The following is a 72,089-nucleotide window of genomic DNA, read 5'->3' as shown; positions in this document are numbered from 1 at the left end:
TGTAACACAAAGCTCTTTTTTCATATTGGATGCAGTCTTTTTAAGGAAATCTGTGGGATTCAGCCAGATGCCTCTTCCAGTCTAACCACACCTACACTGTCAGTAAACAGGTACTTTAAATAAATGTGTTCCCCCTTGGGCTTTATGATAAAACTGAGATGGAAACAACCTAATTCTAATGAGGCACAAAGTAATCAACAATTAGCATGTCACACAAATGCTCTTCCCAGAAATCAGGTGAACCTGGATCCTGCTCGCAACCATGGGGCCATTCAAGTTTGAACTGTCAGTTTTGTAGCTTTTCAGTATTTTTCTTTTTAAATCTAGTCATGATAGCTATCTTCCCTCCACCATGAGAGCCTTTAAGCCTCTTAAAACCAGTTGTTGCAGATCACAGTGGAAGATTTTCTTCTTACAGTTCAAGAGTCCATTCACCTTGGAGGCAGAGTTATTTTAAATCTGATTTGAATGCACATCCCTCAAAAGTCCCAATTTGGCCGGAATGGCCATGGAATTCATTAAGCTGTCATGAGTTATGCCTTGATTTGAAGGTGTCCTGATTTCTCCCTGCCAGCAGAGAAGGGCCACCTAAGCAGCTCCTGGGGACATGAGGGCTCCTTCCCAAAGCCTAGTTACTGCTTACCAGGCTTTGGGAAGAAGGCTGTTGGACTCTAGGATCCTGTCAGAGTCCTCACACCTCCTACCTGAAGCACTTTCTTTTGCTGCTTCTTTCACACCAGAAACAGGGGGCTTTCCCAACCAGTGCACTGCTCCCACACTTCTGTATTGTTTAGCCTGGCCAGAAGCCACCTGTCATGGAATAAGCCATCTGTGCATGGAAGAAGCATATCCTCAGGAAGGCCCTCAGAATGCCAGAGTGACCTAAAGCCAAGGAAGAATGAACCAGCAGGTGACCTTTGGAAGAAGAAGCTGACTTGGAGGGATTTATGGGCCAAGGAAGGGTGCCGAAGGATTCCAGCTGGGAAGGACTGGTCCAGTGAGGAGCAGGAACCTATGGAAATAGGTCATGGGACCGAGACGGCTCTGGTCGCCCTAACAGATGATCTCCGCAGGCAGCTGGATCGAGGCGGGTCGGGGCTGCTGATTCTTTTAGATCTGTCAGCAGCCTTTGACATGGTCGATCACCAACTCCTGCACCACCGCCTTGCCGACGTGGGGATCCACGGCACAGTCCTTCAGTGGCTGCGCTTGTTTCTCTCTGGTCATGGAAAGAGGGTGGCGCTTGGGGGGGAATTGTCATCGCGCCACTCCATGGTGTGTGGAGTGCCTCAGGGTGCGATACTCTCCCCGATGCTTTTTAACATCTTTATGCACCCCCTCGCCCAGCTTGTCCGGAGTTTTGGGCTGGGTTGCCATCAGTATGCCGATGACACCCAACTCTATCTGTTGATGGATGGCCATCCTGACTCGGCCCCAGACACACTGACCAGATGTCTGGAAGCTGTGGCTGGATGGTTACGTGGGAGCTGATTGAAGTTAAATCCTTCGAAGACAGAGGTCCTCTGGCTGGGACGGGACGATATGGGATTGAGGGGGCAACTCCCATCTCTTGCGGGGGTGCAATTAGTGCCAGCACCGTCCGTTAAGAGTTTGGGTGTAATCTTCGATACCTCCCTCTCTATGGAGGCGCAGATTACAGCTATAACAAAGGCGGCATTTTTTCATCTCCGCCAAGCTAAGCAATTGGCCCCTTATCTCTCTCGCCCTGACCTAGCCACTGTGATCCACGCGACGGTCACCTCCAGACTGGATTATTGTAACACACTCTACGTGGGGCTGCCCTTGAGACTGACCCAAAAACTCCAGCGGGTGCAGAATGCTGCGGCGAGACTCCTTATGGGGTCTTCGCTGCGAGATCACATTTATCCAGTATTATACCAGCTGCACTGGCTCCCGGTGGAGTACAGGATCAGGTTTAAGGTGCTGGTTTTAACTTTTAACGCCCTATATGGCCTAGGACCTTCGTACCTATGGGACCACCTCTCCTGGTATGCCCCACAGAGAAACCTACGGTCTGCAAATAAAAACATCCTGAAGGTCCCAGGCCACAGAGAGGTTAGGCTGGCCTCAACTAGAGCCAGGGCCTTCTCGGCTGCGGCTCCAATCTGGTGGAACGCTCTGTCACAAGAGACTAGGGCCCTGCGGGACCTGGCATCTTTCTGCAGGGCCTGCAAGACAGAGTTGTTCCACCAGGCCTTTGGTCAGGGCACAGCCTGACTCCCTCCTCTGGCAACCTGCACAGAATTTTGCTTAACGGTTGCCATCAATTTGATTTTAATTAATTTTTATAATGACATATTTTTAGAATGTTGGATTATTTGATTGTTTGATTGTTGTTAGCTGCCCTGAGCCCGGCTTCAGCTGGGGAGGGCGGGATATAAATAAAATTTATTATTATTATTATTATAGAGAGGGGATGCTTTCCCAGAAATCCTATATTTCTATAATGTAAGAGGAAGCTCTTTTTTCATATTGGATGCAATCTTTTTAAGGAACTCTGTGGGATCCAGCCTCTGTGGTGTTGTAAGTTATGGATACCATCCTCGCAACCTACTCAACCCCAACTGACACTCTGTCTGTTCCAGCAGCAGAAGACTTTGTAGAAAAACTGTCAGCAATACAGAGTTTGCTAAAAGAATGTTTGGTCTGTGCCAGGTTGTCAGATGCATAAAGACAGCCTGGCACCCAATTAATGTGGAAGGTCAGGTTTGGCTGTCAACACATTATTTGCCCCAGAAGGGCAGATGCAGGAAACTGGACCCACAGAGATTGGGCCCATTTTAAGTTGTGGGCCAGATCAACCCTATGACTTTCCAACTCCAATTGCCTGTATCCAGGAAGATTCACCCCATCCTCCACAGATCTTTCTTGTCACTGCTTGTACCTGCACACGCTTACCAAGCACCTAAGTCCCCCCCCCCAAGTGTGCCTTTAAGCTGACACTTCTGGGATGGGAGTTTTGGGGTGGCGTGTCATATGACATCATCAATCAAAGTCAGGAGGAGCAGGACATAAGCAATTGACAGGAAGTAGTATCCTTCTGTATCTGTAGTATCTGTAGTAAACCGCAGAGCCTAGGGCTTGCCGATCAGAAGGTCGGCTGTTCGAATCCCTGCTATGGGGTGAGCTCCCATTGTTCAGTCCCTGCTCCTGCCAACCTAGAAGTTTGAAAGCAAGTCAAAGTGCAAGTAGATAAATAGGTACCACTCTGGCAGGAAGGTAAACGGCGTTCCGCTGTGGTTTGCCAGAAGTGGCTTTGTCATGCTGACCACATGACCAGGAAGCTTTCTGTGGACAAACGTCCCTCAGCCATTAAAGCAAGATGAGCGCCTCGATCCCAGAGTCATCCGTGACTGGACTTAACGGTCAGGGGTCCTTTTATTATCCCTATACTACTGGTGCCTATTGCATCCATGACCAATGTATCCTGCCATACTGCTCAGTCAGTGGAAAGGGGGGGGGGGCTCTGTCTACTTCACCCTGTCTGAAGGCAACTAGGAGAGACTGATAGACCAGTTGCCATGCCCCTGGCCTGCACTTCAATGTCAGGAGAGATGAGCTTGTTATGTCGAGCAATGATACTCCATTGACTGGAAAACTGAACCTGAATCCTGATACTGAAGCTTCACCATGATCACCCCAAGGATCCTGTAACTTTCAGCCATCCTGTCTGCTATATATATTCTTCTGCATTCTGAAGTATTCATCTGAAAAAAAGACTTTATAATACAATAAAACCTAAAAGTTAATGTTTTGATTTCTGCCAAAGCGTGTTCTCCATAACAGAGAGGTAGGGCTTGAAGGCCACCCCACTGTTGTTGGGTTAAATTGGCCATGATCTGTGATTGGGCAAGGAGTGTTGCTGGGGAGATTGTTATGTTGCTAAATGGTGGGAGGGGTCAGAGGTCTTAAATACAGGGCACGCAGCCTGGGGCGTTCTCTTGGGCTTCGTGCACCGGATCAGACTCTGAGTCTGTGTCAGAAGCCTTGGAGACGATTCTATGAACTTTGAGCTTGCGCCAAACCTTTTTATTATCCTATTCGGCTCCCTCCTAAGTCCCCTTCTTAAAGCCTGTCCCTTTTCTCCTTCCCGTCGCTTTCCCGTCCCCTTCCCCTCCGCGTTTAGCGAATTTCTCCTTTTTCTTTTATACCCCCTTTTCTTTTATAATTTGTTGAATCACTAAGAAGTGGACATTTGGGCCTGAGGGTGGGGTGTTCCCCCTGGCCCTGGGGCAGCCAGCACCCCATGGGGCCCTGATCCGCTTTGGGAGAGCCGTTCTGCGCCCTCGGCTGCCTGATCGGAGGCAGGAAGCTTCCGCTGCCGCCTCGCAGCCTTTCTGCAGCTTCACCAACGGCCCGGGGAGCAGAGCAGCGCCTGTTTAGGCTTGTGGGGAGGGGAAGCTTGTGGCGGCCTGTTATGGCCTTGGCAGCGCCCCATGGTTTCTCCCGCCGGTTGGGGAGCGATCCTTGGTGGTGCTGAGTGTCCGGGTGCCATCGGAGGGCTTGCGGGGGCTTTGGCCCGCATCCCCCCCTTCCACCTTGCTCTTGCGGCTTCTGCCGCCCTTCGGGGTGGTTATACTTCTCGGCCCTATAAAAAGCATTTTCGCGCCTCCTGAGGTACGGAGGAGGCGTGAGTGAGGCTGCCTTCCCCCTAGCACACCGCTCTTCGGTTGTGCGGGTGGGGGGGGTTTAGTGCTTCTGCACTTCCCCCGGCATGAGTTTGCCCGCCTTTGCACTAATGGGATCTCCCGGGGGGGCCCTCCCCACAGGGGAGGGCTGTTCGCTCTGCGTGCAGTCAGAAGCGCCCGCCATTTTCTACTGCCGTGACTGGGCAAAATTTTCAGGAGCGCCATTTGGCCTATTGACTTCTGGTGGCCCTCTAGTGGCCAGCTTTAGGTATTGCACCTTTTGGGCTGGTTACTGTGGTGGTGCCCCCTCTAGTGGCTCAGAGTGGTATTGCGGTTTCTTTACAGTTCTGTACTTTCAACTGCTTCGGGCCTGGTGGGGGCCTCTGCTGGCCATTCTGCAGAAGTGTGACTAATAATTTATTAGCCTCAGTAGAGGCCACCCTGTGGCGCTAACTGGTATTACAATGGTTGAGTATTGCTGTTCTATTGTGTTGGCAGTGTTTGCAACAGAATAATATTGTTCTTTTATTACCAATAACGTCAATCCTCATTGAGCGTGAGTAATTCTGTTTTTATTTTGTTTTGTTTACGATTTAGCAGGCATGGCTCCAAAGAAGGCCTCAGCCCGGCCTGCGCCTTCCAGTGGGTCGCATCCAGTCTCTGGAGGCAAGCATGTCCGGTGACCCTTATCTCGCTTTGCGGCTGAAATGGACGGTTTCCTTCAATGTTGCTCCTCTCAGTCTCCCTCTTCAGGAGGGCCCTCTCGTCCGGCTGGCACATCTTCTCCAGTTTCATCATCATCTAGTGGAGAAGGGGGTGAGGCGTTATTGTCCGGGGGGCTATTGGGGGATTCCCAGTTGTCCCAGTTCCCTGACTTACCTGCCTTACGAGCCTGTTCTCGGACAGTGCGTGGTGCTGTTAGGAAAGCAGTGGGGAGGAGAGGCCCCATAGCCTCCTCCACTTGTCGGAATACGTTCACCTGGTCTCAGGTGGAACCGACGTCGGGTTCAGGTTCTTCACATGTTGTGTCTTCTTGTCATTTACAGGGCGGTTGGCCAGGAGGGAAAGTGGATCTCCTCCCTCCACGTCTCAGGTGCTGCGATACTTGGTGCACCTCTTTCAGATGGGCAGGTTGGCTAAAACGCTCAGAATTCAATCAGCGGCTATTGCATTTTTCAGTAAATCCTTTTTTAATAAGGACCCTTGTGCGAAGTTTGTCGTATGCAAGGCTCTTGAAGGGTGGGGTAGACTTTGTCCCTCACGACCAGCAGCTCATCACCCGGTCTTATTCGAGTTGTTGAGCAGGATGCGCACTAAGTTGCAGAGTGTGTGCTGCTCTAAGTATGAGCCCCAGCTGTTTTCAGCTGCTTTTTCTATATCCTTCTTCAGAGCCTTGAGAGTGGGTGAATTGGTTCTGGAGGTTGCTAAGGATAATCATTCAAGGGGCCCGCTTCTGCAGGATGTCTGTTTGTCCTCCTCGGAGTTGAGGCTCACAATTAGGAATTCAAAAACAGACCAGTTAGGCAGGGGTGCAGTCATTCATCTCCCTGCAATTGGGGATGCAGGCCCTTGCCCCACCAAGGATATGAGGAAATGTTTGGCCGTTAGGGCTCCAGGGGATGGTCCATTGTTTAGACATGAGAATGGGTTGCTCTTGGCAAGGCATCAATTTGCTGAAGTGATGCGGAAAGTTATCGCTCATTCGTATCGCAATGGTGCCGCCACAACGGCTTTCCATTGGGGCCTGTCAGTGGCCAGAATCAAGGATTTGCGTCATTGGAAATCTGATGCGTTCAAGGGTTATGTTTGTCATTCTTGTTGAATTCTTATATTTTCGTTGCTTGTTTTACCCTGCAGGTTTAGCAACTGTTCGTGTCTGGATGGTGGGGCACAGCATAGTGCATTGGGCTGGCATCAGAGTCTGGAGTGGGACCGGGACTCGGCCTTCCTCAACATGTGCAGCTGTCCTGGCTGTCCAGTGTAGAAATGAAAAATCACGGGAGACGAGAGAGGCAGGTGTAGTCTTCTAAAGGGAAGTCTTCTTTCTGCACATAACTTAGTCTCTTTCTGCACAAAACTGCTCCATTTTGGGGAAGCCTTGTTCCTCCTTTCTCTTGCTTTCTGAGAAGTTTTGCTTGTAGGTTTTTCCCTGCTTTTGCACACACTGTACGAACCTGCTCTTCACGCCTAGCTGAACCTGATTGTTATATTGTTACATGCTATGATCAATCACTAGTAACAGACATCCTAAGCTCATGGAAAACAAACTGTACCTGTTCTCCATGCCTAGCTGATCGTTATATTGTTTGTGCCAATTAATCCCTAGTTACAATTCAATTAGGAGGCTTCATGCCTGTCTAGTTCTAGCTCCGATTCTCAGCCTTCTCTCCATCAATGATAAATGATCACATGTAATCCCCACCTTTCACATGTAATTCCCGCCTTAGTACTTATGTTAACCAATCACAAGTTTCTGTGTGTATGTATCAACCAATCAGCCACAGGCCCACCTGTGGCAATGCTTGCAATATTCAATAAAATAGGCTCTCAGGGTCCGCCCTGACAGACGCCTAGCTACACCTGCCTCTCTCGTCTCCCGTGATTTTTCATTTCTACATCTGGTGACCCGACGTGCCAGATCCCTTGCGCAGCTGAGCAGTCAGCCAGCCTCATACTTCACTCGACTGGAGAAGTCTTAGCCGGCTACACCGTGAGTATGGGGGGAGAGCTTACAAAGTCCCAGAAAGTGCATGCTATTGAACTGCTTCATTTAGTCAGACAGAGAGGTGCAAGTGCTCATGTTTCTTTAAAGGAAATTGAACGTTTGTTATGTGAGATTGCATTTCAATGCCCCTGGTACCCTGAGGCAGGCTCCTTGGGGGTAGAGGCTTGGCAAAAGATTGGAAAAACTTTTTTTGCAGAACCCAGGGCTCCTATCCACTGTCTGCTAACTTGGCAGAAATGTGCAGATGCCGTGGCAAAATTTGGACCTCAGGCGTCCCAGGCGTCTCCCTCGGCCCCTGCATCTCTGTCTGTTGGAGACAACCCCCCTCCTTATCCTAAGCTTTTGCCTCCTGCACAATCCTGCCAATCCCTCCCTCCTTTGCCTGCTTCCAACCCATCCACACCCCTTCCCCCCCTCCTGCATCTGCTCATACAGGAGCTATGCCTCAGCCCACCCCCATCCCCCCTTCCCTCCCTCCTGTGTTTCCTTTGCCTGCATCCGCTTCTTCAGAAGCTGTGTCTCAGCCAACATCCACTTCCCCCCTCTTTCTTCCCCCCCCCACTTTCTTCCCTCCCTCCTTCCACCCCTCCCTTGCCTGCCTCAGCTCCTGCCTGTTTCACGGGAGCTGTCCGTGTTGCACTTTCCCAGGCAAGGCAGAAAGGGCTCCTATCCTTAGAAGAAGAGTCTGAGTGGGCTGGGGTGTTGCCATCTGCTTTCCCTATTTCTTATGCAAACCCAGGCACAGCACAACAACAGGTGCTATATGAAACCCTTTCTTATTCTGTAATGCGAGAATTAAGAAGGGCCATTGTTGATTCTGGATTAAAATCCATCTATGTAACAGGAATGTGTGCTGATATGATTAAAGCATGTGTGGATGCTGGAAGCCAGAGTCATGCGATGTCCTTGCTTGCCGGTGCCATCCAGGCTGGCAATAAGGCAACTGGTAACTGTTTCAACTGCAAGCGCCCAGGACATTTTGCAAAAGAATGCAGAGCCCCTGACGGGGGGGGGGGGCTAGCAAGGATGGCGCTGCCAACAAGGCTAGACCTTCCAAAAAATGCCCGAAATGTGGAATTGACTAATGATTGTGATGCTTTTGTCTCCTTTTTCAGTAGGTCTGAATATATCTCTTTAGTTGTTTCTCTCCTAGGAGTCCCTGGATTGGCTGTACGGAATCGTATGAACATTAATTGTTTAGCTTATTCTGCAGAAAAAAGCCCTGAATTTTACTTCGGAAGCTCTTCACCTTTTGAATAAAGAACAGAGTGAATTTCACTATGGACTTTTACAAAATCGTTCTGCTATCACTATTTGCTGATGCTTCATCATTATGGATGTGAATCATTATGGATTGCAAAATCTTACACACCACATTACACAAGACGTTGGTTTTTCGGGCCTAATCTCTTTCAATATGCCCTTGTCATTATATGCATCTTAATTTTGTTATGTTGCTTCCTTCAATGCGTTCCTGGCCTCATAAGCCTTTTCTCTCGGCTTCTCTCTCCCCCTCAACCACCTAATAAACTCCTTGCTGCCTACTTTGCGAAATGGCAACACCAACAGTAAACCTAAGGTGAGATGTGGACGGATTTATTTTGGGCATGCGTTGGCAAACCACGTATCCCGAAGTATTCTTGTCCCATCGATCCTGGACGAACTTATTTTGGGCATGCGTTGGCAAACCACGTATCCCGAAATATTTTTGTCCCATCGAGCCTGGCGAACTTATTTTGGGCATTTGTTGGCACACCACTAATCCTGAAATATTTTTGCCTTATTTACCCAGAATGCCTCGCAAACAAGAAAAGAAAGTGGGAGATAAAGGGAAGTCTTCTTTCTGCACATAACTTAGTCTCTTTCTGCACAAAACTGCTCCATTTTGGGGAAGCCTTGTTCCTCCTTTCTCTTGCTTTCTGAGAAGTTTTGCTTGTAGGTTTTTCCCTGCTTTTGCACACACTGTACGAACCTGCTCTTCACGCCTAGCTGAACCTGATTGTTATATTGTTACATGCTATGATCAATCACTAGTAACAGACATCCTAAGCTCATGGAAAACAAACTGTACCTGTTCTCCATGCCTAGCTGATCGTTATATTGTTTGTGCCAATTAATCCCTAGTTACAATTCAATTAGGAGGCTTCATGCCTGTCTAGTTCTAGCTCCGATTCTCAGCCTTCTCTCCATCAATGATAAATGATCACATGTAATCCCCACCTTTCACATGTAATTCCCGCCTTAGTACTTATGTTAACCAATCACAAGTTTCTGTGTGTATGTATCAACCAATCAGCCACAGGCCCACCTGTGGCAATGCTTGCAATATTCAATAAAATAGGCTCTCAGGGTCCGCCCTGACAGACGCCTAGCTACACCTGCCTCTCTCGTCTCCCGTGATTTTTCATTTCTACAGTCCAGACAGGGAATGCAGTGGGCAGAATTTCTGCCATTGATGCAGAGGCTTGTGTGAGTGGAAGGTCCCCCGATGGCAGTTGTGGTGCAGCTGGGTGAAAATGATTTGGTTTCCTCCGCTTGTTTTTCATTACGTGCCACAATACTGAGTGACTTGGGGGGTTGCTGGCCCTTGTGCCCACGGTTAAAATATTCTGGTCAAAATTGTTGCAACGGCGCATATGGTTGGGTAGTTGTTGCCCAGCTGCCACCGAAAGAGCCAGGAAGCGTATTAATTTGGCCGTAACAAAAAAAGGTGTTTGAATGGTGTTGGGATGCGATTTCCCATCCCGATATTACTTTCAGGCTGAGGCACTCTTTAGGGATGACGGGGTACATCTCAGTCCCTGTGGGAATGATGTTTGGTTGTGTGGGGTGGCGGCCAAGTTGAAGGAGTGGTTGGGTTTGTGAGTGGTTTCGCGGTGAGCTAAGGCTCAGTGGCGGTTAGGCATTGGTTAAAATTGGGTGGTGGAGGGGTAAGTGCCTACCCCTCCAATGGTGGTGCTGCCTAGGGAATTCCGTTAAAGGAATCCAGGGGCTTGCCATCCTTTTGTCCTAGTCCCTGGCATTGGACTTGGGCCGTGCAAGCCCCCGGGGTCATTAGGGTGAGAGATGAGGGACTGATGGCCAGCTTCATTTCTCCCCAATATGGTTCTCCCTGACTGGCTTCCGCTGGAATCCAGAAGTCAGTTCTGTCCCTGGGGCAAGGACAGCTAGTTCTAACCAATGCCTAAGCAACCACTCACGTGTGTGTATTTTAATAAAGTTGTGGCCAAATTCATGCCAAAAACCTTAAACAAAAATTGATGGGTTAAGTGTGAGTTATTGGAGTGGCTTGGGGACCTCGATGCGCAATAGGTTTAAAAACACAAGTGGCAACTTGAGGAGCACATCACTGAACAGGTGAAATTCTTTAAATATCTAGGTTTATACTTTTCAGTTGGAATAAATACTTTGTAAATACAATATGTTGGTTATTAATTCAGTCAACTCTCTATCAAGGTTCTGCTGGAATAAAGGGGATACACTGATTCCCCCAGCCTCAAAACCTGTTGTTGTTGTTGATAAATTAAATTTATAGACTGCACTATACCCACACATCTCAGGGCGTTTCACAAGATAAAATTAAAATATAAAAACACTATATATATACAGAAACAGACGAATAACACCCCCCGAAAAAACCCCCACATAAAAACAATTTAAAACATTTTTTAAAAAATAACAAAGGCAATTAAAAGAATGGCAGTTTAAAAGAAACAAAGTCAAAGTCAACCCACAAATCTGTTATGGTACACAAATATGGGGATCTCCTCAAAAGCTGAATCTGTAACAGAATAAATGCATTTGCACTATCTTTGAGCTTCCAAAGCTGCTCCTTTTGGAAGTTGTCAGCACTGGTAACTTGAATAAAATAGAGTGGGGTGGGCAGGAAAGCCTCATTCTGCATAATCAATCACACCGTATTTTGCGATAACTCAGATCCTTTGACTTCCCCCCATTCCCTCCCCTGGTTCTTTTGTATTATCTTATATTGTACATGTCTATAATTTCCATATCCTTAATTATTCCCAATTTTCAACATTTTCCTTAATATTACAAGTGGTGTGGGGTTTTTTTTTGGTAAAACCTGTTATTGTGTTAATTTCCTTACAATGCTTTTGTAAATATGCAATAAACATTTTTCATTCTTTTTAATATATTTGTTGTTTACTTGTTTTCTTAGTTTTCTAATTAATTTAGCCATTTCAGCATATGCCATTAATTTAAGTTGCCAATCTTTTTTGATTGTGACTTGTTCTTCTTTCCAGTGTTGGGCTATCTATGTCCGTGAGGCTGTTGTTGTGTACATAAACAGATTTTTGTATTCTTTCAGTATATCCATTCCTGTTATACCTATTAAGAAAGCTTCTGGTTTTTGGGTCAAATTTCTGTGATAAAGATGAATGTATTGTCTAAGTTGTTATTTTTGTTCCAAGTACTTCTTATCATTTAGAAGTTGAATTGTTTTAAGGAATGGCAAAAGGTATTATCTAAATTTATCTGGCAGGGGAGAAAACCCAGAATTAAGTTTAAATTATTAACAGATGTGAAAGAGAGAGTGGGTTTCTCCCTGCCAGATTTAAGTATCTATTTTGAAGCTGCAGCCTTTTGCTGGTTGAAAGAATGCATTTTATTGGAAGATACAGATGTTCTATATTTGGAAGGCTTCAATAATGTATTTGGTTGGCATGCATATTTATGGTATGACAAGATAAAAGCTCACAAAGGATTTAAAAATCATATAATTAGAAAATCTTTGTACAATGTTTGGATAAGATACAGGGATTTATTAGAAAGCAAAACACCCAGGTGGATATCACCATTGGAAGCTAAGACCCATAAAAGGTTGAATATGAAAGCCACGTAGTTAAAGTATAATAATACTTTGATGGAAGTAGGGGACCAGTTTAGATTAAAACCTTATGATCAGTTGAAAGATAAAGTAGATGATTGGTTCCATGACATCCAGATAAATGAAGTGTTTAAAATGGATAAGAAAATTGGTTTTCAAACAGAGAAATCCAAACTGGAAACGGAATTCCTAGATACAAAAACAAAAAAACCTATCTAAGATGTATCATTTATTGCTGGAATGGCATACGAAAGATGAACAAGTGAAATCTGTAATGATTGAATGGGCCAGGGATGTGGGGCACAATATCATGATGGTGGATTGGGAGAAATTGTGTAAAAAGGGAATCAAATTTACAGCTTGTAATGTATTAAGAGAAAATTTGATGAAAATGATGTACAGATGGTACTTGACACCAGTGAAGTTAGCAAAAATGTATCATACTCATGATAATAAATGCTGGAAATGTAGAGAAAAAGAAGGAACCTTTTACCACATGTGGTGGACATACCCCAAGATAAAAGACTTCTGGGAAAGAATTTATAATGAATTGAAAAAAGTGTTGAAAAACACATTTATTTAAAAACTAGAAGCCTTTTTACTTGGTATAGTGGGGGGTGAAATCCCCAAAAAGGATGTTACTTTTTTCTGTATGCCACAACAGCTGTGAGAATATTGTTAGTGAAGAACTGGCAGAAACAAGGTTTACCAACTATCGAAGAATGGCAGATGAAGATGATGGACTATATGGAACTTGCTGAACTGACTGGGAGACTCCGAGACCAGAGAGAAGAAACGGTGGAAGAAGACTGGAAGAAGTTTAAGAAATATTTGAAAAAATATGTTAATATTTAAACCTTAGAATAGCTTTGGAAGTGGATATAGGCTGTAGGGTTAGAAGTAGAAGATAGGGTATTTTAAAATAGTATTATTTGTAAGTGATAAAATGTGAAGTTATTTTAAGTGTGATTTAAAAAGAAATTATGATATATGTAAACTGCTAAAGATGAGCTAAAATGAAAATCAGATTGGTGGGACTTGGGGAAGCCCACTTAAAAATGTTTAGAAAAATAAGGATATGACAAGAATTTGCTCGTATTGTTTGTTTTCTGTTGTTGTTCATTTGTGAGCATTTGTGAATTATTATTTTTTTGAAAAAACAAAAACGCTGTTTATAGGGAGGTGTGCGTGTAAGGCTGGATCCAGGGACATGAAAACAAGATTCTGTTTGTGTTATTAAAACACAAATATTCTATTTGTGTTATAAAATGAATAACAATTTTTTTGAAAGAAAGTAAGAAAGAAAGCTTCCAGTTATTAAACAAATGTTATTTTAAACTTTTTTTTCAATTCATTATAGATCATTTCCCCAAAACATTTTATAAACTTACATTGCCTCCACATATGGTAAAAAATATTCCCTGCTTTTTTAAACTTCCAACACTTATTTTCTTTTCTTTTGTAAATTTTTGATAGTTTAACCAGAGTTAAATACCATCTGTACATCATTTTCATATAACTCTCCTTAAGTGCCATAAATTTTATATCATTTTCCCATAAACTTTCCCAATCTGTCATCTGTATATTATGTCCCACATCTTTTGCCTCTCAGTGTTTTTTTCTAGAAAAAGAGGGGTTGGAGCTCACCATAAACATCTTCTTGTTCTGTTAGAATGGCAATGGCACCCACATTAGAGGGGCCAGAGCTGAGCTCCAGTGAACTCTGGCTGAAAAAATGCCCTGTTAAATTCTTCAGAGGTGAAACCTCTTATCTAACAAATTGTCTGATTACAATAATGATTTTAGTTGTGCAATGTATATTATTTTCTTTTTATCCAATTTTATGTATTTTATATTTGTATTCCCTTCAGCTAAATCAATAAATAATAATTGCATTTGTATCCAAAAGAAACAGATCCGAGAACCAGCATTTTATTTTTCATAACCATTTATTTTGCATTATAATGATCATAATAAAACTTAACTATTTTTTAATGATACACTACAGAGTTCGTTGTATTTAGAATCCACAATCCCCACATTCTGACCCCCTTTTCTCTGCTCTTGTTTCTCTTTACCTCCACCAAAAGCAAGCAAGCAAGAAACAGAGATCCCGAGTCCTAGATTTCACCACTAGGCCTCCAATTCCCCCTCATTGCCATGGATTTTGGAATACACGAGGAGGTCTACATTGTCCAATTTACCCTTCCTGTTCAGGCTGGTGTGAGATTTGTGAAGCGTTATAACAGCTTTCTTCATAAACTGAAAGAATAAACCTCCTAATTCAAATAAAAACTCTTCCATTTTTCCGGATGGCACAGAAATTTGCTGTTGCACAACCTTGAAAAGTGAAATAGTTGGGGAAAAAGGTATCTGGAAAAAAGGAAAGAAGTGTTGACTTTAGTCCTTTACTAAGGGAACAGGAGATGGTGCCTGAGATGGTGAATGAGAATTTTAACACGTTAGTTATAAAAAGTGTATATTTAAGAAATCTGAAAACTATAATTTCATCAGAACATGAAAATACAAAATTTTCAACATTAGGAATTCAGGTAAAAAAAAATTACTGAGATGTAAACAAAAATGGCATTATACTCAAGGGAGTCACAAGACATGAAGGTTAGTAATAAACAGGTTATCTTTATAAAATATAATGAAATTAGAGGTTCTGAAAACTGCCCTAATTAACTATGTTAACAAAATCAAATTCTTGTGGTCAGGTGATTTGCATTAAAATGCAAGGAATTCTATCCCTGCCATCTCCTGGCCCTGTTAAAAGACACATGCTGTGGCCACACAACAATATTTGAAAACAACACTCCCTTCCTTGTTTGTGAGCCTTGAGTGTATGATCCTGGCATGAGTCAACAGTGTGATGCAGCCACATAAAAAGCTGGAGTTGAACTCCATTGTCTCTCAGGACGGTTGGATGCCAACTGAGGCTCCCTCATTGTCCCAAACTATGACCTAAGCAACCAAAGAAACCTCCTTTTATTTTACCATATCTATTTTCATGTTAAACACATCTAACATGAAGTCGGAGGAAGGGGGGGGGGTCCCAAGAGCAGATCAGGAACTCCTATCAGAATTCTTACTCAGCCCTCAAAAGTGAAACTAGCAAAGCCCAGGCTGCAAAGGGCAGGAGAAGGATGGGGGGGGGGAAATGTAGGGCAGAGGCAGCTCAAATGGCCTGGACTCTGCCTCTTCCTTCCTGGGGCAAATCAGCCCAAATACACCTCCCCTGTTTGTTCATTCCCAATTCCCTCTTCTTTTCAGGAAGGAAGGGTGTAGTAAATTTGGTCCCTCTCCAAAGAGCATTATTCCTCAAAAACGCTGTTGATAGGGAGGTGTGCATGTAAGGCTGGATCCAGGCACATGAATACAGTGATTCAGTTCAATGTGTTATGAAATCCCAAAGCAGAAAGATAGGACTCTAAATCGACATCTGGTGTCACAGTGTAATAATGCATATAAAGCAATTTATCTTTTTTCCGAATGTAGTTAAATTATAACTGCTAAATTTTGAAGCAGCTTTTAGGAGCATACAGAGCACCTACAGGTAGAAGAGAGTGGAAATTCTGTTGCACAACTATAAATCCTTGCACTAATGGTCTGAGTTAGCCAGATACTGCTCATGGTCACAGAATTTAAGGAAATTTAATTACATTTCTTTTACATAATAAATATGCTTTTTGAGAAAGAGGCACACATTTTGTCCTACACTGCATCCCAGTGGTGGAAAGATCCAGATGCAACTGGGGTGGAACAATGAATGCACTTTCCTTTTTTGTTCAGGAGGGTATTTAATATAAACATCAGAATCTGAATCCTGCTTCTAGACAAGCAAGTGGCATTATGAAAGTTAAAGGGCAAAGTCCAGGCAGGCAAACAATAAGGAAGAGTGAAGAGTGGAGCCAGTAAGAGATATGATCCCTTTCACTTTTCCAGCAAAGTCCAATGGAAAAAGAGAGGAAGGAAGGGAGAGAAGGAGATCAGGACAGAGTCTGCGTGACCCAGCCGATGACTAGGCCTTTTCACCTGACTGAATAGCAATGTTACCTTTCTTAAAAGCTCCTCTAAAATCAACATATTGGGTCTCATTCTCAAGGCAGTTTATGGTTGTCTCACTTTTACAGTTTTCCCTTCCTTTGGAGAAGCAGGATGGGCACTGCAGACCATTTTCAGCCAGCATGTTGCGATCAGGAACTTCCAAGATCAAATGTATAGTGAGCATCTTAATTACAATTCATGCCATTGATTATGGTGTAGCCTCTATGAAAATATAGCCTCTCAGTTCCCCATTTTTGTACAGAGATTCTGTCTCTCTTCCGCTCTTCAGCAATGAGCTATTTGAGTGTTTCTGTGAACTGCCCTGAGACACCCAGGTACAGGGTGGTACATAAATTTAATAAATTCAATAAATAAATTTCGGAGAATGCTGTAAGGTAGGATCTTATCTTTGCACCATTTTAACTGCTGGCCAAGGTAGTGCTTGCCAATTAAAAGACAGAGAAGAACTAGCTGAAGGGTGATTCAGGAGGACACTTGGATAAGATAGGTGGGTTGTAAGGTCCATGTTTGAAACAGCCAATGGAAAGTGGACTTGAAGGGACCATAAACTATTCAGGAGCTGTTCAGGAGCTTAGGTATCCAATTATATATATCTGCTCCTTCATGGTGCTGCTTCAAGGGACAGGAAGGAGAGGCCTGGCTGGAAAGGCAACCCATCCCTTCTCAGGCAGAGACAAAGCTGCCTAGTAGGTCCTCTTTTTCACAGTTTTCTCCTCATGCCTGCCTCTCCGTCCTGCCTTATTCTCCATACCTTGAGAGCCCCTAATAGTCCTGAGCTGCTCAACCCAACCTGTAGCCACCTGGGGCTGTCTCACCCCATTTGAACAAGGCACAGGTCCTCTGAGTAATGCTGATTGACTAAGGATCCAAGCCTTGGAGAAACCCAGTGCAGAGCGCTAACATGTTAATGATTCTACAATGATCCAGAAAATTACGGCTGAGTGTAGCATTGTTACACAGGTCAGTGTTGCAGCATTGCATCTTCATCTCAAAGTATTTACTATCCGCTGCAGTGAAGCTGTAATCGCCTGAGAAAAAGTATCTGGATGACAAACAAGTATTCTCAATTTGCACTTCAGGTTTAACTGTGGAAAAGAATTTTAAAGAACTATCAGGATCTGGGGGGAAATGCGGTCCACTGCTCCTAAAGCACATTCATTGTAACTGTTCCAATTTTCTGTGTTGCCTGAATCAGGACCTTTTCAAAGTAACAGTATGGAAAGTATTATTCAATCTAAAATGAGGTGCTGTTTATTTATTTAAATGTGTGTGCACTGCTGTATCGTAAAAGGAAAGAGATATGAAAATGTTTTTCAGTTATAATATATAAAAGATACAATAAGAACCAGTGAATTCTTAATGGAAAAGAAAGGTTTTCTGCAGGCATTTAAGTGTTCAGCTCTCAACCATAAGCAGTAGTCTCTTGCCTCCTTATTCCATAGAAGCAGCTTCTCTTTTAAGGTTCACAATTACCGTATTTTTCGCTCAATAAGACGCACCAGACCATAAGATGCACCTAGTTTTTGGAGGAGGAAAACAAGAAAAAAAATTTCTGAATCCCAGAAGCCAGAACAGCAAGAGGGATCGCTGCACAGCGAAAGCAGTGATCCCACTTGCTGTTCTGGCTTCTGTGATAGCTGTGCAGCCTGCATTTGCTGCATAAGACGCACACACATTTTCCCCTACTTTTTAGGAGGGAAAAAGTGAGTCTTATAGAGCAAAAAATACAGTAATTTGCAAAATGCATTAAATTTGGAATTTATGCAGAACTTCATTTTAGGTCAAATTTATTTCATGGAGAATCATGCCTATTTCTATACATCTGACAATACATCTGCCATACACTACACTCTCTCTTCTAGTCGATCCTAACAGTTTGCAGGTTCGGGGAATGCTTCCCTGAACTCCCATTGTTGAACACTTGGCAAGACACTTGCATTGCACCAACCTTACTACCCCCTTACTGCTCTCCCTCCAAGAATGTAGCAGTGATGTTGGAAGGGATGGTCAAGCAAGCACCATCCCACCCAGGATTGCCCCAAGGCATTTTGGCACTGAGGTGTACCACAAAATGGCACCTCCTCCCTCCTGGGTAGAAGGGATGGGTGAATCAGGAGCAAGCAAAGGGATCAAATCAACACTCAAGTGTGAAGCATGTTCATCTCTCTCCTGGTTCCTCAGCTTTATGCAGTTTTTATACATCTGTAAAAGGACTCTCAATTTTAATGTCATTTACGGCAAAGGGGATATTCAGCTTATATTCCAGGCTTCTTGTCCTAGTTTGATAACCAAAACTAAAGCGGAGTTCACTGGTTTGGGTCAATAGGTATTTCTGGTTGATTGAAATCAAGTTCTCCAAGCTTGGCGATCAGCAACCAAATTCAGCCACTGCTTGTGATAAGGTGATATTAGGTTTCCCATTTTCATATGCAAGCCATTAAATCCTTACTTCAGATGTTGTTGGACTGCATCTTCCATCATCCCTGACTTGTGGCCTGGCTAGCTGAAGCCGATGGGAGTTCTAATTCATCTTAACTGTAGTGTCACAGTTTCCTCACCTCACTTTTTTCATAGGTGAGTTCCTCCAGCATAGACTTCTATATGCTGATAGATCCATTAAAGTTCACCTATCTTAACCTGGGTCAAATCCAACAGCAAATGACAAAAAGACAGGTAAATCTTACCTATATTTGTACGCAGAACACTGGCAGAACAGGTATATATAACATTACTATTACAAGTTGTTTCTGCATTGCTGTTATCTGTCATTCCAGTCCTGTTAAACTTATATTTGCACGTCAGAGATGCCACTGAGGACAGGAGCAAAAGATTCATGAATTGTCATCATCATCATCATTATTTGGTTTTCCTGTTTGCTTAATGAGACACAGATGAGGAGGTGATAATATAATAAAACTTTAAAATAAAAAGTGTTCAATTTAATAAGCATTGTAATAGAAGATTATGAAATGAAATGAAATGAAATGAAATGAGTAAAACACTCATTAATTAAAACTCTTGTAGCCATTGTTCAGAACACTGGTTGAATTATTTCCAAGAAGTGGGGAGGTGTACCCTCCCTTCCCCACAGCCAACTTTCCCTCCCATCCAGACTCTCACTTAATGACAATTTCTTCCCACTGTTTGGTCACAAGCTTAGATCTGAGCACAATTAAACTATGGAATTTTCTACAAGAGGCACTGAATGCCACCTATTTCAATGACTTTTAAAGAGGATTCAATAAATTGATGGAGAATAAGACTACTAAGGCTACTAAGCATGATGGCTATGTACTACCTTCAATATCAAAAGTAGCATATTTCAAATAACAGCTGCTGGAACCCGCAGTAAGCCAGAGTGTCGCTGTGGCGTGGTCCCGATTGTGTGCTTCCTATAGTCATTGGGCTGGCCAGTGTCAGGACAGGATCCTCGACTAGGGATGAACCAATCTATCAATTTCACTTGCTGTCAATTTCTTATTTTTCTAATTCATTTATTCATCTGCAGCAACTTCCTCTAAGAAACTCAAGGTAGTGTACATGGTTTTCCCTTCCCTATTTTACCCTCAGAAGATTCCTGTGAGGTAGGTTAAGCTGAGGGAAAGTGCCTGGTCTAGGATCCCCCAGTGAGCTTCGTGGCTGAGTGAAGATTCGAACCCTAGCCTCCTGGATCCTTGTCCGACACTCAAATCACATTCAGCTCCCCACATTTCCACAATCAATGAGTAGTAGTGAATCTGGATCCTCACCAGTGGGTTGATGTGATCTGTTCCAAGGAGTAGACTTGAAGGTGTCTTTCTTTGTAAAATGTATTTAATTTCTTCCTGCTATGGCCATACTTTTTCTTCTTCCCTTTCCTTTCCAAAGCAACTTTTACTATTCTGTCCTGTTTTTAAGGCATATTTTCTCCACCTCTCCCACTAAAGAAGAGCTTATTCACCTTCTTAGCACTTTCCCTGCACTTTGACATCATGCCCAACATTTTCATCTGGAAATTTCTTCCCTTTGCAAATCCCCGCTCTGTTTCCCTACCCTCACACGCACAGAGGGAGGGAGGGAGGGAGGGAGGGAGGGAGGGAGAGAGAGAGAGAGAGAGAGAGAGAGATCCACATTTTGTGTGTATTGCTGAAATGCAGCTTCCATGTTAGAATGGGATATTTCATTATTTTTCTACGTGACATAATTTATCTGTATGACATCACAAGAAATAAACTCTTGACTTGACTCTCCCCTACTTTCTCTTGGTAACCCAGCAGTCCTTGCTCTCTATGGTGCTGATCTACACTGCTAACTCCCTTTCCCTCTCACGGAGCAAGTTTTCTTCAGATGTTCCCCATCTTACCTGCAGAAAGTGGGGCCAAGAGAAGGCATGCACTCAGGAGTGCCTTCAGCATTCTATAAAGATTAGGAGACTCAGAGCAGAGATGGATCAACAAGGGAATTGATGTAGGTAGAGGCTTACTTGGAGGAATTTATAGGCCATGGATTCATGTCACAGGGAACACTTGGGAACAAAAGTGAGGTCCAGGAATGGGAGTTGTTTTTTCACTATAAAGATAAAGAGGGAGATACTGAAATGCAAAGCTCATTAGTTATGATCTCATTAGTTGCTGATAGAAGCTTCTGATTACTTTTCTGAGATAGCTACTTTACAATTTAAATGGTGAAGGCAATTGAGAGCCAAATAGGCAAAGAGTGACTGGGGTGACACAGTTAGATGAGTGCCACACCCCAAAGGAAATTAAATTGGACTTAACCATCTAGGGGTCATTTACCTTTACCTGATACCCAAAGCTCACCTAACAAGAGGTGAGTCCTTTTCTCCCTATCCTTTCTCAGGAAGCCACATTTGGTGGCTGGCATTCGAGTGGGGGGGGCTGCTTCCATACAAGGGTTAGACAAAATCCTCACCTGCCCACATTTTCTGAATTTGTCCAGATTTGGTTTGCAGTTCCTCCAGAAGATTCACTTACCTGTCCTCCCTGCACGGCAGGCTTCCCAAAAAGCATTGGAGCCTAACAGATGATTTGCATACTGTGCACATGTGGTTTTCCCTACCTATGTGGTTCAGAGTTTTTCAGTAATAATTAATAAAGTGGCTCCAGTTGAATCTGATACAGTACGTTTTTGTCTCCTCTCTTTATGTCCAGTCTCCTAACGCAATGGGTGTAGAAGTACATCCACCTCTGGACTCTATAAAATCCACTTGTACCTTATGCACTTATTTTTCTGTTCTACAATCTGCTCCTCTGAGACTTTGTTGTTTCATGCAGTCAGGCTACTACAGCTCTGCAGCTGAAGTGGAATCTTACTGAGTTGGACGGAGCAATATACTAATCAAATTGCAATGAAAGCCTCAAGGTACAGCTCAGGTGACTGCTCAGCTGGCAAAGCTAGGCATAGCTCAGGACTGTTGAAAGGTGCCAGGGACACACTGGTATGCACTGAATGGAATACAATGACTCCAAGATAATTACTGAGAACTAATTAAATATTATGGAACTTTGCCCCTCCTTGTTCTAATTGTGTGAACACATTCTCTCGGCTAATGCAAATTGCAAACTTTTAGCAACAAAGGTAGAGCTGGAGAGCCAGGTCATGTTACTGGTCAAGGTGTATATTCCTCCCACCTCTACTGTCATAGCCAAGAACCATCAATGGGATGTCCTTGCACACATGCTCGAGAATTTGGACACCATTTGCCCCAATCTACCTATTGTTCTGACAGGGGATTTTAATGCCCTCCTAGGCCAAGGGAGGGAAGTATATACAAAAGCATCATTCTTGGAGTGGCTGTTCAGATGTCCATGGGTACAGGACTATCATGACAGGAGGGCGGAAGGTCACTCCCACTGGGCCCTTATGCCTCTTTCGCTGTCTGGCAGGCTAACAGCAGCTCTGGCTGTGCTCGTTTTGCTCTTCAAGATATGGCAACTCTAATAGGATGCAGTGATGGCCACCAGCTCAGATGACTTAAAAACAGGATTAGATGAATTCAGAGAGGGCATGTTTTCCCACAATGCCTATGTTCTACTTCCACTTTCAAAAAACATTTTGCCTTTGAATAATTGGTGCTGGGAATAGCTGATGGACAGAATATTGTCACAGTCTTGTCTAGCTTGCAGGCTTTCCACAAGGATCGGTTGGGATGCTGGACTAGATGGGTGATTGTCCTGATCCAGCTGCTCTTTCCACTGCTCTTGGACACAGAGTAATATCCTCATTTTCCGCTATAACACCAACCAAGGTATTTTTAACCATACACAGCACAGAAGGCACAGGGGACATTCATCACTAAGCTGTCTATCTTGGGGTGTCCTTCTCTTCGCTTCATTATTTATGTTAGGCCTACTGAGCAATGCAACTCCTTCCTTGATAGCCAAAGGTGCTTCTCAAGTTTCCACCCCATCCCTCACAAAAAATATATTTGGCTGGAAGGATTGGAGGTGGCATACGGATTTCAGCACACTCCTATGCACTGTTGATGGAAGTAGTAACCATTTATTTCAAAGGGATTACAATGCAATTCTATATCTGTCTTCCTTGATGTAAGTGTCACTGATTTCAATGGGTCTTACTCCCAGATAAGTCTGTATAGTTTTGTATTGCAACTTCTTCAAAGTATATTTTGGAGTTTTGGTTTCACTATCACCTCCTCCTCTGTGTCTCATTAAGCAAGCAACAAAACCAAATAATAATAATGGTAATGGTAATAATAATCTACGAAGTAATCTTCGTTTCCTCAGCATTATCTCTGAAGTACAGATATATCTATAACAGGACTCGACTGACATATACTGGCTATTGAAAAACACGTTCTGACTCCAAGGAAAATTCCTGTGAGGCCACTGTTCTGAGTACAAATATAAGTAAGATTTTCCTGACTTTTTGGCTTTTGTTGTTGGAGTAGATCCATGTTAATATATAGTTCTACTAGAATATAACATATGTTAACATAGTTCTACTAGGATTCTACTAGCATATAGAAGTCTATATGTCTATTCTGGGGCAACTCACCCATGAAAAAAGTGAGGTGAGGAAGCTGTGACACTTCAGCTGTAGATGAATTATAACTCCCATCAGCCTCAGCTAGCCGGGCCACCAGTCAGAGATGATGGGAGATCTAGTCCAACAACATCTGGAGGACCACAGCTTCCTAATCCTGAAGTAAGGGATGGCTTACATATGAAAATAGGAATCTAACATCACCTGATCACAACCAGTGACTGAATTTGGGGGCTGATATCCTAACTTGAACTTGATTTGCATTAACCAGAAATCCCTGCTGACCCAAATCAATGAACTCTAGTTTAGCTTTTGTAATCCGACTAGGACAATAAGCCTGGAATATAAACTGAATATCCCCTTTGCCAAAAATGACATTAAAATTGAGAATTATTTCACAGATCTATAAAAACTAGTCAAAAGCTGAGCAATCGGGATGGGAAAAGAAAGTGCTTCAAACGTTTATTGCTCCCTATTCACCCTCAAGTAATTTAGAAATAATTCTCAGACATGAAATGATGAGGAAGGAACCAACATAAAGGAAGCATTCCTGTTGGTCACCTCTTATAAAGGGTTTCAGTTACCCAGCTTGATTCAGAGTGGCTCCTCCACCCTGATGGTGTTTGGTTCCTACTTCAACCATTGGTTAAGGTTAATTTAATACCCTCACTTGTTCCTGATTCACCCACCCTTTCTACCCAGGAGGGTGTGGGTGCCATTTTGTGATTCGCCTCAGGAGCCAAAATGCCTTGGGGCAATCCTGGGTGGGATGGTGGTGCTCATTTGATCATCTGTTCCAACATCCTTAGAGGGAGAGGGGCAAGGAGGCAGTAACGTTGGTGCAATGCAAGTGTCATACGTTGGGGAACAGGAGTTCAGAGAATCATTTCCCCTACCTGCAAACTGTTGTTATCGACTGGCAGAGAGAGTGCAGTGTATGGCAGATTTATTGTCAGATGTATAGAAGAAGCCATGAATCTTCGTGCTACAAACTTGACCTGAAATGAAGTTCTTCATATATTCCATTTCAAAATTTAATAATACTTTTCATGTTGTTAGTTTGAAAAGGTCCTGCAAAATTGGAATGAATGTGCCTTAGGAGCAATAGACCTGCATATTTTTTCCATATCTAGATATTTGTTTCAAATTCTTTTTCATAGTGAAACACAAAGTGCAACTTTCGATTAAATGCTCGTCATCCAGCCCTTGTTACTCAGGCAATTAGAGCTTCACTGCAGCAGATGGTAAATTCTATGAGATGAAGAGGCACTGTTGCAACACTGAACTGTGTAACAATGCAACTCTTAGGCGTAAGTTTCTGCATCATTTTAGAATCCTTAACATGTTAGGGCTAGGCACTTTGTTTGGCCAAGGCCTGGATCCTTAGTCAATCAGCAGTACTCAAAGTACATGTCCCTCATTCAAATGGGGTGAGACAGTTTCAGATGGCTACAGGTTGTGTTAAGCAGCTCAAGAATACTAGGCGCTCTCAAGGGATGAAGAGTCAAGCAGGACGGAGAGGCAGGCATGAGGAGAAACTGTGAAAAAGAGGGACCTACTTGGCAGCTACGTCTCTGCCTGAGAAGGGATGGGTTGCCTTTCCAACCAGGCTTCTCTCCTGAATCTGTCCTAGCGTCAATCCTGAAACCAGACTGGGTCTAGATCATCTTTTCATCCAATAATACTTGCAAATGTACCACCAAAAATGTAAGGCCCTAGGGAGAATTACAATAATATAACATACAGATACAAAACATATTCCATCAGCCATAAGTGTTTTTAATGCAAAATCTGTTTCCCAACTTCTCTAGGCTTCTAAAGTCTGGTACAATGGTTTATATCCTAAGTTAGATGGGTTCCAGGCAAAGGTTCTTCAGTCCTTATTACAGGTCGCAAATTGTGTCCCAAATTCAATTCTATTTTTGGATACAGTGAAAGCCCACTTTCCACCAAAGCATGGTGGGCTGTCTTGAGATACTGGCTTAAGATCTCAGTATTTGGCGTGGGGAAAGGATTACTTCTACATTTAACCAAAGAAGAGTTTATCAGCCCATGGCTGAAAACTATGGCCAGAAAAGCCACCTTGATTGGACTGTCACCATTCCTTTTATATCAACTGGGCTACGATACCACCCTTGTATCCCTGAGGCAAAGGCTTTGGGACATCTCACATAGCAACCTGGGATCCAGATCTTATGTAATCTGTGGCCCCATTGCAGCTGGAATCTAATATGGGCATGACTTTCAGTTCTCCTCATATCTTACAAACTCGTCTGTACACACCTATCAGTGTTTATTTACCAAACTAGATTAAATGTATTTCCATCGGAAGTTCTAAATGGTAGACTGAGAGGCATCCCCTATCAGAATAGGCTTTGTTTATGTTCTCAGGACGTTGATTGTATGAAGCATATCGTACTGCACTGTGGGCAGTACGAGCAAGCAAGGGATCAACTGATCAAACCCTTACTGGCAAACTTGCCGGGAAAATCAAAAGCCTCCCATTTTAAATACCTTCTGGAAGACAGGTCAAATGATATTACGCTGGCCGTGGCAAAGTTTCTTTCGGAGGTTGTAAGAAGCAAAGATCATCATGCTCTAGACGAAACAAAATGACTGCCTCGATCTCTTTCATCCGGTTGTTTGGTTCTTTTAACTGTATCTTGTTTTGTAATTGTTTTGTGGGTCTATGGACCTCTGTAAAGATATTTGATTCAATAAAACCATTAACATGCTCACTATACTTCTGCTTTTGTCAGTTCCTGATCGCAACATGCTGGCTGAAGATGGTCTGCAGTGCCCATTCTGCTTCTCCAAAGGAACCAAAAATTGTAAAAGTGAGAAGACCATCTGCTGCCTTGAGAATGAGATCCAGTGTGTTGATTTTGAAGGAGATCTTTGTATAGGTAACATTGCTACTCAGACAGGGGAGAAAAGCCTAGTCATCAGATGCGTCCTCCCTCTTTCTTTCCCTTGCATGTTGCTGAAAAGTGAGAGGGACCACATCTCTCACTGGCCCCACTCTGCACCCTCCCTTAGTGTTTTGCCTGCCTGCTCTGTGTCCTTTAACTCTCGTAATGTCACTTGCTTGCCCAGAAGGAGGATTCAGAGCAAGAATTGTATATAAAATACCATTCTGAACAAAATAAAGAGTACATTCATTGCTTCACCCCAGTTGCATTTGGATCTCTCCACCGCTGGGATGTAGTCTTAGACAAAATGTGTCCCTCTTTCTCAAAAAGCATATTTATTATGTAAAACGAATGCAAAAAATTTCCTTCAATTCTTTGACAATGAATGTATCTGGCTAACTCAGACAATTAGTGCAAGAATTTACAGTTGTGCATGAAAATTTCCGTTCTCTTCTGTCTGTAGGTGCTCTGTATCATCCTAAAAGCTGCTCCAAATATTTAGCTGTCATACTTTAACTTCATTCATAAAAAGATAAATTGCTTTATATGCATTATAACACTGTGACACCAGATGGCAATGAGGAGGACTATTTGTCGCCATTGGGATTTCACAATACATTTAAATGAATTGCTTTTTTGAGGTGTCTAGATCCAGCCTTAGATGCATACCTCCCTATCAAATTGGTTTTGAGGAATATTTTTTTCTTTTTTCTTCAAGATGCTTTATTGATCATAAAAAACTGTACAACAGAGATCATCCATACATGTTGTAAACAAAATATGAATAAACAAGTAAACAGTTCTTCCGTCTTTGCTTGATATTTATTTTGTACTTCGTTTTGTAGTTAAATTTAACTTGACTTCCAGTCTTCCTATTATGTTCTCAAATTTAATTCTTTAGGTAGGCACATTTACTTTATTTTCCATTTGTTGTTTGGCTTACTTTAGATTGGTCAAATTGTCTTCCTTAGAACACAGAAACCCAGTCAAAACCTGTCAATGGATTAATGGCAATACTCTTTAACATAGGTTCTATAAATATCCCATTCTTTGATTTTTTTTGTCTGTAATGTCTTGCAGCCTCACTGATAGTCTTGCTAGTTCAACGTATTTCCTTAATTTATTTTGCCAGTCTGATTTAGTTGGGATATGTTCTCCATTTTGCAACTAAAATTCTGGCAGCAACTGTAGCATACATAAATATTATCCTGTATTATTATTTTTGGGGGTATTTTTTTTTTTGGAATTTCAGCTCCAATATTTTCTAGTAGGAAGCCTTCAGGCTTTTTTTGGAAGGAGCATTTAAAGATTTTCTTTAATTTGTTGTACATTATACTCCAGAACAGTTTGATCTTTTTGCAGTTCCACCACATATAGATCCATGTATCTTCAGTCCTATTCCTATCAACATAGTTTTGAGGATCAATGATATTTTGAGAGGGGCAAATATGCCAAACCCTTCCTTCCTGAAAAGAAGAGGGGATTTGGAATGAACAGATGAGGGACATATCGGCTGATTTGCCCCAGGAGGGAAGAGGCAGAGTCCAGGCCATTCGTGTCTTGACTCTACTTTGGGTATGATGGCAATTCTGAATGATATCTGAGTTACTTTTTTATCTGAACCTCTATGACTGGAGTCACTGGGGTCACAGAGCTATAAAAGCTTTTCCCCATTTGGTATTTGTGATGCTGGTTACATAGTGAGGGTGTTGAATGTGTAGTTTGGCATATCAAGGTGAAGGATGGTCCCACCCATGAGGCAAGGTGAGGCAACCATCGTAGGCAGCTAGTTCCAATTGTCATGAAGTTTGCAGATAAAGCAAATCTGCTGAACATCTGTAAATAATGTTTATGTGTTTCACCCAGCCATGCATGTGTGTGTGTTGAGCCAATGGAAGTGAAGAAATCAGCTGAGGTATAAGGCGATAAGGTTGAGGCAGAAAGTAAAAAACGTGCATGTGGGGGGAAAGGACAATGCTATTCCAAATGGGACTGAAGATGGCAGTGCACACGGGGGAGGCCTGAGCAGCCGATGAGGGTTTCCCCTCAAGGATGCTACCCGAGCCCTCAAGAACAGCCCCGACTTCCTCATTTTTAAAAATACTGTAATATTTTTATTTATTATTTTTATTTAAAAACAAACAAAAACCCTTTGTTTTGGGGAGTCTGCAGCAGACCCAGAAGTAGTGTGTTTTAAATTGAGCGGTGACAAGAAATGTAAAACGAGATGTTTGACTGAAGGGACGTGGGTTGCTGCTGCTGCTGCTGCTGCTTGCCCAATGGGAGCGAGGGAGGTAACTGGTTTGCAGTTCCTTCAAGTGATGGACGTAAGGCCAACTTAAAGCCAAATATACTTCTCACAAAGTAGGCTTGCCCAGTCACAAAAGGTTTCGAAACCTTAGGTTACATTTTCCACATATAATCTGTTTCTCCCGCTATGTGATTCATAGATGGTTCTTAAATTATAATTTATAAATGGCCCCACTTAAATTCCCTTATATTTTAGTCTTGCCTCATTATTTCCAGTTTCCTAATGCAATTGGTATTCTTTGGTGTTGTGTCTAACTTGGTTGGAAAGAGCAAATATTTTTATCATCTTCCAGACCCCAGAAAATGGTCTGCTGAGGTGGAAAAGCCAGACATAGCTCAGGGGTATTGTCAGATGTCAGGGACAAAGAGATATTCACTGAATACTGTACAACGACTCTAAAGTGATTACCAAAAGCTGAGGGAATCATTTTATGCAACTTCATTCCTCCTTGTTCCAGTTGCATCACATGGCTGGGAAGGAGTGAAGATGGGTTGAGTCATCTGCTTGACTTCAGCCACATTGTCTTGAAATGAACCAAGCTGGCTGTTCGCACATTTTTCAAATCCCACCTTCAGTAATATGCCCTAAATTTCTCCATTTACCAGAAACTATTCATATTTTCTGGTACCTTATCCTTTTTTTAAAAAAATAATGCATGTTTTCTTGGTTTTCTTAGATGTATAACAACATACCACTAAGCAGCTACACATATTCAAAATATGCCTTTCACCCTGCAATCTTGCCAGCTACCACATAGATATTCCTCTTTTTTGTTTTCTACAAAATTCTCCTACATTATTCCATCAGGGTTGTATGCAAGTATCCATTCAGAGTGTGATCATATTCTCCAACTAACGCATCATGGCATCCAGATTTGTAGTGATTCTGCTGATAGCACAGTATTTGGATGCTTTTAGCTAGGATAAGAACTAAATGATCATAGAATAGCATAAAAGGCACCTGTTCTTTCTTTCCTTTTTGCATTATGGTTTATTTTCTGAGTTATGGTCAGTCTGTGGACATTTTTATACTTTAGTTTTATTCCCCCAACTTGTGAGTTCCTCTACATTTGGACAACCAATAATCTCTCTGCAGCAAACAAATATATTGAGATATTTATTTTCTTAAAAGATTTGTTCAACCCTTTAAAAAGTGAAAGAAAACCCTCTAAAGAGTGAAAGGAAACACAACTGTGTGGTAAGAACCATTTGTCCCCATATAATACTTAACATTTCGAATATATATTTCACCCAGTAGAGGACAGTGGCCCCCTCATTTTGGTTTGGTGCTCTTTTTTTCATTTTGTGCGTGAAGAAGGCTTCACTTGGTCTACTCACAGTCTCCCATATAATGGGGAGTTCCTGAGTTCAAGCCCAGGAACTCCCCATTATATGAATCCGTTCAAACCACATTCAGTCTGTCTCTGAGGGTCATAGCAATTATATGCCTTATGGTAGAGACATATGTCTTCCTTTATAGAAGTCAGTCCTGTATTTGATGAATTGTCAGAATTGTCAGAGAGTCCTTGATTTGAAAGCTTTGAAAGTTTTAAAGATCAAGAACAATAAGAAGAGAGAGTAGCGGTTTTCAATTAGCCGTTAGATTCAGGAGAGCTACTTCCGGGTTGGCACCTCCAGCAATGGCAGAGCTCCTCCAATCGGGAGGAACTTGCTCCGTGAAAAGCAGGGTCTGACCGCCACGGCGAAGGTGGAGACCCATAGAAATCACAGGCGGGAGAAGCCTGTGAACCTGGGATTCGGCTGGCACCCTTTGCGCCTCCCCTACTCGCGGGGAAACCCTGTTTTGGGGGATCCGGAGCGATGTGGGGTGAGCAGCGTGGTGCTTTGAATCGACCGCTTCTTTCACGGAGTGAAGCCGCATTGCTGTTGACGGAGAGCGCTGACTTTTTCCTGTGGACAATTGGATTTTAAATGACTACCCATGAGTAGAACGGAGAATTGGATCTTGAAACACTTTAATTTGGCGCCGAAGTGGGAAGGCTCTAAACAGGAAGTCTGCCTCCCATTTTGTAAATAGATTAAAGCAAAGATGTTACAAGCTAAAGTCTTTGAAAGCTTTTGATAAAGGATTAAATTCCCACCGGACAAAAATATATAACCCATCTTAGAAGCAGGAGAAGAGGGGGGAAGTTTTGGATCTAGTGTGCCTGCAGAAGAGAGTGAAAATCAAATTCCCACTGCTCTGAACCTATAAAAGGGCTGCCAGATGACGTTCGGGGAATGTTTATTGACAGAACGGATTTGACAGCTATCTAAAATAAGAAAGGCACTGTTTCCATTGTCCTCTTCTGCGTTTAAAAATGGAGGAAAAAGTAACCAAAAATTGAAACTATTGTTATTTGCTTGAGTCATGCTTGAAAGAATTCATACAAACGGAGACTGTTTCCCTCTAGAGGGAGCATGTGAAACTGTTACAGGAGTGCAACAGGGAGATCTCCAGCTGCAAGATAAGATTCTGAAAACTAGAGTCTGACCTTGGATTATTCAAAATGTTGATAGGAGAAGCTATTGTGACTGTATTATACAAGATAAACTACTCACTGGAGCCAGTGTGGTGTAGTGGTTAAGAGCGGTAGTCTCGTAATCTGGGGAACCGGGTTCGCGTCTCCGCTCCTCCACATGCAGCTGCTGGGTGACCTTGGGCCAGTCACACTTCTTTGAAGTCTCTCAGCCCTGCTCACCTCACAGAGTGTTTGTTGTGGGGGAGGAAGGGAAAGGAGAATGTTAGCCGCTTTGAGACTCCTTAAAGGGAGTGAAAGGCGGGATATCAAATCCAAACTCCTCCTCCATAAAAAGACAGATGATACGATCTCTAAAATTGACAACTTGGAACAGAACGTGATTAATCTGAGTCAAAAAGTGAGTGTCAACACAGAAAGAATTCAGGATGATGTGAAAATGATGGAGAAAAAGGAGAAAGCTGATGATGTGAAACCAAAAGTAGTACAAGCAGGATCCTTAATTTCTCAGAAGCAAATTGAGGATTATAAATTGAGGTCTTTCATGACTGAATCTAGCAAAAGTCAAATTTTGAGGCTAGGATCCCGGCTTGGATTGAAGGAGGAAAATTGGAAAGAACCCTCTATTCAGGGATTGACTGACTTTTGGGACATAGACTTGAGTTTGGAGGAGCTTGAAGTTCTGGGGGTCGCTAGAATTGGAGGAATCTTGAAATACATTCTGAAAACCTCTATGGACTTTATTTTTAACTTTGGAAATTTGGCTGAACTGTCCAGAAAGAACAAAAGTATTGCTAGGCTGGAGTTTTCCTGAGATTTGCTCCTGAGCATCAAAGAATATGAAGAAGACCTGCAGAAGGGACTTGGAAGAGATTTAAGAGCCTCAGATATAAGAACACCAGGTTGATGGATTATATGGAACTGACGGAAAGGACTGGCAGAATCCGAAGCCAGGGAGAGGAGATAGTGGAAAATTACTGGAAAATTTAAAGTGTTTATTTAGAAATTTTGTTAAAGTAATGACTATTAGAAAAATGGTGGAATGATATTTTATGGATTTAGCAGAAATGCTATAAGAAGTTGGGTGTATATAAGTAAATTAACTTTAATGGGAAATAAGGTTAAAGAATATGTTATTTATAATATGACAGAAAATAAAGATGGAAAGGATTTGCTGAAACAAGTACTAGAAGTGGGATACAAGAAGGAGGGTGGGAGGAAGTCGAGGAAACAAGGGAATGAAGGACAGAGTATGGAAAAGGAGGGATGTTTTTAAATTGTTTTTGTCTTGCTTTGTTTATGTGCTTAGTTTAATGGGTTTAGGGTGGGTTTGTATTGTTTATATATTGTATTGTATTGTTTTTGTTTTTGTTTTTTGTTTTTTGTTTTTTGTCTTTTCTCTCTTCTACTTTTTTGTAACTTTAAAAAGCAATCACTATTATTTTAAAAAAATAGATTCAGGAGAGCTAAGGGGGCAGAGCACAGGGTGGCTATCTAAAGAACTTTTAACTGAGTTAAGATTAAAAAAGGATGTGTACAAAAAATGGAAAAGGGGGGAAACCACCAAAGAGGAATTCAAACAAATAGCCAGCACGTGTAGACACAAAGTCAGAAAAGCTAAAGCACAGAATGAACTCAGGCTTGCTAGAGAGGTTAAAAGCAACAAAAAAGGCTTTTATGGGTATGTTCGTAGCAAAAGGAAGAACAAAGAAACAGTGGGGTCACTCAGAGGAGAAGATGGTGAAATGCAAACAGGGGACACAGAAAGGGCTGAACTCCTCAATGCCTTCTTTGCCTCAGTCTTCTCCGATAAAGAAAACAATGCCCGACCTGAAGAATTTGGAGCAAATGATTCAGCAGAGGAAACACAGCCCAGAATAACTAAGGAGATAGTACAAGAATACTTGGCTAATTTAGATGTATTCAAGTCTCCAGGGCCAGATGAACTGCATCCAAGAGTATTAAAAGAACTGGCAGATGTGATCTCAGAACCACTGGCAGTCATCTTTGAGAATTCCTGGAGAACAGGCGAAGTCCCGGCAGACTGGAGGAGGGCAAATGTTGTCCCTATTTTCAAAAAGGGGAAAAGAGAGGACCCAAATAATTACCGCCCAGTCAGTCTGACATCAATCCCAGGGAAGATTCTGGAGCAGATCATTAAGCAAACAGTCTGTGAGCACCTAGAAAGGAATGCTGTGATCACCAATAGTCAGCATGGATTTCTGACTAATTGCATGGATTTCAGACTAACCTGATCTCGTTTTTTGACAGAATTACAAGCCTGGTAGATGAAGGGAACGCAGTGGATGTAGCCTACCTTGATTTCAGCAAGGCATTTGACAAGGTGCCCCATGATATTCTTGTAAAGAAGCTGGTAAAATGCGGTCTTGATTATGCTACCCCTCAGTGGATTTGTAACTGGCTGACTGACCGAACCCAAAGGGTGCTCATCAATGGTTCCTCTTCATCCTGGAGAAGAGTGACTAGTGGGGTGCCACAGGGTTCTGTCTTGGGCCCGGTCTTATTCAACATCTTTATCAACGACTTGGATGATGGACTCAAGGGCATCCTGATCAAATTTGCAGATGACACCAAACTGGGAGGAGTGGCTAACACCCCAGAGGACAGGATCACACTTCAAAACGACCTTGACAGATTAGAGAACTGGGCCAAAACAAACAAGATGAATTTTAACAGGGAGAAATGTAGAGTATTGCACTTGGGCAAAAAAAAATGAGAGGCACAAATACAAGATGGGTGACACCTGGCTTGAGAGCAGTACATGTGCAAAGGATCTAGGAGTCTTGGTTGACCACAAACTTGACATGAGCCAACAGTGTGACGAGGCAGCTAAAAAAGCCAATGCAATTCTGGGCCTCATCAATAGGAGTATAGCATCTAGATCAAGGGAAGTAATAGTGCCACTGTATTCTGCTCTGGTCAGACCTCACCTGGAGTACTGTGTCCAGTTCTGGGCACCACAGTTCAAGAAGGACACCGACAAACTGGAACGTGTCCAGAGGAGGGCAACCAAAATGGTCAAAGGCCTGGAAACGATGCCTTATGAGGAACGGCTAAGGGAGCTGGGCATGTTTAGCCTGGAGAAGAGGAGGTTAAGGGGTGATATGATAGCCATGTTCAAATATATAAAAGGATGTCACATAGAGGAGGGAGAAAGGTTGTTTTCTGCTGCTCCAGAGAAGCGGACACGGAGCAATGGATCCAAACTACAAGAAAGAAGATTCCACCTAAACATTAGGAAGAACTTCCTGACAGTAAGAGCTGTTCGACAGTGGAATTTGCTGCCAAGGAGTGTGGTGGAGTCTCCTGCTTTGGAGGTCTTTAAGCAGAGGCTTGACAACCATATGTCAGGAGTGCTCTGATGGTGTTTCCTGCTTGGCAGGGGGTTGGACTCGATGGTCCTTGTGGTCTCTTCCAACTCTATGATTCTATGATTCTATGACTCGTAATCTGGTGAACCGGGTTCAATTCCTTGCTCCTCCACATGCAGCTGCTGGGTGACCTTGGGCCAGTCACACTTCTTTGAAGTCTCTCAGCCCCACTCACCTCACAAAGTGTTTGTTGTGGGGGAGGAAGGGAAAAGAGAATGTTAGCCGCTTTGAGACTCCTTCGGGTAGTGATAAAGTGGGATATCAAATCCAAACAGCTCTTAATGTCAGAAAGTTTTTGTGTTGTTTAGTCGGAATTTCCTTTCTCAACTTGAAGCCATTGGTTTGGGTCCTACCTTCGAGAGCAGGAGAAAACAAATTTGCTCCATCTTTCATGTGACCACCCTAAAACGTTGACTTTCTACAGCTGGATCTTCCAATCAATACCTGTTATACGACAGAGGAATTTGCATTTGGGTGTTTTTTGTGGTACTACATAAATTTAGCTGTAGAGAGAAGTAGGCTTGAACAAAATACTATGCCAATTCTCATATTTCCTGTCAAATACCCTTTCTCACCATTCTACACATTCTGCAAATAGGAAACATAAAGATACAGAATACAGATTCTATATGCCAGAAGAGTTTATTTTGATCATGAATTTCACCAATTGTGAAAAAGAAAACCCAGGAGACCTGAGTCCCTCTTCTTACCACTAGGCTCCTAGTATCTTCTGCCACTACCATGAATGGTGGAATTAATAAAGAGGAGAGCTTTCATCTCTCCTGTTTACCCTTTGAGGTCAATCTGTCTTGAAGATTTCTCAGGATCGTAGCATTTTGCTTTAACATTCATTAATCCAATATAGCCAAAGCTAAAGTGTTTTCCATCAAGGGCACACATGTCTTCAGATGCACAGCCTTGGAATATGAGGTCGAAAATATCGTGGTCAACTAGGAAATAAAGCATAAGTTTTGCATTAGTTCTTTAATGGGACTTTGTGGGGTGTAGGAATTACTATGGTTATTAAAGTTCAGTATGCTTGGAACCAGCATAAAAATGTAAAGGTAAAGGTACTCCTGCCCGTACGGGCCAGTCGTGTCCGACTCTGGGGTTGTGTGCCCATCTCACTTAAGAGGCCGGGTGCCAGCGCTGTCCGAAGACACTTCCAGGTCACATGGCCAGCGTGACAAGCTGCATCTGGCGAGCCAGTGCAGCACACGGAAACACCGTTTACCTTCCCGCTAGTAAGCGGTCCCTATTTATCTACTTGCACCCAGGGGTGCTTTCGAACTGCTAGGTTGGCAGGCGCTGGGACCGAACGACGGGAGTGCACCCCGCCGCGGGGATTCGAACCGCCGACCATGCGATCGGCAAGTCCTAGGCGCTGAGGTTTTACCCACAGCGCCACCCGCGTCCCTTTGGAACCAGCATACTGTATGATTAATCCAGCAGACACATATATCGCTAGTGCATGCCTTAGGAATCTTACCCTGTGAGTCAAATTAAGCCAAGCAGGTGGCATAATTTGTCCATTTTAACCAAGCAACACCCACTCGCCTTTCACCAACATTGTATTACATCACATTTGTGACGGGTATGTTCACAGCTGCAGAAGAAAAACTAGGAGTCTAGAAAATCTCTCTGAATTGTTGCTTGAGAAGCATGGCTTACAGCCCCAGCCAGTCATCTTAATCTCCTGTTGAAAGCAATGTTTTCTACCATTGCCAATCAGCCAAGTGACACTGGCAGTAAGCTGTGCTGGCATTGGGATCAAAAACTGCATATTGCAGTTGATCCCTGCCAAACGTGGAGTCTGCAGGCTCCACGTTTGGCAGGGAACTTCCTTTTCAGTTTGGCTTGAGTTGAAGCTATGCTGCAAAAGCAGAATGGAGAGAATTGGGTTGCCTACTGATTCTCTCCCTTGAAGCTGGGTTTCCTGAAAACATAGTGATGCCACTTGGCTGGTAGGCATGCCACACCACACACTTCTCAAAGTCATTTAGAAAGCCTCCCAATGACATGTGTTGGGAATTAAATATAAGGGTGAGGAGCCATAAGCAGGACAAATCCCCCACTAATCTTTGCCAGCATGGCATTGTAAACATTAAATTACCATCTTCCACCCCTTGTATTTTGCTAGAGTAAGGCTGCAGTTCTTCTGCACACTTCTAAGGCAGTAAGACTCGATGAACACTGTGCAACTCATTTCTGAGGAACAAGGAACATATTTGTACTGCTAGGACCCTTCTTTCTCCTAGCTTCCTTTGCTTTTAAACCTTTGGCCAAGATGTATGGCAAGACACAGTCCTCCTGGACCAGCACCCAATGGTTCATACTGCTATGAGGAGGAGCAGTGATGTGCTGACTGGTCCTGCACCCTCCCTTGAGTCCCTCTGCTCTGATGCCCCTTGTGCATTAGAAGAAAAGGTGTGCTGTAAGGAGCCTTTTGTACTTTTGTAAGATGCCCACAAAATGTAAAACCCTGCCATGAATGAGTCTGTCCCATCTAGTTCTTGTAGAATTCTAACAGGTAGATTGGACTCCAAAACAGGACAAGAGCATCCTCTTTCCCTCAGAGAAAGAAATCAAAGCTATAAACATATAAAATGCAAACAAAGAGACAGAGAGGAGTGGACTTTCTTGGATGATTGGCAATATTACTCACACACAAGCACACTAGAATAGTCAATGCACTTGGTCTCATAGGCAAGGCAGCTGACATTCCCCTGATTTTGACAGTTATGTGGTATTCTAGTTCCGACCATGCTGTAGCAGGCTGGGCAGTGAAGACCATTGGGGGGAAGATCCTCACGAGGTGGAACTACCAAAGCAAAAACCCACAGTTAGCATATTGATAGACCTCATTCCCCACTCTCTTTATTGTTAACATCACTTCACTTTTTTCATGCCTTCTAGTAACTTAATACCATAGCTGGAATTGAACCTCCACATTGTGTCCTACAACTGCCATCAACTTTGCAGATTAGGATTGTCTCTTGATCATCTCTGAATGGCAAACTATCTGCTGTTTCTAGACTTCCATATCCGAAGGTACTGACAGCTGCTTTCCCTTGGAGGCAATATCTCTCCCTCCCTCTCTCTGTAAGTGCAAGCAAGTACTGGGCAAGCTCAGAACCCAAATTGGGCAGTGCTATACCAAGATTTTCCATATATCTTTCTACTTCTCCGCCTCCAGCGCCACCTCCTACCTGTATGAAATTTGACTGATGTAAGTAAGGAGCACTACATCCTAAGAGGAGATCATTTACTCTATCCATTCCAGATTCAAAGATCAACTGTAGATACTCTTGGACCCTTGCACACTATGTCTGAATGGACCAAAAGACATAAATGCTCTACTATGCCTGTAACTAGGTGGCTCTTATATAATGATGTTACAAGCCTTTAAATTTCATAGATGTATATACTCACGGTGGAGAGGCTCCAAATTGCACAGTTCCGTTCTGCAGCAGAAGACCTTTGTCCAGATAAATTTACCCTTGGCTGCAGTGACGCTATAATCACCTGAGTGACAAAACCTGGGGTCATCACATTGACGGTAAGTTTCCGTTTGATAGCCTTGAACTGAAAGGAGCAAAAGTAAACAAACCCCAAATCTCCAAAAATTCTAGTTAATTCACTGTAAATGTATTTATTTTTACTCTTCAGTGAGAAATTATGTAATTCACAGTTCTTGAACCAAAGGATGAACCCAAACACCATTGTCCCTCAAAATCCCTATATAGAAGATCCCACTGCTTACCACCAATTAATTAAGTAGAGGATTCACCCCCCTAATTGCCTCCAATTAAATATAGCAGACACACCTCATGGTACACTAATTAAATGAACGTCTACAATTTACCACAGGCTACCTTGGAAGGAGGTGGTCTTGTGTAAGGGAAGATTTAGTGATTTAGAGCCTTGGGTAGAAGTTGAACAATCCAGAAAAGTTTTATTTACAAAAAGAATTTGTGAAACAAGGTTGGATCAGGAGATGCATTCTTTCAGGTAGAAGGTAACTTATTACTTAAACTAAATATAAGGATGTCACAGGCCTGAAGACAGTATTATAGACACAGCTCTTCTTAAACTTCAGTGGCTAAAAATCAGTTGGTTTACTTAAGGTAGATGTTCAGGTTTCTAGTGTAGGTAGTATAATGTTTAATAGTTCCTCTCGTTCCTTTACTTAGATATAACAGGTGTTACAGTTCCTCTTGCCATAGATAGACTCCTCAGTGTGGATGTTCAACTCAAATCGGAACCAGTTCTCCCTCTACCATATAATATTGTATCCTAATCACTATCTCCCATCTCAAATCTAGCCCTATCTCTCAACCTGAACCTTATCTAACATCTCAAATCAAGCCCTTTCTAACTATCTCTCCCAGAAACAGGGCTGCCATATTTCAAACAGTGAAAATCCAGACAGAAAAGTTGTTGAGCAGTTTTTGGCAAGATCACAAAAAAACGACGGTTCTGAGCTATTTTAAGGGGAAATTGGCAAAATCAGCACTTCCGACATGGGCTGCCATATGTCCAGATTTACCCGGACATTTAGCCAATTTCCACCCAGACGCAGCTGATGAATGTGTTATTCCATATATGTCCAGGAAGTCCTGGACAAATGGCAACCCTACCAGAAACTGCTACTTTTATTCTCCTTCCCAAAGTGCTGCTCCACCTCCCTCTGGCTAACTGTTTTGTTAACCAATCAGAGAGAGGCTCCAGGACCCTGGTGAAATTTCTGAGGGACTGCATCACCAGGCTCTGGTGTCTATCAAACCATAATTTTCTGATTTTTGCTAATCAGTTCTCCAGCAAAACAGTACACAGTACATTCAAAGATGCAAATATTAAGGAAACATGTGTGTAAACAGTGGGTGGTATTCAATGCTAATCCAACTCATTTTGGTTAGTGAGCAAGGCTATTTTAGGGCCATTCATTTCAGTTACAGTGGTACCTCGGGTTACAGACGCTTCAGGTTACAGACTCCGCTAACCCCAAAATACTACCTCGGATTAAGAACTTTGCTTCAGGATGAGAACAGAAATCGAGTGGTGGTGGCATGGCAGCAGTGGGAGGCCCCATTAGCTAAAGTTGTACCTCAGGTTAAGAACAGGTTAAGTTTCAGGTTAAGAACAGACATCCAGAACCAATTAAGTTCTTAACCCGAGGTACCACTGTATTTACTCAGAGCAGTACTTAGCTGAATGCAACTCAGCTATATTAGTTAAAAGAACTGACACACGTATATTGTATTAAGGGGAAATGGTTTACAATCACATTTTTATTAGTCACAACTGCACGAAAATGTTTTATTAGGAGAAAATTGCTCTCAAATGTTGACACATTTTCATGAGTTATTTATTTACTTACTGTGCAAAGCACTATATAAGTTTGGGGAAAATGAGAAAGTAAAAGAAACAAAAATTGACACATTCACCCATTTCTAGTAGAGACTGGAATAAATTTGTCTGTCTGGAAGATACTCGTTGAAAGATGTAGCAGATGAAAAGGGCATCTGATTTCTCAGATGGGGTGAATTTGCACCATTCTGATGATGGAGGAATCATTTGTCTAGGGTGTTATACAGACAGGTTTCCCTCACTTATTGCACAGTTGTCCCAGCCTGCACTTGTTGATCATTGTTGCTGAAGACCCACAAATTGTAGTGGGTCTATAAATTTCTGCCTTTATACCACAATCTTGTATCTCAGGTTATTATTCCAGGGCATGCAGGCAATGAGAGAAATGGAAGCTGAAACCTAGAGATGCTCAATGTTCAAGGGGCCTTTGTGAAGCCAAGAGGCCATATAGCCCTTCCTTGTGTTCTAAAATTACTGGATAATCAGGATAAAAGGAAGATGTATCTGCTTTTGAGACAACAATCCTATTAATCCCTCCAAAATGCACAGTGTATGAAGATGCATGGCTTAGTATCATTGCACTTTGATTTTACTATCCCCCTGCAACAAACTTAAGGGGCCCAGGGTCTCTGAGACTGATGACATCACAACACACATCTTCTTTCACAGGATGTTGATGTAAGAGACTGACTAGACAAGGAGGAATGGTGGGAGGCTACAGCCAGGGACCCCCCCCCCCAAACATCAGAGGGGGAAGCCTCTGAGCCAGAAGAATGATGGTGCTATTCAAAAGACAGATCAGAGGTAGAAGGTGGGGGAGGGGGGCGGGCAGGCAGACAGGTTGGAGGCAAAGCAAGTAACAGGCTTGAGTCAGAGTGATGCAACTGAGAAGGAAGAAGCTGACACTTTGACAGACACCCAGCAGGCTGACAGTTCCATGGTTTTCCTCTCCCCTCCTCCCCTGTCTCCAAGAACTAGAAGGGTTTTCCATGTAGCAGAACAAAAGGCACAGAGAGCCTCGCCTCAGAGGAGACTGTTGGGAAGACAGCCAGCTGGGGAGGTGCTTTAGGATGAAGTAGAAGGCTCATATCCTCAGCTCTGGCAAATGCTTCATTGGGCTAGACCTGCCTGTGGAATGCTTTGTTTATGTTTTGTGTCTTTGAATAAAGAATCAGTTTTGCTACTCAACTCCATGCCTGGTGTCTCTATGCCTGCAGTCAGGGACTGGCTAGATGACAAGGAGTGGTGAAAACTGTCTGATGAAGAGCTCCCCAGGGAATGTACAGAGGAAGAGGATTTGGAGCCCGGATTTGGCGCTGCATAACTGGACACATCCCAGAGGAGGTAAAGATTGGGAGCTTGAAGGACAAGGAAAATGGAGGGGGGGAAGCAGGTGCCCCACAAGAAGCAAAGAGAGGAGTCAGACTTAGCAGCTTTACCACAGAGCCCCCCTAATAGTATTTCTGTTGACGGCCTGCAAACTCCCAGAACATGGGATTTGATACACATAACAGTGCAGAGAACCAGGCAAAGATAGAGAGGGTCTCTTGGGACTCACTGTAGATGGAGGGAGGGTCCTGACACAGAGGGAATGGAGAGAAGTGGGAGGTGCAAGACAATCTCAGCAACTGCTTGGTATAGTGTGTATTTTGGTGTCTCTGTGTGTTTTCTGTTAAGATTCTTTAATAAAAGACAAACTGCAAGGTATCTGGTGCTGCCTTGTCTCTCTCTGAGCTGCGGATGAACTGTGCTATGTGTCAGCTCCCTTGATACTTGGAATAATGCAGGAAGGAGAAGTAGGGTTCTAGGACAACCATCTGTTTTCTTTGTACAATCTAATCTGGACCATCTGGTGCAGCAGCAAGAAGAGAAAAAAGCTACAGCTGCCACAAATGATGCATTGAATTTGTAATAATTTAATTAACTTACTGCCTCACCTTATGATGGAAGTCCAACCAAAATCAAACCAGAGTTCATGGCTTCTGGTATAGTGCAGATCGCTGGTTAATGCATGGATGGCTAAACTGTGGCCCTCTAGAATTTACTGAACTATAGCTTCCGCCATCTCCATCCATTGGCCATGCTGGCTGAGGTGGATGTGGGTGGTGGTCCAGCAACTTCTAGAGGACCATAGCTTAGCCAGCCCTGGTCTGATGCATGCCAGGATCTCTATGCTGAAACTGAAATGTGATGGAAAGAGACAACCAATGTTGGAGTAAATTCATGAGACAGAGGATGGCTGCTATGTGTCAGGCTAGGACATGAGGTGCCAGGGTTCAAATCTCCACTCAGTCATTAAGCTCACTGGGTGACGTTCAACACTCACTGCCTCTCAGCCTAACCTACCTCACAAGGTTAAATGCATGGGGGAAGTGTTAAGTATAGTGGTTTAATTCACATAGAAATGAAAAAATCTGTATGTATGAAAATGGAAAATAACTAAACATGTATTGGTAACACTGAGCATTTCTAAAGGACTCTGAGCTCCTTGCAGAGTTAATGATTAACTAACTGATTATTGTTCTCGGTTAGCTAACATGTCAGCGTTGTAAACCTGAGGTCATGAGAGAGGTACTGGGTTGAAATCCCCATTTCAAAAAGAGTTGCCTTTGAGTCTTTGCTTCTGTGGTGTGAAGATGCAAATAGAGTCATCTCTCTAAAAGCTACAGACAAAACATGTAAATGACTCTCCTGAAGGGAGAACAAACAGCCTTTAGACAGAAAAGCAGGCTGGAGAGAGAGAAAGCAACCTTTGCTTATAGGTCAGTTTGGATTATTTCATATTTTATAAGAAGCTGAGCCTGTGCTGGACAGCACAATATATTATATGGATATTTTTGATGTTTTAATTCTGTTTTGAAGAAAGTTCAGCCAGTAAAAGTTTAAACAGTATTTCATAAACAACATTTCATTTTCAAAGGAGTCAGTTCTTATGATTCCAGTCACTTCAAACTGTGCAATATTTGATATCTGTAACAGGAAGAACCATGTACACCACCTTGTGCTTTTTGGAGAAAAGGTGGGATATAAATGCAATAAATAAATAATAAATAATACTAATTTACACATGAAAGTCATTCCTTGGGGTGACCAAGAGTAAGTGAGAAGATTTCACTCACATATATTGCTCTGCAGAACACCAGAGGAGCAGATTCCATAAGACCTACAGACACGATGTGGATATTTAACGATGTCACAAGCTTAATCGTCACGTGGCAAACGACAATTGGAACATGTCAGAGATGTCACTGCATAAAGGAGACAGAGGTTGCTGCAGGAGATTTCTTGACATGGTAATGAAGTTAGTGGTACATTGGGTTGGGATGAGACAGTCTGGCTATATAAAACACATAAACCCTGTATGCAAATATAAAATATATTTCAGATTTATTCTTTGAAATAGTGAAGTCAAATGCATGTTAATCATCCAACTCCTGTTTTCCTAACTAGTCAAAGTACTATAATGTGGGAGAAGATGTCTTTCTTCCTAAGGAGGTGGCATGCAAGAGGGTAGATGTGTGATAAACTGGAAGGCTATAACTTTTTTTATTAATGATTGGGTGTCATATTTATCCAAGGCAATTTCCCCTTCTCCAGTAATTAGGAAAAGAGAGATCTCTCTCTTGATGAGTGCCCATGATTTTATGTTTTGAACATAAATTTAATAATAAATACATACTTAGATAAAATTAATAAATTAAATAATATATTAAATAATAAACAAAAAGTGAATAAATTTAGAGCACCTCTTTTCTTCTTAATGAATCCTGAAAAAACTCTTGGAGGTGTACAGTACATATCGTAAATAAGAAAGCCTAGACCAAGAACACAATACACAGAACACTCTCCTGAAAGTGTCAATGAAAGTTAAACACAGAAAATCATAGGGGTACTCAAATTCTCTATGGCATTGAAATCTGAGTATCTGAGTCAAACTCCATTAAAGTTTTTGAAACTGTGTAGAATAAAAAACGGAAGCTATACTCTCTACCATCAAGAATTTCAGCAGTTTTTATCCAGGTGGAGCGGAATGTGCTCAATTAAATATATATTTTTAAAATTGCTACTATTCCAATGTAGCATTTCCATGCCTTGTGCTATATGGAATTGAATATCAGTATGTTTTAAACTACCTCTAGTTTCTCTGAACTGAGCTCTGCATTGCCCTTGAATAAGTGTCAAGAAAAGGGGATGCAACTAATTAGAAACACCAAAATTTCCCCTTGGTATCCACTCCTAAGAATAGAGTATTCTAGCGCAAGTTATCTGATCAAATGCTTGCCACTTTCCTTAACAAATGCCACTATTGAATTGCCAATTTCCAAGGGATGCCCAACACAGCCTTCAGTGACTGCTATAACAGACAGATCTTGTATTTGTGATCAGCCTCAGGTAGAAGACATCACTCATTATCTCTTAGCCTGCTCCTTATATAGAGACCCAAGAGACTGCTTTCTGAAACCTTTATTGGCACAAGCATGTAGGTATACCAAAGCAGAAATGGTTTGGTCTCTTTTGTGAAACAATAATAGCATTGTAACACAGAGAGTGGCACTCTATGCATAGAAGGGGGTTCCTTCCAACTTTAAAATTCTATAATTCCCCCCCCCCCATTATTCTCATCTCCTGTCCCCATTCTCATTCCCTCAAAAGGAGAAAGGCTTTTCAGTGTCATCTAAAAAGGATAAAAAGAATCCCATTTTACTGGTTCCTACTTACCTGGAGAAAGCAGAGTGAAGAGGAGGCAGGTGCTCAGATGCTCTTTCATCATTTTAGAAAAATAAGGAGACTCAAGAACATGGATGGACCAGTCAAGAGGACTGATGGAGACAGAGGCTTACTTAGAGATATTTATAGGCCAAGGATTCATATTACAGTCAAAGTGTGGGGGGAAATGGTTCAGTGAATCTGGCAATGGGACCTGTGTATTTGCCAAGAGAACAAAGAGAGACATGTTGAAATTCAAAACTCAGTGTTGAAATTAATTGAATGGTTCATCTTTGAATGATTCATCTTTGATTTAATTAGCTGAATTATTCATCTTTGATTTCATTAGTTGTTTCAAGGCAGTTGACAGAATTATTTTTCTATAAAATTAAATTACAGTTAAAATGGTAACGACACCAAAAAAAGAAAGAAAAAAGAATCTGGGAACAAAAATGACAAGTGCAAAGCCTATATGGCAATCTCTCTCCTAGTCAAGTGCACCGGGCAATGTGCAAAGAGCAACTAAGGAAGACAGGTTCCGCTGCAGATTAACCCAAGAGTCATTAGTGCAGCCAAGCTGTGGGATGAGCCAATGGCAGTGAAGCAGTCAGCTGGGGTTTAGGAATGTAAGGTTGAGGTAAAAAGTAAGCCTGTGTAAGTGGAAGTAAAAGACCATGATATTCCATGTGTGATATGTTGTGATATCATTTATTACTGCCTACCAAGGAATTATTATTATTTTTTTGGAAAGTTGTATAATCTTCCATCATGTACCATTATTTTAAAGCCAATTTTAAAATCCATTCGTAGTGTAGCCTCTGCTTTGAGAAACAGAGTCAGGGGTGTTGCGGCAGACACAATGCTTCTGCAACCTGTGCCTTTGCCTACCCTCACATTTCATGAGGAAGTGAGTGCCAGACCTCAGGGCAAACCAAGGATGAAAGACCATTCCTCTCAAGCCCAGAGAGGAATTCAGAGAATGGTTTAACTCCCAACATTCTCATTATCTTTATCTGCTTCTCCCTGCAATGTTGAGGGAGGCATCCATTCCTGCTGCAGAGCAGAAATGGAAGCCATCCTTGGACATATCTAGGTAGGCTGCTGTGGATGCAGACCCAATCCAAAAAGAATTGATCCCAATGTCCCTTAGACAGACTCTCTCTATGATAAACTAGCATCACAAAAATGTTTCATAAATTCTTGGCCTTGCAGCACCACCCAGCATGAAAAATTTAAACCACTAACTCCTGCAACTCTCATGAAGTAACCTTGAACACTGCTTGGCTGAATCCAACTCTATACTTAGCAAAGTTCATGCTGCACTAGGCCCCTCTGTCTTTTCCTTTCCCAGAGGAACCATCATTTCCTCTACCATATCACTAAATTCCTGTGTCAGGTGAGAACATGAGAACACCAGCCTGCCTCAGCAGGACATATAAAGAGGATGTCATCCAGATAGTAGACCACATCTGCCAAACCTGTCCACTTCTTGACAGTTCAATTAAAAAACAACAACTGAAGCATTCAAAAATACGTTTGGAACACAATTCAAAGTGTTCGTGCTGACCTTTAAAGCCCCCATCATTCAGCCTGGACACTGAGGTCCAGTACCGAGGGCCTTTCGGCGGTTCCCTCATTGCAAGAAGTGAGGTTACAGGGAACCAGGGAGAAGGCCTTCTCGGCAGTGGACCGCACCCTGTGGAACACCCTCCTGATGGATGTCAAGGAAATAAATAACTATCTTACTTTTAAAGGACACCTGAAGGCAGCCCTGTTTAGGGAAGTTTTTAATGTTTAATGCTGTATTATGTTTTTAATATTTGGTTGGAAGCCGCCCAGAGTGGCTGGGGAAACCCAGCCAGATGGACTTGATATAAATAAATTATTATTATTATTATTATTATTATTATTATTATTATTATTATTATTATTATTATAGCTGCACATGAAATAGAGCAACCCATAGGCAACATCTTCAGTGTCAACACCATCCATATCCCCCACATCTCGCTATTTACCCCTCCCCCAAAAAAGGTCTGTTTTCTTTGTTGACATCTGAGCTTATTAGGAATCTCTTCAAAGAAAGCATCCAAGGAGCATTTTTTATCATGATATGAAGTATAGGTAGAAAAACACCACATCTTTCACAAAAGGCTGCAGTCCAGAGCACACAGCATTATGCACTAGATAGCCATCTGGCATCAGCGATGGAGCAAGCCATATTGGGTGCCTGGGGTGGCACGCATGCCCAGCGCCTAAGGGTAGCACCAACTGCCCATGGGGGCAGGGACAGTCCGGGCAGGATTGCTCCGTGGTGCCTCCGAGGAGTCTGCCTGCCCTCTCCCTGGGGGAGGCAGCGGGCAGACCATTTGGGGCAGTGTGGAATCTGTGGGCGCCCAAGCCACTGTGTCACTCCCAGGAGAGATGTGTGGCTCCGGCACGCTGCAGGCCCCACGATTAGTGCCGCCCGGCATTTTGTCACCCCCCTCAGTGGTGACACCTAGGGCGGACCACCCCCAATGCACCCCCTTCCTCCGCCCCTGTCTGGCATGAAATCTCACAAATCAAGGGCTCAGCCACACTTACCTTTTGCCTTGTGCTTTCCATGTACAGTTTAGTGCTTACAGCTCTGCCTTGTGTTGGGAAATTCAGGGAATATTGCTTAACAGAAAGTAAAGTAGTTGGGTGTAATTCTAGAGTGAATATTTGAATAATTTCTTTTGTATAACTTTTGTATAATTGAAAGTCCTTTTAAAAAAATTATCCTTTCTGTTTTTCCTGCTTTCTTTTCTTTTGTTTCTTGTTTTCTCTTTATCTTTCAGGTAGTGTCATAGAAGGACGCTGATGTGCAGCACACTTCAGCAGAGATCAGAGAGAGACAGGATCACACAGTGATGGTTAAAATAATACAATTCTGCTGGTTCCTACTTACCTGGAGAAAGCAGGGCCAAGAGGAGGCAGGTGCTCAGAAGTGCTTTCTGCATTCTTGAAAGATTTAGCGACTCAGAGCAGAGATGTACCAAGGCAGAGAACTGATGCTGGTAGAGTCTTACATGGAGATATTTAAAGGCTATAGATTCATGGTGTGGGCATCTCTTGGGAATAAATGGTTCAGTGAGGTCTGGGGGTGGGTACTGTGTGTTTGCCAAAAAGATACAGAGGGACATAGTGAAATTCACAGCTCTGTGCCAAAATTTATTCATCTTTGAGTTCCATTAGCTGTTGCCAGACACTTCTCAGAATTTATTTCTATATAATTATTCTACAATTTACTCGTAATTCATGTTAGCTTTATATTACATGGATGCCCTGAAATGGATATACAGCCAATGCCTGAGCCCAAATTCCACCTACATCATTTTTAATCCAGATCATTGTCTGTGTAAGTTCATTCTATTTCACCCCACAGTACTCACTGCACAGGGGAGGGTGGAACTGCAGACCTCAGGTGTATCGCCTTCACACGGGATTGCATTACGATGACAGTAGGAGCATTTCAGAGTTGTCACTGCATTAAAGTGATAGAAGTCAATGCAGGAGTTTTTGTGAGGTGTTTATGAACTTAAAGGTATATTGGATGGAGATGGAACAGTAAGTCTATATAAAACATGAAAGCCCCACTTGCAAGTATGTCAAATGTATTTCAGATTTATCCTACAAATTTTAAATTTAAATTTGATAAAAATCAGAATATACAAGAGTTAAAATACTAAAACAGATTAAAATTGCAAAAACTTTCTAAGCATTTCAGTAGGCTTGTCTAAACAAGAATGTTTTTAGCAGGTGCTGAGCAGAATACAGTGAGTGCTCCTGACTGTTCTCAGTGATTTGACCAGGGGGAAGCAATCTTTTTTAAAATAATGACCTGCATCTGTTCCACTGATTTCAAGCTTTGCCTAAACTGATAAACTCTCAGACTAATATGAGTATATATGACACAGAGTCCTAAAACGTTTAAAATTGTAAGCACTATTATCTAGGTCTGGATAACCCTTCAACGCCTTTTGTAAAACTAACAAATTGGTGGGGGAGGATTGTTCCCATAAAACCTTATATATACAATATTATACATTTCTGAATGTATTTCCATACACCCCAAAAGTTCTCTTCTTGGACAGCCCCACCACAAGTGCTAGCATGGCTCCCTCTAATTAAAAGCTCTGCAACACATTGGTTCTATTCAGAAGAAATAAGGACAATTGCTCTGCAACTGTTTGCTATCTCTGTATTACCTCAATGTCCAAGGGACTATGGGAAGTTATTGTGGACTTGATGGACAAAGCAATATACTGAAAAAACCATTACTGCAGCCTTTCCTATAACTCAGGATGGGTTCTAACTTGCTTCACATGAGTATTTTTTTAAAAAAATTCCCCCATGCCTCAAATCAAAGGACAGCTAAAGACTCAAGATATGGCACAGGGGACTGCTGAAGTAGCCAAGCTAGATAGCGCTCGAGGGAATTGGACAGTGTTAGGGACATTGTGACGTGCACTGAATATTGGAGTGAGTGCCCCTGACTGTTCTCAGTGCTAGAAAAAGTACTAGCAAAATGGAAGAATGGCAGATGCAACTGATAGACTACATGGAATTGGCAGAAATGACTGGCAGAATCTGAGACCTGGGAGAAGAGACAGTGGAAGAGGACTGGAAGAAATTTAAGGACTACCTGCAAAAGTACTGTAAATTGTATGAATGTTAGAATGATGCAGGATACAAAGATAACTTGGCATTAGTAACTTAGCAGAAAGAAGTATGAAAATAACTGAACTATAAGAACAAAGGTGAAATTTGAATAATATTATGTCAAGCTTAAATATTTAAATATTTGATAACAAAGGGTAAAATTGGAGACATAATAGTTGAAAGGTACAAATTAAAACAAGATTTGAGAGAAGGTGAAGTATTGCTGAACATGATTTTGTAAATGGGAACACAGGAAAGTGAGATGTGAGGGAGTCTGAAAAGAGGGTTATGGAAATTTGGTTTATGAAACCTAACTACGCTGTATGTCTTTTATATGATTTTTTTCTTTTGTTCTGTGTGTATTTTTTCATTTTGGTGTTGGTGTTTTTGATTGTTTTTGGGTTGTGTATGTGTATGGTGTTATATTGTTTAAAACCTTTAATAAATATTTTATATAAAAAAGAAAAAGTACTAGCAAAAAATCCTGCAGAGTAACTGAATTATTTTCCTGAAAGACTATTACCCAAAATTCAGCCACTTAATAGTACTCTGACTATCAAAGATGATATGCAGCACACTGTTCCATGTCCCATTAGCTGCTGTGCAGAAGTACAAAACATCTTAAGCAAACAAAACAATTCAAAGAAAACAACAACAGGCAAACACCCAAACTCCAAACAGCCCAACGAGGACTGGGTATGTCAGAAGCCCCAGAATGTTGCATGCCAGTTGAAATAGAAAGATGAAAAGTGGGGCAGTAGTGGGGAAAGATTTTGACTAATGGTGGGATTAAGACGTTGACCAATTCTCTTGTTCGTTAAAATACTTCCAATGTTCTCTGTCCACAAAACAATTCAAGATGAATCAGAATTGCTATGCCTAGCTAATTCTCCTTTCATGCATACAATGGCCACCATGGATTTTAACACTTTATTCTTTTTAGTTTTCTGGAATGGGCATTCATTGATTAAGGTAACTAAAAGCAGTTAGTTCAGTACTGTAAAAGGCAGGTACAGGCCTTTTTGGCTTAGCTATGCCATTGACTCAAATGAAAATGGAATCATAAAAATAAAGTTTTATGAGATTATTAATTTCTCCAACACTGTATCAAGGCATCTGAAGAAGTCTGCATGCACACGAAAGCTCACACCAAGAACTAACTTAGTAGGTCTTTAAGGTGCTACTGGAAGGATTTTTTTTATTTTGTATCAAGGTGGTATGAGATTTGTGAAGCATTATAACACTTATTTGCATGGCCCTTGAGAAAATATTTAAGGCAGCTGTTATTATAATTCCTGGAGGATGGTTTCCTATTTTCCTATAGGCACAATAATTTGGTGTGACACATCGTGGGAAAGTGGGCAAATCAGGAAAAGGAAAAACAAATGTTCACATTAGTCCCTCATCAGAGCATTGGAAAGAGTGGTTGAATCAGTGAATGAGAATGTTAATATTTATTTATAAAATGGGTATAGTTCTTAAACCCCTAAAATCTCATAAGCCGATCAAAAACCTGGGACGTGAGTCATCACAATAGTGTAATTATGAAAGTGGACAAATAATACCACTTTGATGTAAAGTGGTTTGCCTTCATATGTAGCAGAAAGGCCAGAATTGTCTGCTATTGGGTGGTTTTAAATTGTTGAGGTGCCACGCCTCCATTGATGGGTCCAACAGGAATTGGGGGTCACTGGGGGTGGATGTATCTGTGCAAAGTGCAGGCAGACGTTGGTGGTGGGGTGGTTTTAAGTTTTGGAGGGGTCGGGTTATGTCCCAATTTCCCTCAATGGGATGTTGGGGGCTATCGAAGTGTCTAATCATCCAAATGTCTGGTTAGATGTATATTGCCTGACACCTAAAGATACTTTATGAAGGTGACAGGAAAGGCTCCCTGGGGAGATCATTGCACAAACAGGAAGATACAGTCTTTAGGCATGATGGGAGGTATTTAGGAGGGTTTAAAAAGATGCATCCACAGAAGGTCTCCGTTTGGCCCCAGCTTTCATGAGTGCAAGTTGCTCTCTTGGAGTTGTCCATGATCCTGCACACAATGGCCAGAAACAAGCAAGCATCATTGAGCCCTGTGTGCAGTTTCAGAAGAAGAGGAATAGTCAGGAGCTTAGAGAGAAAGTCCCGGGGTGATTATTTTCACCCCCTAACAGCATCAGAACATGGGAAAGCTGTCTCACTCAACATCTATTTATTTATCTACATCATCCATATTTTCCTACATTTCATTGGATTTTCTGGCTCATGGATGAGCGCAGAGGGTATTGTCCAACTCCCTGCAATTTATAAAAGCATTGACACACTGAATGACAGTTTTGAAAGTAAGGGAAACAACGAGCTTCCATAGTAGCTCAAATGTGGGGATACAAGTCCCAAAGAAGTAGACAGCTGGAAAAAAGAAGACTGTTTGAGTTTAGCACAGATCTTCAGGTGGGCTGTGGTTTTGTTTGCTGACATGCATTCCTATTAAATCAATGCTGGGAGTGAGTGGAAGGGGGTCCACAAAATCTTCATGGAATTCCCATCAAATTGTATCAATCAACTTGGAATTCCAAGGCCAGAATTAAATGTGAAGTTTCTTAGAAAATCACATCTCCATTGGTATCTCTCCCTATGCTCCACTGAAGCTGTTTTCCTAGCTATTGCCCTGAGGCTCATGTGGCCCTGATGCCAAGTTGGATATGAAAGACGTGTACTATCTGTCAAAATTTGTGTTTCTGAAAAACAAATTATCTGATTACAAAATTGTTAATATATATTTAATAACCATCACATGCAAAATTCAGGAGCTTAATTGTAGCTGTACCACTAGAGGCAAAATGCACTTTATAATAGCTTGATTTGCACATTTAGAAGTTCTTTCAGTTAAACCATCTTGGGTCAATATTTATCACCATTTTTTGCTTTTTCTATCTTAAGTTGCTAGTGCTTGAGATATCACAAGGTGCTTGGTTGCTTTCAGTTCATTAAACACACACTGCTACTATTCTGGTAAAAAAATACTCAATAATACAAACCTCGATAAGAGAGAACTTGACAATAGCACATGCTACCATATCTTAACATACAACAATGCACAGTTCCCCTCTGTTACACTTATGTAGGGAAATTTTAATTATACGTTTGAAAAAAACTGAGAAATAAAAACATTGTAAGCTACCCAGATACTAGCATAGTCAAACTGTGCTTCTTTATATATTCCAAAAAATAATAATTAAAATTGTAGTAATGTGTTTTCTAAGGTCAAACTAAGAAAAACCAAACAAACACTTTTCCTGCTCAGTTTCCCCCTTTTTAAAATAATTTTTATTGAATTCTTGCAAACTACATCAACAAACACACAGACATTTAAAAGGTAAGATTAAAAGAAAAGTAAAAGAGAGAAAAGAAAAAGAATAGAAAATAAAGATCATACTAACACATATTAACATGAAAGAAACAAACTTACAGACATTACTCATTGGCTTCCTTCCATCTCGGTTTAGGTTAGGTAAACTTATAACCTTTCTGCAGTTGTATTGTATTAACTCTCTACATCACATGTTTTAAATTCCGTCCACTGTGATTTTCTTAATTCCCAAATTACCGTCAATATAACTTAAAAATTTATTCCAATCGTTCTTTAGCTTTACATTGCTCCGTTTCCCCTTTGGTCCATCCCAAATATCCAGCAATGCTGTTTTACTTATACATTATTTCCTAAGATTTATACATGACTTGAATGTAAAAGAAAAAAAGCAGCAGTTACAAACAGATAAATATGAGAAATCATCAGAATATACAAGAGTTAAAATACTAAAACAGATTAAAACGGCAACAACTTTCTAAGCATCTCAGTCTGCTTGCGTGTTGAGTCCCACAATTGCCACCCCCCAATAATTCACACTTCACACATCAATTTTTGTTTAGGTTTTTGGCATAATTTTGGCCACAACTTTATTCAATACAAAAATGTGAGTGGTTGCTTAGGCATTGGTTATGACTATCTGTCCATGCCCTCAGGGACAGAGCTGGCATTTCCGGACACCAGCGGAAGCCAGAGGCATTCCGGACACCAGCGGAAGCCTTAGTGGGAAACAAGTATTGGGTGAGAATGAAGCTGGGCATCAGTCCCTCACTTCTCACCCTCATGTTCCTTTGGGGCTTGCACGGCCCAAGTCCGATGCCAGGGACAAGGACGAAAGAATGGCAAGCCCCTGGATTCCTTTAACGGAATTCCCTTCGCATCATTTGGAGGGGCAGGCACTTACCCCTCCAAGCACCACTTTAACCAATGCCTAACCGCCAACCTTACAAGTTGTGACGATTTGCTACGCAGTAGGCGAAAACCAAATGGCACCAGCCAATCCGCCAGATGGCAAAATTCCTACTGTGCCCCCGCACCAAGGCAGACGACACCATGACAGGCATAGCAAGGTCAAGCGATCCAGAGAACCCCCCTATTAAAGGGAGGGAGGGCGGGTAATCTGAAGCAAAACGGCCAAGAGGAATTCCAACCTCTGGCCCCTTATATTTAAAGACTCTAACCCCTCCTCTGAATTTGGCAACATACAAAACTCCCCAGCAACCCAATCTTAACCCTTTAGAAGGCTTGGGTTCTCTCCAAATCTGCCTAGTCATGGCAGGGTGGCATGTTTTCCCAACCGCAACACGTGCTCTCTGGCTAGGGAGAACACGCTTTGTCTAAACAAGAATGTTTTTAGCAGGTGCTGTGCAGAGTACATTGAGTGCCTCTGACTGATCTCAGTGCTAGAGAAGGTACTGGCAAGAGACCCTGTGTAGCAACTGAATTAATTTACTGAAAGACTATTTCCCAAAATTCACCCACTTAATAGTATTATTTGACCAGGCGGAAGGCATGCAAGGAGTGATGAATGGACCCAGTGCTCTATCTGCAGCAACTTCCTTAGCGATCTTTTTTAAAATACTGACTCCATCTGTTCCACTGTTTTCAAGTGTCCACTAAACTGAGAAACTCTCAGAATGATATGTGATATGTGTAGCCGGGCTACTGCAAGCCTTTCATTTTTATTAGTATTCTCTATTAAAATCAAAAAAAGAGTGTGACTTTTATTCAGTATATTTAAGGCTTGCACTTCATAGCAGGTTTAGAGCAGAGATGCCTCAAAGAATCCAATAATGTTTTGGATAGTGAGGGTACAGCAGATTTTCAGCCAACAAGCAAGGCCTTGTACTGGTGTTGGGGGTAATGTGGTTGGGTTATTGTAGGCACATGGACAGCTCCTACTTAGATTCTTGCTCTGAGAAGGCCTCTAAGTCATTGAATCATAAAATCCTAGAAGAATAGAGTTATAGAGTTGGAAGGTACTCTGAGCACCATTTTGTACAACCCGCTGCAATACAGGATTCTCAACTGAATCTTAAATGACACACGACCATCCAACCTGAGGCCTTCTGATTATTCCCCCAATTTTTTAGTATCTTCTCACAATGCTATGACCACCAACAATGTTCTCAGAGACTGACTGCTGGCCATAATTTGTTACACAAATGTGAACTACTACTGCTGCTACTCAGGTGTCCAATGCCTATGGGAAGCTGCTGGGTTTTTCTTGGATAAAGGGATGTATTTGCAATGAGACAATGCCTCTGTCTTTGCTCTTTTTTTAGTGTGGAATCTTACTCAGATGGAAGGAGAATATATTTTTATCATCTTCCATGCCCCAGAAAAAGGACTGCCTAGGTGGGAAAGCCAAACATAGCTCAGGGGTATTGATAGATGCCAGGGACAAAGAGATATTTACTGAATCTTGTACATTTACTATAAAGTGATTTCCAAGAGCTGATGAAATCATTTTCTGCAACTTCATTTCTACTTGTTTCAATCGCATCAGATTCTTGGGAAGGAGTGAAGATACTTTGAGTTATTTGGACTGCTTGCCTTTGGTCACACTGTCTTGACTTGAACCAAGCTAGTCGTTTGCACTTGCTTCATACCCTTCTTCTGTACCAACCTCATCCATATGCCCTGAATTCCCCCTTTTACTGGAAACCAACTTTATTTCTGATACCTGACCATTTTTCCAACAATGTATATTTTAATTGTTTTCATAAATGTATTACAAAATATCACATAAACAAGATACACACATATACACACACACACCCTCTGAAATCTTGGCAGCTACCACATAAATATTCATACCTTTATAACATTTGTTTCTCTCTTAGATTCTCTACAAAATTATCTGGTTATTCCATCAGGGATGTATGGAAGCATCCATCCAAACTGTGGTCAGCTTCTCCAACCATAGCATCAAGAAGTTCATGACATGGCCACAACATCTGGTTTTGCAGTGATGCTGCAGATAATACATTGTTTAGAGGCTTTTAGCTAAGATATGAAGTAAATGGCCACAGAATGGAAAAAAGGCATCCATTCTTTATTTCCTTTCAGCACTATTGCATTACAGGTCATTTCCCCAGTTATAGTCAATTTCCATTTCCATACATTGGTGTGATTTGTTCGGTCACCATTTTAAGACCCAGGGGGGGAAAAAATCCTGCAGGCAAAATGGCCGCTCTGCAGGTTTTCACCTATTTTGCAGCAACCTTGACAGCTAGGGAGGATAGGGCATTGGGATGGGTTGAGGAGGGGAGCCTTTGTCTTTGAGCCCACACAGGGCCCAATGGGTCATGACAACCCTCCCAATGGAGGTTCAAGCAAGATCAAAGCACCTGGTCCATGTCAGGAGTGACCTCACAACTCTGGCTTGAACCCATCCTGTTCATCAGCCAACAGGTGGGTTACTTGATACTGGATCCATATCCAATGCCTTGGTCAAAGCATACACCTGTAATCAATACAGGTTCGGGACTATTTCAACCCAAGACAGATCTCCTGTGTTCCTTTCTATGGTTTGCCCCTCACTTGCTATGGACACAGTATGCAGTTGACAGCAAATTGCACTGGGGAAAGCAGTACCACATACATAGCATTGGATCCAATGTAGCATAGAGCCCACAAATCAAATTCTGCAGAGCCGATAAAGGAGGGTGACATGCTCAATCTTATCAAAAGGCACAGAGAGATCAAGCAGGAGAAGCAGAGTCCCATTCCTCCTGCCACACTTCTGGTAAATGTCCTAAATTTTGGTGACCAAGGGTGCATCTGTCCCATAACCAGATGTGAATCCATGTTGGAATGAGTTTAGAACATTCTTCTCATTTAAGAATGCTTGCAGCTGCCCCTACAAAACCAAAATGCTCTTGGAAGCATGACTACCATATAACATGCAAATATAAAGACAGATAAAACAATTACATATGCTAACAGTATGTTTTATTTTGGCACTTCCAGATCCCAATGCTCTTACCCTGAATGGTCTGTAGTGCCCAGCCTGCTTCACTTACAAAGATAAAAATTGTCTGAATGATGAGATCATCGACTCCCAAGGGAATGAAAATCAGTGTGTTGATACTTGAAGTTTATATGTTCAGAAGTAAGATTGTTACTGACCCAGAAAACAAATCCTGCAAATTCCATGGAAAAAACATGCCCACCTCATTCTGTCTCTCCCTCCCTTTTTTATTTTGCCACAAAAGTAAAAAGGAACCTTTTGTTCTTCAAATTCCAATATCAGCGCGCGCACACACACACACACACACACACACACACAGAGAGAGAGAGAGAGAGAGAGAGAGAGAGAGAGAGAGAGAGAGAGGTTTTGGCTTCAAACGTCTCTGATGAGCACTGCAGCCCTAATCAGCATCAACAGGGGTTAATAATAAGAGTACATGTCGATAATGGATGAATTAAGCATTGGCTTTATTTTACTTTGTCCACATCTAACTAATCACAAAGTCTTTACTTTCAGGCACTTTTCATTTTCTGTTTGAAGAAGGCACCACTTGGTCCAGTGACCTGATTCAAACCTAGGAGCACTTTGTTCTATTAATCCATTCAAATTGTATTTCAATCTGTCTCTAAACATCTGTCAACTTTGTCATTGCAATTATATGTCTTATGGGTGAGTCATATGTCTATCTTTGTAGAAGACAGTCCTGAATTAGATGAACAGTCAGAAGACAACCCTCTCCTTCAAGGCGTCCTTCATTTGAAAGCTTCTCTGGTCCAGTTCTGGTTTAAAGACCAAGAACAATAAGCAGAGAGAATAGGGCTTTCCATCAGCCACTAGAATTGGGAGGACTAAGTGGGCAGGCAAACAGTTCAAAATTAAGCCTGCACCCAGTGGCGTAGCGTGGGTTGTCAGCACCCGGGGCAAGGCAAGTAATTTGCGCCCCCTAACCTTTGGATTTGCGCCCCCTAACCCGTGGATTTGCGCCCCCTAACCTTAACCCCCAGGTGTTGCGCCCGGTGCGGCCAGCCCCCCCTGCATCCCCCATGCTACGCCACTGCCTGCACCACTATAGTGAGATGAATTTCTAGATTATGAATTTGAATTTATAGGGAAAAATCAGCAAAGGTGAATATTATGCAAACCTGCGATCTCTTCTTTGGAGATACATTTCCCCTATCTTGTGATGCACAACTGACCAGTCTAATGCTTAGACTGCCTATGACGGGCTGACGGATCTTCCAATAAATATCTGTTTTAGGACAGAGGCATTTGTGTGTGTGAGGTTTTGTGCTACCATGTAAATTTAGCAGTAGAAGCAAGTAGGGCTGAATAAAACACAAAGCCAATTCTCATATATCCTGTCAAATACCCTTTCTCATCATTCCACACATTCTGTATATATAAAACATACAGATAAAGAATACAGATATGTCAGAAGAGTTTATTTTGATCATGAATTTCACAAACAGTGAAAAAGAAAACCCAGTAGGCCACAGCCCCTCCTCTCAACATAAGCTGTTATTATATTCTGCTGGTACCATGAACAATGGAACTGACAAGGAGGAGAGCTTTCCTCTCTCCTATCTACCCTTCAAGAACGATCTGCTCTGAGGCTTTCTTAGCATCAGAGCATTTGGTTACAATCCGCTCTAAGTGAAGATAGCCATATGAAAATCTTTTTCCATTAAGGGCACACATGTCTTCAGTTGCACAGCCTTTGAGTGTCAGTGGCGGAAGGAAACCATATACATCTGGGAAATAAAAAGTATAAGGTTTGCATGAGTTCTTTATTAGGTCCTAGGGAAGACCATGTTTATAAAAGCTTAGTGTGTTTGGAACCAACACATGGTAGGATTAATCTGTCAGCCAGTCACCACTAGTGCATGCCTTAGGAAACTTAACCAGTGAACCAATGAAGCCCAGCAGGTGGCCAAATGTGTCACTTTTACCAAGGCTATACCCACTTGCCTTTCTCCCAGCCTCCTTTCTTTTCAACTTTTGGCCAAGGTGTGTGGCAAGACACAGTCCTCCTGGACCAGCACCCAATGGTTCATACTGCTGTGCAGAGGAGCAGTTATGTGCCGGCTGGTTCTGCACCTTCCCTTGTATCCCTCTGCCCTGATGCCCCTTGCACATTTGAGGAAAAGGGTGTGCTGTAAGGAGCCTGCTGTACTTGTTTATGCTCCCCACACAATGCAAAACCCTGCCCCTGAGTGAGTCTGTCTCTAGTTCTTAAGTAATTTTAACAGCGGTAGATTGGAATCCAAAAGAGAATAGAAACTTGTCAGCTGGAAATTCTCAGCTTGCATCAGCTTGTATCAGATGTAGAAATTACCATTCTACTTCAACCCATAGACTATAAATGATTTCTACACATTGAACCAATGCTTTCAAGGCAGAACAGTGCTATCTGGTCCTACACCCCCCCCCCCTTGTATCCCTATTTTTTGATGCCCCTTGTCCATTAGAGGACAAAAGTGTGCTGTGAGGAGCCTACTGTACCTTTGTAAACACCCCACACAATGCAAACCCCTGCCCATGAGTGAGCCTGTCCCCTCTAGCTCTTACACAATTGTAACAGGGGTAGATTGGAATACGAAACAGGACTAGAGCATCCTCCTTTTCCTCAGAGAAAGAAATCAAAGCTACATACACATAACACATATAAAAAGCAAACAAAGATTAGACATTGCTTTTCTGGCAGTGATAAGGAGACAGAGGAGCAGATTATATTAGCTGATTGGAAATATTACTCACATATAGCCCCGCTAGAATAATCAATGCACTTGGTCTCATTGCCAAGGCAGCTGACAGTCCCCTGACCTTCGCAGGTTTGGCCAAAGCAGGCTGGGCACCATAGACCATTGGGGGAAAGATCCTCACGAGGTGGAACTACCAAAGTAAATGCCTACAGTCAGTATATTGATAAACATCATCCCCCCCTCTCATTACTGCTAACTTTATTTCATTTATTTCATGCTTTCTAGTAACTTCTGATCTTACCTGGACTTGCTATCTCCACATTGTGCCCTACTTTGGCCATCAACTTTGCAGAAAAGGCACAACTGCTGAGTGTCTATAAATAAAGATTTTGTTTTTCATCTTTTCTCAGGCATGCTCATTTTCATTCTATTTTCCACAGTTCTCACTTTGTATATGGGTATTCAAAGCTACAGTTTATGGGTATTCAAAGCTATATGGGTATTTGAAGCTACAGTCAGCTGCATTCTCTTGGAGGTCATTTCTCTTACTATGGGTGCAAGCAAGTAGTCAGCAGACGCAGACCCCAAATTTTTTAGAGCTGTGTCAAGATTTTCCATATTATTTTCTCTTTCTCTGCCTCCAGCCCCAGCCCTTATGCATATAAAGTATGACTGATGAATAAAGAGGACTAAAGTATTCTGCGTCCTAAGAGGAGACCATCTACTTCATCCATTCCAGATTCATCACAGAACTGTTGAGCTGGAAGGGACCCTAAGGGTCATCTAGTCCAACCCCCTGTAATGCAGGATACTGAGCTAAAGCCTCCAGGACAGATGGCCATCCAATCTCTGCTTCAAAACCTCAAATAAGGTGATTCCACAATGTCCTGATTGAGAACATTCCACAGTAAAACAGCTCTTACTGTGAGAAAGTTTTACCTGAAGTTTAGGTGGAATCTCCTTTCTTGTAACTTGAACGATTCAAAGATCAGTTGTAGATACTTATAGATCCTTGTACCTAGTGTCTGAATGGACTGAAAAACAAAGATGCTATACTTTGCCTGTAACTGGGTGGAAGTTATATGAGGGGTTAATAAGCCATTAACTTTCAGAGATGCAGAAACTCACCATAGAGAGGTTCCTTATTACACTTGTATGTTCCGCAGCAGAAGACCTTCATCTGGAGGTATTTACCATTGGCTGAAGTTAAACTGTAATCACCTGAGTGGCAACGTTGGGAATGACCACATCCCCGGTACGTTGCCACTTTATACTGTTGAACTGTGAAGAACAAAAGGAAACAAATCACAAGATCTGCAAGAATTCTGATTAATTCCCTCCAAATGTATTTATTTTTAATGATGGTTCCTATTAACTAAATTCGTTACTCTTCCATGAAAAACTACATAATGCACAGTTCTTGAATCAATAGATGAACCTAATTACCCTGTGCTGAACCAGCAGCGTAATCAGGGTACCTCATTAGAAGGGTCTCGATGGAAGTCTCCGTTCCCAGCGATGGCCTTAGCAAGTCAATCTGGGTAGATTGGTGCCTGGTGAAAGGCCATATTTCATGACATGACCCTGTGGTTTCACCCCTTCAGTAGGCAACTGGAATGGATTTATAACCAAAGCCAGAGCCAAAAGTCTACCTACACCAGTAATTAATAAATTTGTGGCCATTTTTAATCTAGATCATTTTGTGAGTGAGTTCATTCTATCACACCTCACACAGGGGAGGGTGACACTACAACTGGTACCAAAACCATGTACAGCACATAGTGCTCTTTGGAAAAAAGTTGGGTTTTAGATGCAAGTAATAATCAATACATTATATTAATTTGAACATGAACAACATTTATTGGGGTGAACAAGTATAAGTGAAAAGTTCCAGCTCACCTATATTATTATCCAGAACACCAGAGACACAGATTGGATTAGAGCGACAAATCTCAGACTTTCCACCTTTACATGAAGTTGCATTACTCTGACAGGAGGAACAAATCAGAGATGTTGCTGCATAAAGGAGATAGAGGTTATTGCAGCAGATTTCCTTAATGGTCTTTTCAGTGTCATTAAAAGATGATTAAAAGAATCCAATTCTGCAGGTTGATTCTTACCTGGAGAAAGCAGGGCCAAGAGGAGGCAGGTGCTCAGAAGTGCTTTCTGCATTCTTGAAAGATTTGGTGACTCAGAGCAGAGATGTACCAAGGCAGAGAACTGATGCAGGTAGAGTCTTATGTGGAGATATTTAAAGGCTATAGATTCATGATGTGGGCAACTCTTGGGAACAAATGGTTCAGTAAGGTCTGGGAGTGGGGGCTGTGTGTTTGCCAAGAAGACGCAGAGGGACATAGTGAAATTCAAAGCTCCATGCTGAAATTGGCTGATTTATTCATCTTTGATGGCACACATATTTTTTGTATGATAAGGTAAAAGCTCATAAAGGATTTGGGAACCACATATTTTGAAAGTCATTGTATGAGGTGTGAGATAGATATAAGCATTTATTAGAATGTAAGACACCATGATGACTATCGCCTCTTTAGGCAATGAGTGTGAAAAAGATAAATATGAGTAAAAATTGGGCCACCTATTAACAATTAGTGAAGGAGATGAATAACCAATGGAAATCAAAACCTTATGAGGAGGTCAAAGGTTTTGTGAATGACTGGTTCCATTATCTTCAAATTAATGAAATGTTTAAAGATGATAAAAAGAAAAATGGATTTGGATATATAAAATCGAGATTTGAATTAGAATTATTAAATAATAAAGTTAAAATATTATCTAAAATGTATAAATTATTATTGGAATGGCATTTGAAAGATGAAAAAGTTAAATCAGTTATGATACATTGGGCTAAAGATATTGGTCATAATATACAATTAGAGAATTGGAAAAAATTATGGAGAGAGGGAATAAATTTTACTGCCTGCAGCCAGAGTGGTGTAGTGGTTAAGAGTGGTAGTCTTGTAATCTGAAGAATCAGGTTCGCGTCTCCGCTCCTCCACATGCAGCTGCTGGGTGACATTGGGCCAGTCACACTTCTTTGAAGTCTCTCAGCCCCACTCACCTCACAGAGTGTTTGTTGTGGGGGAAGAAGGGAAAGGAGAATGTTAGCCGCTTTGAGACTCCTTAAAGGGAGTGAAAGGTGGGATATCAAATCCAAACTCTTCTTCTTCTTCTTCTTCTTCTTCTTCTTCTTCTTCTTCTTCTTCTTCTTCTTCTTCTTTAATAGAAAATATAATGAAAATGATGTACAGATGGTATATAACACCAGTGAAAAGAGCTAAAATGTATAAAACAAATAATAAATGTTGGAAATGTAAGGAAAAAGAAGGTACTTTTTACCATATGTGGTGGGAATGTAAGAAAGTGAAGGACTTCTGGGAAATGATTTCTAATGAGATTTAAAAGATGTTGAAATATTTTTTTTTAAAAAAAACCAGAAGCCATTTTACTTGGTATTGTAGGTACAGATATTCAAAAGTTTGATAAAAAATGTTTTTATATGCGACAACTGCAGCAAGAATACCCAATGATGGAAGCAGGAAGAATTACCAACAAAAGAAGAGTGGCAGGTGAAATTGATGGATTATGCTGAGTTGGCAAAATTAACTGGGAAAATTCAGAACCAGCAAGACCAGACTTTCCTGAAGGACTGGAAGAAATTCATGATATATTTGAAAGACAATTGTAATCAAATGGCATCGCTTATAGAGTTACGATAAGTTTTGTAAGGAGACCTATATGAATTATTGCGAAGGAGGACTAAGAAGGAGTTTATTTAGGATTTGGATTCAACAGCAATAACTATAATAATAAAACGCAAAATTAGAAAGGAAGTAAGAAAACCATCAGTCGAGGTTGATGGAAGTCCTAGGCTGTGATAGCCAAAGGTTTGTTATGTTGTTTAAAATGTGATGTAATGTTTGGAAAACACATGTAAAAACTAATTAAATATATAGATAGATAGATAGATTTATTCATCTTTGAGTTTCATTAGCTGCTGCCAGACACTTCTTAGAATGTTTTTCTATATAACTAATTTACAATTTACTCATAACTCATATTAGCTTTACAGCCAATGCCTGAACCAAAATTCCACCTACACCATTTTTAATCCAGATCATTGTTTGCGTGAGTTCATTCTGTTGCACACCACAGTACTCACTGCACAGGGGAGGGTGGAACTGCAACTGGTACCACAACCTTATGTTCCTTGGAGAAAAAGTGGGATATAAATGCAATTAATAAATAATAATAATCTCCACATGAAAGTCATTTCCCAGGGTGACCAAGAATAAGTGCGAAGTTTCAGCTCACCTATATTGTTATCTAGAACACCAGAGGTGCAGGATGCATTAGATTTACAGCCCTCAGATGTATCGCCTTCAAATGGGGTTGCATTACTATGACAGTAGGAGCATTTCAGAGATGTCACTGCCTAAAACTGCAGTGTTTCTCAACCTGTGGGTCCCCAGATGTTGTTGGACTACAACTCCCATCATTCCTAGCCAGCATAACCACTGGTCAGGGATGATGGAAGTTGTAGTCCAACAACATCTGAGGACCCACAGGTTGAGAACCACTGTGATAGAGGTTGATGCAGGAGATTTTGTGAGATGGTTAAGAACTTAATGGTATATTGGGTGGAGATGGAACAGTTAGTCTATATAAAACATGAAACAATTCTCTCTCTGTGTGTGAGCATCCTTTGTTCCAGAAACAGAGAAGAAGTTTCAAGAAGCAGCAGAAGGCTGAGATTCTTTTGTCTATGGAAAGACTTTTTCTTTGAGAACTGTTCTTTGGACGTGCGCAGTGTGACAGGAGGTACTGATAACAATGGTTCTGCATAACTTGTTGTAACTTGTTGTGAGTCTGTTGCATGTTCCTTGTGGTGAGAGAAGCAGAGAGAGATCCATGGACTCTTACTGGACTCTAAGCCTGCCTTGACCACAGCAGTGGTGAATGTCTGCATATATTTGCTACCAATATGCTATTATGTCCATCAAGTAATGCCCTACAATTGACTGAATCTTTAAGGCGGCCATGGGTGTTTATTGCCTACTGTGTGTACCTTTAGCCCCGAAGATGCTTCCAAGGAAGGAGCTGCATTGAGATGTAACTCTGCTGAGTATGGATACTGACACACACACACACACAGAGGAAAGTGATGTCGGAACCAATCCTTCTAAATCATCCATCAGAAGTTGATGGATTGATCCAACACTTCCATCATTTTCACATGATAAGAAGAATCAGAGAGGAGATGGACCAGGAAGGGGAACTGATGCAGGTAGAGACTTACATGGAGTTATTTATAGGCCAAGGATTCATGATATGGACAACACTTGGGAACAAATGGTTCTATTAGCTGTTGCCATCTTCAGCCTCCTTAGCTTGATATTGCTTGGATGCACTGGAGGCTTCAACCAGTAAAAACGATCCTCGTATCATGGAGGTAGTCAACTTCCCGGGGGGTAGGGAGTCATGACAAAACACCTCAGGAGCTGAATGTGCCAATGACTAAGAAATGTACCACGTGAGAACCAAGCACTCACAGAGCCTGGAGCTGTCTCCACCAACTATGCAAACAAGGTCATACCATCAACCACTCTCTACTAGTCATGTGTAAGGCAGCAGGCAATGTACAAAGGGCAGTTGAGGGAGACATTGTTGGTCCAGCTGAAAATACCCCAAAGGCCATTAATGCAGAGCCAATGACAATGAAGCATTCAACTGGGTAATAGGGAAGTAAGGTTGAGGTAGAAAGTAAAATTGCTCATGTGTAAAGGTACCCTGAAGGTCATCTTGTCAAACTCGTTGCAATGCAGCATTCTCAATTAAATTTTAAAAGAAAGGTGGCCATCCAACCCAAAACTTTCTGACTATGCCCACCACCAAAACAGAACAACCAATGTCCAAAGCCTAACTGATGTTGCTAAAACACAGTGTCATGAAAGGATAGAGCCTACCAGAAACAAACCACACAGCAAACTTCCAGGATTGGAATGCAGAGATATAGATAAATGTTTTAAGATAAAGACCCACGACTTACTGTAAGCATGTGTGGCAAAGGATTGAAAATGAAATTACAAAATCAATCAATATGTGTGTCTCAGTTCCACAGTTTGGAATTTAGAGATAGTTGAGGTATGCTAAACACAGTAGGTAGAATCTGCCAGGGATGTGTTCAAAGGCAAAGTGGCTACATGAGCAAAGTGGTTGCTAATGGTTTACAGCTGCTTCAAAACCCAACTTCAGTATGAACCTCATCCATCTTTTCCAAATAGGAGCTATTCAGAACGGGGTGGACAGTCATCTGCTGGAGATCTGCTTCCTGCATTGGAAGTATTCATCAGGGCCAGCTATCCATGTTGGTCCCACATGAGCCAATAAAAGGGTCAAAGAGGTAACTTACAGGGTCCAATAAAAGGGGGTCAAACAAAGGCCAGGCGGAACAGCTCCATCTTGCAGGCCCTGCGGAAGGATGTTGAGTACAGATTCCTGGCTGTACCAGAGGAATTGGGTTGATTGTCATGAAAGCTACACCTTTGGAAATCTCAGTTTTGCACAACTGTTAAAGGTGAAAAAGGTTGGCCCTGACATTTCTAGATTATGCCTGTGTATGAGGGAAAGACGGAGGGAGGGAGGGAGGGAGTAGACAGAGAGTTCTATGTTACTCGAAGCAAGTTAATCCCTTTTGTAGTTGCAGAACTGTTTTCTGTGGGTCTGCTGCAGGAGAAAGGAAGATTCTTCAGTATAGGAAAGCATCCCAGGGTTTAGGTACAGGTTACTGTCTGTCACATCCATAAATGCTGTCATGTGAATGGGTTTGAGGGGCTGTGTCTTGTCAGTAGTTGCACCATAATTTTGGAACTGGAACATTTCTGAAATGGGGCATTCCCAGCCTATCTGGTGGTTCTGGGTATCAAACCTGGGGTTTTCTTCATACAAAGCATCATTGAGCTATCATTTCTCTCAGAAATATTGTTAACTGCAGATTCTTGAATTTGGGCTGAAACCAACTTCATAGATACTTTAGTCCAAATACTCTTCCAATGTATTGAGTCAATAATCTTGCCTATAACAGTCTCTCAACAAGATTGTAACCCTGTTATGTCACCTGTTTATTGTCCTATTATCATTGTACTTATCTTGCACTGGGGTTATATGACATAACCATATTCTATTGATTTATCAGCTACATTATAGATTTTTGGAGCTATCTTCATAATTGCTACGCAACGTCAACATCCTGAACCAATTAAAATCATTTTGTCTCCAGATCAGCCCTCATCACAATATCATGCCATTACATATAATCATTTGTCAGTGTCTTTCTTTATTAAGACTTTGACTAATTCTCTTGTTCATTAAAAGTCTTAATTTGAATCCTAGAATTGTAGAGTACAAAGGAGCCCAGAGGGTCTAGTCCAACTCCCTACAATTTAGACATACATTGACACACTAAATGACAGTTCTGAAAGTAAGGGAAACACTGAGCTTCCAGAGTAGCCTGAATGTGGGGATACAAGTTAAGTCCCAGAGAAGCAGACAGCTGGACAAAGAAGATTGAGTTTTATAACAGCTTGATTTGTGCATTTAGAACTTCTTTCAACTAAACTGTGTTTGGTCTATATTTATCAGCATTTCTGGCTTGGTCTAGAGCTTAAGATACCACAAGGTGCTTGGTTGCTTTTAATTCAACAGACCCACACTGCTACTATTTTGGTAAGAAATACTACATAATACAAACCTAAATAAGAGAGGACTTGACACCCATCTATTGGCACCCACCCTGCGAAACACCCTCCCACCAGATGTCAAGGAAATAAACAACTATCCTACTTTTAAAAGACATCTGAAGCCAGCCCTGTTTAGGGACGTTTTTAATGTTTAATCATAGAATCATAGAATCATAGAATCATAGAGTTGGAAGAGACCACAAGGGCCATCGAGTCCAACCCCCTGCCAAGCAGGAAACACCATCAGAGCACTCCTGACATATGGTTGTCAAGCCTCTGCTTAAAGACCTCCAAAGTAGGAGACTCCACCACACTCCTTGGCAGCAAATTCCACTGTCGAACAGCTCTTACTGTCAGGAAGTTCTTCCTAATGTTTAGGTGGAATCTTCTTTCTTGTAGTTTGGATCCATTGCTCCGTGTCCGCTTCTCTGGAGCAGCAGAAAACAACCTTTCTCCCTCCTCTATGTGACATCCTTTTATATATTTGAACATGGCTATCATATCACCCCTTAACCTCCTCTTCTCCAGGCTAAACATGCCCAGCTCCCTTAGCCGTTCCTCATAAGGCATCGTTTCCAGGCCTTTGACCATTTTGGTTGCCCTCCTCTGGACACGTTCCAGTTTGTCAGTGTCCTTCTTGAATTGTGGTGCCCAGAACTGGACACAGTACTCCAGGTGTGGTCTGACCAGAGCAGAATACAGTGGCACTATTACTTCCCTTGATCTAGATGCTATACTCCTATTGATGCAGCCCAGAATTGCATTGGCTTTTTTAGCTGCCGCGTCACACTGTTGGCTCATGTCAAGTTTGTGGTCAACCAAGACTCCTAGATCCTTTTCACATGTACTGCTCTCAAGCCAGGTGTCACCCATCTTGTATTTGTGCCTCTCATTTTTTTTGCCCAAGTGCAATACTTTACATTTCTCCCTGTTAAAATTCATTTTGTTTGTTTTTGCCCAGTTCTCTAATCTGTCAAGGTCGTTTTGAAGTGTGATCCTGTCCTCTGGGGTGTTAGCCACCCCTCCCAGTTTGGTGTCATCTGCAAATTTGATCAGGATGCCCTTGAGTCCATCATCCAAGTCGTTGATAAAGATGTTAAATAAGACCGGGCCCAAGACAGAACCCTGTGGCACCCCACTAGTCACTCTTCTCCAGGATGAAGAGGAACCATTGATGAGCACCCTTTGGGTTCGGTCAGTCAGCCAGTTACAAATCCACTGAGTGGTAGCAGAGTCAAGACCGCATTTTACCAGCTTCTTTACAAGAATATCATGGGGCACCTTGTCAAATGCCTTACTGAAATCAAGGTAGGCTATATCCACTGAGTTCCCTTCATCTACCAGGCTTGTAATTCTGTCAAAAAATGAGATCAGGTTAGTCTGACATGACTTATTTTTCAGAAATCCATGCTGACTATTGGTGATCACAGCATTCCTTTCTAGGTGCTCACAGACTGTTTGCTTAATGATCTGCTCCAGAATCTTCCCTGCTATTGATGTCAGACTGACTGGGCGGTAATTATTTGGGTCCTCTCTTTTCCCCTTTTTGAAAATAGGGACAACATTTGCCCTCCTCCAGTCTGCCGGGACTTCGCCTGTTCTCCAGGATTTCTCGAAGATGACTGCCAGTGGTTCTGAGATCACATCTGCCAGTTCTTTTAATACTCTTGGATGCAGTTCATCTGGCCCTGGAGACTTGAATACATCTAAACTAGCCAAATATTCTTGTACTGTCTCCTTAGTTATTCTGGGCTGTGTTTCCTTTGCTGAATCATTTGCTCCAAATTCTTCAGGTCGGGCATTGTTTTCTTTATCGGAGAAGACTGAGGCAAAGAAGGCATTGAGGAGTTCAGCCCTTTCTGTGTCCCCTGTTTGCATTTCACCATCTTCTCCTCTGAGTGACCCCACTGTTTCTTTGTTCTTCCTTTTGCTACGAACATACCCATAAAAGCCTTTTTTGTTGCTTTTAACCTCTCTAGCAAGCCTGAGTTCATTCTGTGCTTTAGCTTTTCTGACTTTGTGTCTACACGTGCTGGCTATTTGTTTGAATTCCTCTTTGGTGGTTTCCCCCCTTTTCCATTTTTTGTACACATCCTTTTTTAATCTTAATTCAGTTAAAAGTTCTTTAGATAGCCACCCTGGCTTCTTTAGGCACCTTCCATGTTTCCGTCTCATTGGTATTGCCTGACGTTGTGCTTTTACTATCTCCCTCTTAACAAACTCCCAGCCATCATGAACTCCCTTTCCTTTTAGTATTGCTGTCCATGGGATCTCACCCAGCACTTCCCTAAGTTTTATGAAGTCGGCTTTCTTAAAGTCAAGAAATTGAGTCCTAGTATGCTTGGCTGCTCCTTTCCGCTGTATAGTAAACTTCAGAAGAGCATGATCACTCGCGCCTAATGATCCTTCCACTTCTACCCCACTAACCAGGTCATCAACATTGGTTAGGACCAGATCTAAAATGGCTGTTCCTCTTGTTGCTTCTCCCACTTTCTGGACAATGAAGTTGTCTGCAAGGCCAGTGAGGAATCTGTTTGACCTTATGCTCTTGGCTGAGTTTGACGTCCAACAAATATCCGGGTAATTGAAGTCCCCCATTACTACTATCTCCCTTCCTTTTGCATGCTTGGCCATCTGTTCCAGGAAGGCATCATCTATGTCCTCCGTTTGGCTTGGGGATCTATAGTAAACTCCCACAATGAGGTCTCTGTTATTCTTCTCTCCCTTAATTTTGACCCAAATGCTCTCACATTGGCTTTGAGGTTCTAAATCTTGGATCTCTTCACAGGTATAAACATCCCTGACATATAATGCCACTCCTCCTCCTTTCTTGTCTGGTCTGTTTCTCTGAAATAGATTGTATCCCCCCATTATTACATTCCAATCGTGGGACTTATCCCACCAGGTTTCAGTGATGCCTATTATGTCATATTTAGTTTGCTGTACCAAGAGCTCAAGCTCATCTTGTTTATTTCCCATGCTTTGCGCATTAGTGTACAGACATTGAAGTCCATTAATCATTCCCCCGTGTCTCTTATTTAAGGATTTTTTCCTCCCACCACTAGGTCCGCGTGCTGTTTGCTCCATTTGGTCTATGACATTTGGATGATCATCTTCATTAATTGATAGACTCCTACCTTCAGGAGCACTGTCTCCCTCCCCCACATTAGTCAGTTTAAAGCCCTCCTGATGAGGTTTCTGAGATTTTTGGCAAAAACATTCCTCCCAACCGTTGTGAGGTGCAGCCCATCACTTGCCAGAAGTCCATCTTCAAGAAACTGCAGTCCGTGATCTAAGAATCCAAACCGTTCCTGTTTACACCATTTGCGAAGCCAGCTGTTCACTTCCACTATTTTCCCCTCTCTCCCTGGGCCACGTCGTTCAACTGGGAGGACAGACGAGATGACAATTTGTGCATTTAGTTGCTTCAATTTCCTGCCGAGAGCCTCGTAGTCTCTTTTGATCTTCTGGAGGCTATTGCTTGCAGTGTCATTGGTTCCCACATGAACCAAGAGGAAGGGGTATTTGTCAGTGGGTTTTATGATTCCTTGCAGTCGTTCAGTTACATCTTGGATCTTAGCCCCGGGGAGACAGCACACTTCCCGAGACATCTTGTCAGGCCCACAGATCACTGCTTCTGTTCCCCTCAGTAGGGAATCCCCTATCACCACTACACGCCTCCTCTTGGGTTTGGTCGGGGTTCTTCCGTGAGCTGTCCGTTCCAAGGTCGCCTGCACATTCCCTGAGGACTGACTTTGCTGCTCGTCTTCATATACCTGATCGACTGTAATGAGGGAGAGATCCTCAAATGGAGTCTGCTCTTCGTCTTCCATGCTAGGGGAGAGGACCTCAAAGCGATTGTGTATTTCTAAACAATCAGAGTGAACCCTGGGCCTCCTACTTCTTTGAGTCACGTTTCTCCATATATCTGGCTCCTGTGTTGATGAACTAGCCTCCTTCTCAGGGGAGTCCCCTGTCTCCTCCTTGGTGGGGACGGTGTGCTCTGTTGCTTCCAAGAAGAGCTCCAGCTCTCTAATTCTTTGGAGCGTAGCTACACGTTCCTCCAGTTGCTGGACTTTGTCTTTTAAAAGGGCAATCAACATGCAATTGCTGCAGGTGAAGCTGCCTGCAACCTTTGGCAAGATGGCAAACATTGCGCAGGAATCGCAGGCGACTGCAGCTGTTCCCTCCCCTTCCATCTTGAGATCGTGTTGTTGGGGGTGGCTACAGAGGTCCTCCATCATAAAAAGCTTGAAGACAGGACAAATAACTTCGCCCACACAAAAAAAAACAAAAAAAAAACCTAGGTCTCCCCCAACAAACGTTTGAGACTAGCTCCCCTAAATCTAAAAGATGGATATAACTGCTCCTCCCACAGCTAATCCCCTGCCTCAACAGAAACCCTGCCCCCTCTGACCTTTACACAGGGAAAAGAGCTAATCAGCCACAAGAAACACACACAGTTTAATGCTGTAATGTGTTTTTAATGTTGGATTGGGAGCCACCCAGTGTGGCTGGGGAAACCCAACCAGATGGGTGGGTAATAATAATAATAATAATAATAATAATAATAATAATAATAATAATAATAATAATTATTATTATTACTGTACTTGAATGCACTCTAGAGTTTCAGTTCCCCCCAGTATACATATTTTAATTCTCCTCTCTGCCCCATATTGTGATGATCTTCTTCTTACTTGACTCCCCTCTTGAAAAACTGGGGGGGAGTGCTAATATTTTCCCCTCATTAACCATTTTAAGGAGTTGGTCATATGGACTTGCATTCTGTGGTGGACAATACCAGGTGGGAAAAATGCTTTCTGAACTGCAAATGCTGCATACACAACCATATATCCAACATTCTGGTCAGTGACCAAAATAAACCGATTCATTCATACACCCAAAGCACATGATTCTGCCCCCCCCCCAAAAAAATGGAATCCTAGGAACTGTAGTTTGTTGAGGATGCTGGGATTTATAGCTATCTGATGGGCAAACCATGATTGTTTTGGGAAAATAATGTGGTTTATATGGTGTGTGTATGCTGCCTTTGCCTCATGGCTAGATTTACTGGATAAGAAATAGCTTCTTATGGACAAGAGATAAGAGAGCCAGTGTGGTGTAGTGGTTAAGAATGGTGGAC

At 42.1% G+C, this 72,089-nt stretch overlaps 2 protein-coding genes and 1 long non-coding RNA gene across 3 annotated transcripts; all 3 read right to left on the bottom strand.

Moving 5' to 3' along the window:
- Positions 1–14,231: 14,231 nt before the first annotated feature.
- LOC308591220 (phospholipase A2 inhibitor and Ly6/PLAUR domain-containing protein-like) lies at positions 14,232–21,577 on the bottom strand. The gene is made up of 6 exons (XM_081201782.1): positions 21,268–21,577; positions 20,637–20,842; positions 18,979–19,104; positions 17,230–17,379; positions 16,283–16,429; positions 14,232–14,596 (listed from the first exon to the last, which is right to left on the bottom strand). Exons 2-6 carry the CDS (start codon positions 20,686–20,688, stop codon positions 14,508–14,510), a joined length of 564 nt encoding a protein of 187 aa, XP_081057908.1. The 5' UTR covers positions 20,689–20,842; positions 21,268–21,577; the 3' UTR covers positions 14,232–14,507.
- A 13,455-nt stretch (positions 21,578–35,032) lies between these two features.
- LOC308590646 lies at positions 35,033–44,662 on the bottom strand. Its single transcript, XR_014009836.1, has 5 exons — positions 44,483–44,662; positions 42,883–43,011; positions 37,826–37,978; positions 37,059–37,214; positions 35,033–35,343 (listed from the first exon to the last, which is right to left on the bottom strand). It is a non-coding gene; the product is annotated as an uncharacterized lncRNA (long non-coding RNA).
- Positions 44,663–58,071: 13,409 nt separating this feature from the next.
- Positions 58,072–61,702, bottom strand: LOC308591523 (phospholipase A2 inhibitor and Ly6/PLAUR domain-containing protein-like; the record flags this gene model as incomplete). The annotated part of the gene is made up of 5 exons (XM_081202289.1): positions 61,310–61,702; positions 61,089–61,205; positions 60,318–60,470; positions 59,245–59,379; positions 58,072–58,238 (listed from the first exon to the last, which is right to left on the bottom strand). Exons 1-5 carry the CDS (start codon positions 61,542–61,544, stop codon positions 58,072–58,074), a joined length of 807 nt encoding a protein of 268 aa, XP_081058415.1. The 5' UTR covers positions 61,545–61,702.
- Between the last annotated feature and the right edge of the window lie 10,387 nt (positions 61,703–72,089).

This window comes from Podarcis bocagei, assembly GCF_964188305.1.
Source record: "Podarcis bocagei genome assembly, chromosome: 7".
Taxonomy (NCBI): domain Eukaryota; kingdom Metazoa; phylum Chordata; class Lepidosauria; order Squamata; family Lacertidae; genus Podarcis; species Podarcis bocagei.
The sequence above is the reverse complement of the archived record's forward strand: the minus strand, read 5'-3'. Positions and strand labels throughout refer to the sequence as shown.

Bases quoted from the DNA above. Each gene is read 5' to 3' on its own strand.
- LOC308591220 (XM_081201782.1), bottom strand. From the start codon at position 20,688: ATGCTGAAGGCACTCCTGAGTGCATGCCTTCTCTTGGCCCCACTTTCT. The intron at 19,105-20,636 runs GTAAGATGGGGA...TCCTGTCCTCAG, and splicing joins CTTGGCCCCACTTTCTGCAG to TGGCATCTCTGACGTGCAAA. The intron at 16,430-17,229 runs GTAATTTTCTGG...TGATCTTGGAAG, and splicing joins TAACAATGCTACACTCAGCC to TTCCTGATCGCAACATGCTG.